The sequence below is a fragment of the Hemitrygon akajei genome, chromosome 11 (genome assembly GCF_048418815.1).
Source record: "Hemitrygon akajei chromosome 11, sHemAka1.3, whole genome shotgun sequence".
Classification (NCBI taxonomy): domain Eukaryota; kingdom Metazoa; phylum Chordata; class Chondrichthyes; order Myliobatiformes; family Dasyatidae; genus Hemitrygon; species Hemitrygon akajei.
The window spans coordinates 164,251,502-164,322,787 of NC_133134.1; the positions used below are offsets into that span (position 1 = coordinate 164,251,502).

Consider the following 71,286-nt stretch of genomic DNA (forward strand, 5'->3'; position numbering starts at 1 on the left):
ACCCATTGCACTGGGGCAGTTTCACTCTCCCGATCTCAGGAGTCTGGGTCCAGTGGTACGAGCAAGCGACACAAATTGGAGCCTTCCCTGGTTGCAGTGGATGACCATGACATCTTCTGTGGCTTGTCATGCCCTTTGCTCTCCACGGAGTACCACCTTCCTGGCCGTTAGATTCCTCTGTAGAAATCATCCAGAGCTGACTTTGTGTGCGGAGACAGGCACGTCTCTCTCTCACCGGGCTATGAGGCCACCAGCTACCCTCACCTTGTTTAGCCTGCCTGTTGAAGTGGTGTACTGGGGTGTGGTCACTCTCACATGCAAACAGCTACTTGGAGCCACAGGTGAGAGCTGAGTGTCTGGTGGGGACCGAAGGTGAGTGAGCTGCCCCAGAATGGGCACGACAAGCCCCTTCACCAGAGGTGCTACCCCTCCCTCGACACTCCATGATTTACTAGATAAGTCGTAGAACAGCAGCAGGTTAGGCAATATTTGAGGATAGAACAGCAGAGCTAGCTTAAAGTCAGAACATGGAACAGTTCAGTGCAATACAGGCCCTTCGGCCCTCAATGTTGTGCCAACCCTTTAACCTACTCTGAGGTCAATCTAACCCTTCCCTCCTACAGAGCCCTCCATTTTCCTGTCATCCATGTGCCTCTCTAGGAGTTTCTGAAATGCCCCTAGTGTATCCACCTCTCCCACCACCCTGACAGAGCGTTCTCCTCTCCCACCGCTCTCTGTGTAAAAAAAAACTATCTCCAATGTTCCCTCTATTTTTTTTCACAGCTGCGCTGCTGAAGCATCGCTCTGAGCAGGAAAGTTTCACACAGCCTGGAAACTGTGTAGTACAGTAAACGTTTTGTTATGTAATATATGTACTAGGAATACTTAGAATGAAAATTAAAAATTTACATACTTTTGATTTTATTTATTGATTGAAGGGTATAATGAAATACAGTCCAACAAAGAAAATCTTTCATATTTCATAAATTTTCTTCCAGCTGCAGCCAATTTCTGTGGTGCAGAACAAAGGCTATGGGCATGGGAGTATTTCAGTTACCGTGGAGCCATGCACCCTGAAGAGAACAGTGCCTACATTTCACATCCGCCCCCCCCCCCCAATATACTTTCCTCCAATCACCCTTAGACTATGCAATTTATATTAGCAATTTGTGCTCTGGGAAAAAAAATGTTTCTGGCTGTCCACTCCATCTATTCCTCTTACCATCTTGCACATCTAAACCAGTGCAGTGGTTAGTAGGTTTCCTGGTCTTTGTAAATCGTCCCGTGATTAGACTGAGGTTAAATCAGGGGTTGCTGAAAGACTGTATCCCTAAATAAATAAATTAGCTAATAGAAATGCTACTGTTCTCTAACCTTCTGAAAATCACAATGTGTTCTCACACCCCACAGGAATGAGCACCGTTCCTGAGGTCACCGTGGCGAGACACTGTGGCCTGCGAGTGTTCGGACTCTCTCTGATCACCAACAATGTGACAAGGGAGTATAACAGCGACGAAGTAGTGGACCATGAAGATGTCCTGAGTATCGGCAAGATGAGGGCAGGCGTGGTGCAGAGCCTCGTAATGGAGCTGGTGGGTCGCCTGGAGCTGACATCCACTAGAATGCAGGCCATACAAGACAGAACATAGAACATTACAGTACAGGCCCTTTGGCCCACCTTTCTTCTTCTTTCTTTTTACAATATTTTTTATTCAGACAGAGTGCAACACATAGATACATCTCAACATAACTTGTGTACATTCATATATTGTAATAAAATTGATCAAAATGTTATAGCATAACACAAAGGTATACCACTCTGTAATCAAAAATTTGAAGATAGGTCATACATCATAAAAGAAATTTTTTATATAAAAAAAAGGCCCACCTTTTAACCAACTGACCCTTCCCTTCTACATAACATTCCATTTTCTGTCATCCATGTGCCTATCAAAGATTTTCTTAGATGCATCTGCCGCTGCCACCACCCCTGGAAGGGTGTTCCGCACACCCACCACACTCTCACACTATACTTTGCACCAGTGGTCTTAAATCATGCTGCCTGGCATTAGCCATTTCCACCCTGGGGAAAAGTCTCCAGCTGTCCACTCAATCTGTACACATCTATCAGGTCACCTCTCATCCTCCTTTGCTCGGAAGGAGCTCACTCAATCTATCCTCATTAGACATTCTGGGAACGATAAAACTCCTACAGTTCAGAATCAGACCATTCAGAAACCCCGATCCTTCAACGGCTAGCTCATCAGATAAGGACAGAGGCTAACTTTAATTGTCACACGTACATCAAAGCATACGGCGAAATGCAACCTCCGCGTTAAAGATCAACACAACGCGGGTCTGCTGGGGCAGCCCACATGTGTCGCCTCACTCCCGGCTCCCCATGCTTCCTTCAAACAGTGCTCGGTTTCCTGTGTTCCCTTTAAACTTTCACCAGGAAATTAGTGTGATACAATGTAGTCTCCATAAAAGGTTCATGAAAGCTTGTTAGCAGATACTTTATCTGCAACGTCACAGTCTGGCACTAAAAGTTCCAACTGTGCTGAAATATCAGAGATTTACTGTACTGTACACTGTAGTTTTTGCAACAAAATATATTTACTTGTAACTGGAACAAAAATGTTACTGTTGCATTTTGGTAGCTGTCTGCACAACTCTTTAAAACTACAAATAAATCTACTACAAACCAATTATTTGTTCACCTGTTAATTTATCAGAATCAGGTTTAATATTCATTGCCACACATGGCTGTGCAGTCCAAGCCTTTATGCTTTTTTGTTTGTTTAACTGCCTATCTATTTGTTTATTGAGATTACAGCCCTACGTAGAGCGGTGCACAACAACCCACCAATTTAATGCTCAACAAATCATCGGACAATTTACAATGACCAATCAACCTACCAACCAATATGTCTTTGGACTGTGGGAGGAAAGCGGAACACCAGGAGGAAACCTATGGGGAAAGCATACAAATTCCATAAGAACATAAGATATAGGAGCAGAATTAGGTCATTTGGTCTTTCAAGTCCATTCCACCACTTCATCACGGCTGATCCAATTTTCCCCTCAGCCCAACCTCCTTTCTTCTACCTGTATTCCTTCATAACCAAACAAGAATCTATCAACCTCTGCCTTAAATATACATAAAGACTCGGCCTCCACAGCTGCCTGTGGCAAAGAATTCCACAGATTCACCACCCTCTGGTTAAGGAAATTCCCCCTCATCTCTGAACTAAAAGGATGCCCTTCTCTTCTGAGGCTGTGTCCTCTGGTCTTAGACTCTCCCACCGTAGGAAACATTCTCTCCACATCCACTCTATTAAGTCCTTTCACCATTCCATAGGTTTCAATGAGGTCACCCCTCATCATTCTGAATTCTAGGCCCAGAGCCATCAAACGCTCTTCATATGACAAGCCATTCAATCCTAGCATCTTTTTTGTGAACCTCCTTTGAACCCTCTCCAGTTACCAGCACATCCTTTCTAAGATAAAGGGTCCAAATCTGCTCATAGTACTCTGAGAGGCATCACCAGTGCTTTATAAAGTTTAAACACTACATCTTGGCTTTTATATTCTAGTCCTCTTGAAATCAATTCTAACTTTGCATTTGCCTTCCTCACCAGACTCAACCTGCAAACTAACCTTTAGGGAATCCAGCACAAGGACTCCCAAGTCCCTTTGCACCTCAGTTTGTTGTATTTTCCCTCCATTTAGAAAACAGTCAACACTTTCATTTCTTCTACCAAAGTGCATGACCAAACACTTCCATCTTTGTTCCATCCAACACTATATTCTATCTGCCATTTAATTGCCCATTCTTCTAATCTGTGTAAGTCCTTCTGCAGCTTCTCCACATCTTCAAAACTACCTGCTCCTTCACCTATCTTTAAACTTTATAACTTCACCTATCTTTATCTTTGTCTTTATCGTTATCATCTGCAAACTTTGCAACGAAGCCATCAATTCTATCATCCAAGTCATTGACATATAACATTTTTAAAAATCAGTTCCAACACAGACCCTTGTGGAACACCATTGAGTCACCAACAGCCAGACAGAAAAGGCCCCCTTTATTCCCGCTCTTTACTTCCTGCCAATCAGCCACTGCTTTATCCATGCTAGAATCTTTCCTGTAATACTATGGGCTCATAGTTTGTTAAGCAGCTTCATAGGTGGCACCCCGTCAGAAGCCTTCTGAAAATCCAGGTACACAACATCAACCAATTCTCCTTTGTCCATCCTGCTGGTTATTTCTTCAAAGAATTCCAACAGATTTGTCAGGCAAGATTTTCCCTTCAGTTAACCATACTGACTTTGGCCTATTTTATCATGTGCCTCCAAGTACCCTGAGAGCTCCTTAGCCCTATATTAAACTGCATAATCTTCCCAGTTCCCACCTCACTAGCATGTAGCATAGGTAGCAATCCTGAGGTCACAACCCTGGAGGTCCTACCCTTTAACTTAGCACCCAACTCCCTGAACTCCCAATACGGAACCTTGTCCTACCGATATCATTGGTACCTACATGGACCACGACTTCTGGCTGTTCACCCTCCCATTTAAGAATGGCGAGGACTCAGTCCAAGGGATCCCGGACCCTAGGATCCAGGAGGCAACATGCCATCCGGGAATTTCATTCTCACCCACAGACCCTTCTGTCCACTTCCCTAACTAATGAATCCCTTATCCCCTTCCTTTCCAAGTCACAGAGGCAGACTTGACCACTGTGACTCTCCTCTGTTAGGTCATCCCTCACCACCACCACCCCCCCCCCCCCCCAACCATATCCCAAGTGACATACCTGTTGTTGAGGGGGATAGCCACAGGAGTACTCTGCATTGACTCCTTAACCCCTTTGCCCTTCCTGACTGACACAGTTTCCTGTATCCTGCACCTTGGGTGTAACTACCTCTCTGTATGTCCTATCTATCACCCCTTCAGCCTCCTGAAAGATCTAGAGTTTGTCCATTTCCAGCTCCAACTCCTTAAGATGTGGCTTGTTAGAAGCTGCAGCTGGATGTACTTCTCGGAGTCACAGTCAACAGGGACACTGGAGGTCTCTCAGCCTTTCCACATCCTGCAAGAGGAGCATTTCACTGCCCTGCCTGGTATCCTACCGTCCCTAGCTCAGCAGATATAAAGAAGAGAACAAAAAAAAACTTGAGCCTTTCCTTTCTTTCCTTTGCTTTCTCTGAATGAAGCCTGTTTTTGTGGAAGCCTCGAAGACCTAAAGCCTCAAGATCACCGCTCTGACTCTGCCTGCATAGAGAATGGCCACTGTGCTTGCCCCTGCCTTCCTTTAATTGGCTCTTGCTAATCAACCCCAGAAGCTGACTGACCACTGGTCGAAGCTCTATTATTCTGCCACGACCCGCTGCTGCCTTTTGTCCTCAGGAATAGGAACTGTTTGAAACTCCTCACAGGCAGCATTGGGAATTGAACCCAGGTCACCTGTACTGTATAGCGTTGCACTACCATGCCACCCCATACAATATTTAAGGCAGAGGTTGATAGATTCTTGATTTTGGCGCATTAGCGGCAGACCAATCGATTCGTGATTCATTAGCAGGAGCAAATAAAAGTAAAGCGGAGTGGCCATTGTGTGAGTGGACCAGTGCAGGAGAGGGAACTTGAGGCTTTGGCGAGGAGGCACAGGTAAGTAGCAAGGCTTTTGTAGCGGTTGAACAAAAAGTCACTAAATCACAGCTAATTAAATAAAGGGAAGATGCAGGATCAGGTGATGTGCTGTAGCTGCATGATGTGGGAGCAGATGGATCCCACTGTGGTTACTGGTGATCATATCTGACTACTCGAGGAACTCAGGCTCAAAGTTGATGACCTGGAATCTGAGCTTCAAACACTGTGGCACATCAGGGAGGGGGAGAGTTACCTGGATTCTCTGTTTCAGGAGGTAGTCACACCCATTAGATTAGCTGCCTCAAATTCAGTCTGTGGTCGGGGACAAGAGGGTATGACTGTGAGTGAGGCGGGTCGTGGGATCCAAGACGGTGCTGGAGGAGCCTCAGCCCTTGAACTAGTCCAGCAGGTCTGAGATCTTTGCTTCCCGTGTGGATGAGGGTCAGGAAGGATTAACAATTTAACTGTGGCACTGTGGTTCAGGGAGCCATTCAAGAGGGGGAGAGAAGAGAAATGTAGTGGTAATTGGGGATAGTACAGTCAGGGGAATAGACAGAGTTCTCTGTCATGAGGATAGAGCATCCCAAAGGCTGTGTTGCCTGCCTGGTGCCCGGATTTAGTACATCTTATCTAACCTGCAGAGGAATTTGCATTGGGAGGGGAAAAATTCAGTTGTCGTGGTCCATGTGGGTACGAAACGTTGAATGAGGAAAGAGGTTCTGCTGAGGGAATTTGAGCAGTGAGGGAATAAATTAAAAAGCAGAACCAAAAAGGTGGTCATCTCTGGATTGCTACCTGAGCCACATGCAAATTGGCATAGGGTCAAGAAAATTAGAGAGTTAAACATGTGGCTCAAGGGTTGGTGTGAGAGAAGTGGGTTTGAATTCATGGGAAATTGGCACCAGTATTGGGGAAGGAGGGAGCTGTACCAATGGGACGGGCTTCACCTGAACTGTGATGGGACCTGGATCCTAGCGAATCACATAATTAGGTCTGTGGATAGGGCCTTAAACTAAATATTAGAGGGGTGGGTTCAACAGATTGGAGAAGTATGGATAAAGTAAAAAAAGAAAAGTGTGGATAAAGATAAAGAAAAACAAAAGATAAAGAGAAAAGTAAGAGTGGAGTGAAAAAAAGTCAAGTGCAAAAGAGTAAAAGATTACAAGATTTTAAAAGCACAATGAGTGTAAGGGCACTTTATCTGAATGCTCTTAGTATTCGAAATAAAGTCAGTGAACTTGTGGCTCAAATCAGTACAAGGTATGATTTAGTGGCCTTTACAGAGATGTGGCTGCAGGGTGGACAGGATTGGTAATTAAAATCCAAGGATATCAGGTAATATGGAAGGATAGGCGGGAAGGTAAGGGAGGTGGTGTAGTGCTCTTAATTAAAGATGAGATCAGGGTGATAGTGAGAGACAATATAAGATCTAAGGAGCAGAATGTTGAATCCATCTGGGTACAGATTACAATAATAAAGGGAAAAAAGTCACTGGTGGGAGTTGTCTGTGTCACCGCGGTTCAGATATGGCCAAGTGCAGAGTGACAGACACTGAAGCAGGTCGATAGTTCTCAGATCTTAATACAAACAGTGTTAAAGAGAAAATAAAACAATAAACGCCAGGCCAAATAGGTCCATTAACTAAAACTCTCAAAGGAAAACGAAGCCTACACTGCGGCTGAAAAGAACAACTAAACATTAAACAAATACCACACACAAAATGCTGGTGGAACACAGCAGGCCAGGCAGCATCTATAGGAAGAAGCACTGTCGACGTTTCGGGCCGAGACCCTTCCTCAGTCTCGGCCCAAAATGTCGACAGTGCTTCTTCCTATAGATGCTGCCTGGCCTGCTGTGTTCCACCAGCATTTTGTGTGTGTTGTTTGAATTTCCAGCATCTGCAGATTTCCTCGTGTTTGCTCATTAAACAAATACCGCTAGTCTTCAGAGCCGGTTGATTTGAAAGTCCAATATCTCAGGGAAGGCTGAATACAAAACAGCAGTGAAGCATTGCTATGCTCTGTCCAAGTCTCAACAAGCACTTCAACAACAAGAATGGAGTTAAATACTATCACGATTAAATAATAATTACCTGACACGTGCAAATTCACAAACTCAACTGCCGTATCTACTGCGCTGCCGAATCCGTGGTTGTGACAGTCTCTCAGCCACTGAATAATAACATTACAGTGGCTCTGGCAACAAACAGAGAAATAGCTGAGGCATGTAAGAATGGAACAGCAGTTATCATGGGGGACTTTAACTTGCATGTGGATTGGGTGAATCAGGTTCGTCGAGGCGGTCTTGAGGAGGACTTCATAGAATACATCTGTGATGGCTTTCTGAACAGTGTATTACTGAGTCTATAGGGGAACGTGTTATCTTAGATCTGGTCCTGTGCAATAAGACAGGTAAAATTAGTGATCCTGTAGTTAGGGATCCTCTTGGAAAGAGTGATTACAGTATGACTGAATTTCTCATACAAATGGCGGGTGCAATAGTGCAATCTAAAACCAGTGTATTATGCCTAAACAATGGAGATGACATTGGGATGAGGGAGGATTTGGCTAGTGTAGACAGGTAACACAGGTTATATGGTGGGACAGTTGAGGAACAGCGGAAGACTTTCAAGGAAATTTTTCACAGTGCTCAGCAAAAGTATATTCCTATTAAAAGCAAGGACAGTAAGGGTGGGGAGAGCCAGTCTGGGATAACTCAGGAAATAAAAGCTCATACATACAAAGTCACCAAGAGCAGTGGGAAACTGAAAGATTGGGAAAACTTAAAAAAACAAAAAGCCACTATGTGAGCAATAAAGAAAGGGAAGATAGATTATGAAAATAAACTAAACAAAATATAAAAACAGATAGTAAAAGTTTTTATAATTATATAAACCGGATAAAGAAGGCCCAAGTGAATGTAGATCCCTTGGAGGATGAGAAGGGGGAATTGATATTGGGTAATGAGGAGATGGCAGAGGCTTTGAATGACTATCTTGTGTCTGTCTTCACAGTGGAAGACACATCTAACATGCCAAAGAGAGATGTTATGGATGCGATGGGAGGTGAGGACTTCAATCCAGTAGCTATCACTAAAGAGGTAGTGGTGAACAAACTTGTGGACCTGAAGATAGATAAGTCTCCTGGTCCTGATGGAATGTATCCCAGGCTACTGAAGTTATAGTTATAGTAGAAGTTATAGGAAAGGCTTTATCAGAATCAGAATCAGAACCAGGTTTATTTTCACCGGCGTGTGACAGGAAATTTGTTAACTTAGCAGCAGCAGTTCAATGCAATACATAATCTAGCAGAGAAGAAAATATTAAATAAAATTTTAAAATTATAATAATAAATAATTAAGTGATCAATTACAGTATACGCATATTGAATAGATTTAAAAAGCATGCAAAAAACAGAAATACTGTATAGTAAAAAAAGTGAGGTAGTGTCCAACAGTTCAATGTCCATTTAGGAAACAGATGGCAGAGAGGAAGAAGTCGTTTCTGAATCGCTGAGTGTGCGTCTTCAGGCTTCTGTACCTCCTACCTGATGGTAACAGTGAGAAAAGGGCATGCCCTGGATGCCGCAGGGGTTGGTGCTGGGCCCGCACTGTTTACGATATACATTAACGATCTGGAAGAGGGCACCATGTGTAGTGTATCTAAGTTTGCTGATGATACTAAATTGAGTGGAAAAGCAAATTGTGCAAAAGATATGGAGAGTCTGCAGAGAGATATAGACAGGTTAAGTGAGTGGGCAAGGGTCTGGCAGATGGAGTATAATGTTGGTAAATGTGAGGTCATGCACTTTGGAAAGAAAAGTGAAAGAGCAGATTATTATTTAAATGATAAAAAATTGGAGCATGCTGCTGTGCAGAGGGACTTGGAAGTGCTTGTGCATGAATCACAAAAGGTTGGTTTGCAGGTGCAGCGGGCTATCAAATGAAATGTTGGCCTTCATTGCCAGAGGGATTGAATTTAAAAGCAGGGAGGTTATGTTGCAACTGTATAGGATACTGGTGAGGCTGTACTTGGAGTACTGTGTGCAGTTCTGGTCTCCTTACTTGAAGAAGGATATACTGGCTTTGGAGACAATGCAGAGGAGGTTCACCAGGTTGATTCCAGAGATGAGAGGGTTAGACTATGAGGAGAGATTGAGTCGTCTGGGACAATCTCAGAAGAATTCAGAAGAACGAGAGGAGATCTTATAGAAACATATAAAATTATGAAAGGGATAGACAAGATAGAGGCAGGAAAGTTGTTTCCATTGGTAGGTGAGACTAGAACTAGGGGATATAGCCTCAAGATTCCGGGGAGTAGATTTAGGATGAAGATGAAGAGGAACTGCTTTCCCCAGAGGGTAGTGAATCTGTGGAATTTTCTGCCCAATGAAATATATTTAAGAGAAAATTGGATAGATTTTTGCATAGTAGGAATGGGGAAAAGGCAGGTAGGTGGAGATGAGTCGATGGCCAGGTCAGCCATGATATTATTGAATGGCGGAGCAGGCTCGGCAGATCAGGTGACCAACTCCTGCTCCTATTTCTTATGTTCTTATGTAGTCAGGTTATGAAGGGATATGGGGAGAAGGCAGGAGATTGGGGCTGAGAGCAAATATGTATCAGCCATGATGAAATGATGGAGCAAACTCAATGGGCCAAATGGCCTAATTCTACTCATATATCTTATGGTCTTAACACCACTGGAAAAATGTCATGAGATTTGCTATTATGTGGCAGCAATACATTGTAATACATAATTAAAAATGTAAATCACAATAGGTATATATATTAAATAAGTAGTGCAAAAAGTTGAAAAATACTTAAGTAGTGCTTATGAGTGAACTGTCAATTCAAAAATCAGATGGCAGATGGGAAGAAGCTGTTCCTAAAACATTGAGTGTGGTCTTCAGGCTCCTGTACCTCCTCACTGATGGTAGGAATGGGAAGAGGACATGTCCTGAGTGGTGGGGGTTCTTAATGATGGATGTTGCCTTTTGAGGCATCGCCTTTTGAAGGTGTCTTGGATGCTGGGAAGGTTAATATCCATGAAGGAGCTGGCTGAGTTCACAACCTTCTGCAGCTTCTTCTGATCCTGTGCAATAACCCCTTCATACCAGTTGGTGATGCATCCAGTTAGAATGTTCTTCACAAATGTCTGTAGAAATTTGCGAGTATCTTTGGTGACATATCAATTCTCCTCAAACTCCTAATAAAATATAACCACTCATAAACACAAAGTGCACTGCAGATGCTGTGGTCAAAGCAACATGTACAACAAGCTGGAGGAACCCAGCAGGTCAGACAGCATCCGTGGCAATGAGCAGTCGACATTTCAGGCCAAGACCCTTCATCAGGACTGAAGGGGGGTGCAGGGGCCCTATAAAGAAGGTGGGGGGAGGGTGGGAAGGAGAAGGCTGGTGGGTGTCAGGTTAAAAACCAATCAGATGAAAGATCAAGGGGTGGGGGAGGGGAACCACTGTTGTGCCTTCTTTGTAATTGTATCAAGATGTTGGGCCCAGGATAGATCATCAGAGATGTTGACACCCAGAAACTTGAAACTACTCACTCTTTCCACTACTGATCCCATGATGAGAATTTATGTGTGTTGCCTCAACTTCCCTTCCTGAAGTCCACAATCAATTCCTTGGTCTTACTGATATTGAGTGCAAGCTTATGGCTGCAACACCACTCAACCAGCTGGCTTATCTTGCCAACTCATCACCATCTGAAATCCGGCCAACAATAAACAAAAAGGGAAAATCTGCAGATGCTGGAACTCCGAGCAACACTCACAAAATGCTGAAGGAACTCAGCAGTCCAGGCAGCATCTAGGAAAAGAGTACAGCCGACGTTCCGACAGGAAGGAATTCGGTCCAAAACATCGACTGTACTCTTTTCCCAGATGCTGCCTGGCCTGCTGAGTTCCTCCAGCATTTTGTTGTGTGTGTTCCTGCCAACGATAGTTGTGTTGTCATTCAGGCTGTACCTAAACGTACATTCGTGGGCATTGAGAGAGTAGAACAGTGGGATAAGCTCACATCCTTACGGTGTGCCAGTGTTGAGTGTTAGTGAGGAGATGCACAGACTGTGGCCTCCCGGTGAAGAAGTTAAGGATCTGGTTGCAGAAGGAGGCATAGATATCCTGGTTTTGGAGCTTGTTGATTATAACTGATTATACAATGCTGCTGAATACTGAGTTGCAGTCAATAACCAGCAGCCTGACGTAAGTATTACTACTGTCCAGGTGATCCAAAGCCAAATTGAGAGCTAGTGAGACTGTGTAGACTAATGTGATGATGGACAAATTGCAGGGGAAAGAAATCCTTGCTTGAGCAGGAGTTGATTCTAGCCATGACAACCTCTCAAAGCACTTCATGACCATATACACAAAATACTGGAGGAACTCAGCAGGCCAGGCAAGATCTATGGGAAAGGGTAAACAGTGGATGTTTCAGGCCAAGACCCTTCATCAGGACTGGAGAAAAAAGATAGGGAGTCAGAGTAAGGAGGTGGGTGGAGGGGTGGAGGAAATACAAGCCAGTAGGTTATAAGTGAAACCGGGAGACCTGGGAGAAGTGAAATAAAGAGCTGGGAAGTCGATTGGTGAAAGGGTTGGAGAAGGGGAATCTGATTGGAGAGGACTGAGGGCCAATATCCTCCAGCATTTTGTGTGTGTTGCTTGGATTTCCAGCATCTGCAGATTTTCTCGTTTGTCATGACAGTAGACCTGAGTGCCACTAGGTGATAGTCATTGAGGTAGCTCAGCCTGCTCTTCTTGGACACTGGTGTGACTGTTGATCTTTTGGAGCAGGTGGGAACTGCAACAGTGAGAGATTGAATGCAACCCATGATACACATGGTTGTGTGAATAAGTGGCCGTTAGCTTATTGAAGAGAAACAGCAGAGACTATTGAAAAAGTCTCACTGACACACTCAGCGGGTCAGTGAACAGTCGGCGTTTCAGGGTGAGACACTCCACAAGGACTGAAAGATAGAAGGGAAGGGAAGAGAGACGACCCCGTACTTAGACTGTCCATTTTCCTAAATAAATGCTGCACTGAGTTCAAAGTCAAAGTAAATTTACTATCAAAGTACGTAAATGTCACCTTGAGATTCGTTTTCTTACCAGACATACAACAGAAGTTATGAAAAACTATACACAAGCTGACAATCAATGTTCAGAAGAAGACAAAGTTCCTCTTGCCTTTTGGGCAAAAGTTCTTGCGGACGTCTAGTATTCTACTAGAAATGTAGGGTCTCAGAAACACCTTCGGATTGACTCTGGATGAAAGCCCAAGATTAAAACGGACGTAACAACAATGAAATCCTGAAGAAATCAGCTGTTTCCCTTACTGTACTTACTGTACTTCCTAAGAAGGTTGGCGTCATTCAATGTCTGTAGTGAGATGCTGAAGATGTTCTATAGGTCAGTTGTGGAGAGCGCCCTCTTCTTTGTGGTGGCATGTTGGGGAGGAAGCATTAAGAAGAGGGACGCCTCACGTCTTAATAAGCTGGTAAGGAAGGCGGGCTCTGTCGTGGGCAAAGTACTGGAGAGTTTAACATCGGTAGCTGAGTGAAGGGCGCTGAGTAGGCTACGGTCAATTATGGATAACTCTGAACATCCTCTACATAGCACCATCCAGAGACAGAGAAGCAGTTTCAGCGACAGGTTACTATCGATGCAATGCTCCTCAGACAGGATGAAGAGGTCAATACTCCCCAATGCCATTAGGCTTTACAATTCTACCGCCAGGACTTAAGAACTTTTTAAAAGCTATTATTAATGCTTTTTGAGATAGTGATTTAGATGTATATCATATTTTTTACTGAGTTAAGTATTGTATGTAATTAGTTTTGCTACAACAAGTGTATGGGACATTGGAAAAAAGTTGAATTTCCCCATGGGGATGAATAAAGTATCTATCTATCTATCTATCTATCTATCTATCTATCTATCTAAACACCGGGCGTCGAGGAAAAGTCAAATGACACAAGGTATGTAGAATGCGCACGCGCGCACAGCCGGCACAGTGTCGCCGGCGCACATGCGCGTTGATGTGGGGGGGGGTGACCGGCAGCGCATGCGCAGGCGTATCACGGGGTTCCGCAACCCCAGTGCCAACGGGTGGACAGCCGGTGATCGGTGGAGCTGCGGTTGGGAACTGGTGAGTGATTCGGGCCGGGAGCTGTCGGTGGAGCGGGGTGTAATGCTGGAAACCCCTACACTAAGAGGCAGGCCTTTGCTGGAGGAGTGAGTGAAGGGATGTTGCTGCCACCTCCAGGCCCGCTGGGGTTACCGTGGCAACAGACAACAATGGTGTCGGAGTGGAGGGACACAGACGACCAGTCCTGGTGTGTGTGTGTGTGTGTTCGTCCGTATCTGTTTATTTCATATATTACCCCTCTTACCTTAAATGCATGTCCTTTAGTGTTTGACTTATTCTTACTTTCTACCCTATCTCTGCTTCTCATAATTTTGAGAAGATCTCCCGATAACACCCTGTCTGTCCAATCTATCTTTAGACCTCAAGTTGTTGAGAGTCCCTACCACCCATCCAACAATCTCTTTGACCTACTACTGTCAGGAAGGGGGTACAGGAGCATCAGGACTAGGACTACCAAAAGCTTCTTCCCTCAGGCTCTGATATCCTGCCACCACCAAGGTCTTGTCCATGGATCAGAGAGCTTTTACCGTACAGGAGTTGTGTGTTTTGTTTTTAAACTGAGGGTGACTTAAGTAAAAATTCATAAGACATAGGAGCAGAATTAGGCCATTTGGCCCATCGAGTCTGCTCCACCATTCAACCATGGCTATCCTTTTTCCCCCTCCTCAGTTCCCTCCCTTTGATGTCGTATCCAGTCAAGAACCTATCAAGTTCTGCTTTAAATACACCCAACGACCTGGCCTCCACAGCTGCCTGTGATAACAAATTCCATAAATTCACCATCCTCTGGCTAAAGAAATTTCCCTGCATCTCTGAATTAAATGGAGGCCTCTATCCTGAGGTTGTGCCCTCTTGTCCTAGGCTCCCCAACCATGGGAAACATCCTTTCCACATCTGCTCTGTCTAGGCCTTTCAACATTCGAAAGGTTTCAATGAGATCCCCTCTCATCCTTCTGAACTCCAGTGAGTACAGATCCAGAGCCATCAAACGTTCCTCATATGATAACCCTTTCATTCCTGGAATCATCCTTGTGAACCTCCTCTGAGCCCTGCAATTAAGCACATCTTTTATGAAATAAGGAGCCTTAAACAGTTCACAGTACTCAAGGTGAGGCCTCACCACTGCCTTATAAAGCCTCAGAATCACATTCCTGCTTTTGTATTCTAGACCTCTTGAAATGAATGCTAACATTGCATTACTCGCCTTCAGCACTGACTCTTCTGCAAGTTAACCTTCAGGATGTTCTGCACAAGGACACCCAAGTCCCTTTGCATCTCAGATTTTTGGATTTTCTCCTCATTTAGAAAATAGTCCACACATCTATTTCCACTACCAAAGTCTATAACCATGCATTTTCCAACATTATATTTCATTTGCAACTCTCTTGCCCATTCTCATAATCTGTCTAAGTCCTTCTGCATCCTACCTGTTTCCTCAACACTACCTGCCCCTCTACCAATCTTCGTGCCATCTGCACACTCGGCAACAAAGCCATCTATTCCATCATCTAAATTACTGATGTACAGTATAAAAAGTGGTTCCTACACTGACCCTTGTGGAACACCAGTAGTCACTGACAGGCAACCAGAAAAGGATCCTTTTATTCCCACTCACTGCCTCCTACCAATCAGCCTAGCTCTAACCATGCCAGTAACTTTCCTAAAATACCACGGGCTCTTAACTTGGTAAGCAGCTTCATGTGTGGCACCTTGTCAAAGGCCTTCTGAAAGTCCAAATATACAACATCCACTGCATCCCCTTTATCTATCCTACTTGTAATCTCCTCAAAGGATTCCAACAGGTCCATGAGGTAAGATTTTCCCTGAAGGAAACCATGCTGACTTTGTCCTATCTTGTACTGTGTCACTAGGTACTCCGTAACCTCATCCTTAACAATTGACTCCAACATCTTCCCAACAACTGAAGTCAGGCTAACTGGTCTATAATTTCCTTTCTGCTGCCTTCCTCCTCTCTTAAAGAGTGGAGTGACATTTGCAATTTTCTAGTCTTCTGGCTCCATGCCAGAATCCAATGATTACTGAAAGATCATTACTAATGCCTCCAGAATCTCTATCGCTACCTGTTTCAGAACCCCTAGGTGCAGTTCATCTGGTCTGGGTGACTTAGGTGTTGTAGCTTTCTGAGCACCTCCTCCCTAGTAACTGCACTCACTTCACTTTCTTCACACCCTTCAAAATCTGACACACTGCTAGTGTCTTCCACAGTGAAGACTAGTGCAAAATACTTATTTAGTTCATCAGCCATCTCCTTGTCCCCTGTTATTATTTCTCCGGCTTCATCTTCTAGCGGACCTATATCCACACTCATCTTACTTTTATTTTTTACATATTTGATAAAGCTTTTACTATCCACTTTGATGTTGTTTGCTAGCTTGTTTTCATATTTCAACTTTTCCCTCCTATTGATTCTTTTAGTTGCTCCCTGTAGGTTTTTAAAAGCTTCCCAACCCTCTATCTTCCTGCTAATTTTTGTTTTGTTTTATGCCCTCTCTTTTGCTTTTACATTAGCTTTGACTTTCCTTGTCAACCACAATTGTACTATTTTGCCGTTTGAGTATTTCTTCATTTTTGGAATACATCTATCCTGCACCATCCTCATTTTTCCCAGAACCTTACACCATTGCTGCTCTGCTGTCATCCCCGCCAGCATCTCCTTCCAATTTACTTTGGCCATCACCTCTGATACGACTATAATTTTCTTGCTCCATTGAAATACTGCTACGTAAGACTTTACTTTCTCCCTAATAGATTTCAAGTTGAACTCAATCATATTGTGGTCACTGCTTCCTAAGGGTTTTTTTTAACCTTTATTACATGACTCCTAATCAAGTATAGCTAATCCCCTCAGGCTCAACAACAAACTGTTCTAAAAAGTCATCTCAAAGACATTCAACAAACTCACTCTTGAGATCCATTACCAACCTGATTTTCCCAATTAACATGCATGTTAAAATCTCCCATTACTATAATAACATTGCCCTTTTGACACACCTTTTCTATTTCCCTTTGTAATCTGTGGTCTGCATCCCAGCTAAAGTTGGGAGACCTGTATATAACTGCCATCAGGGACCTCACTTGCAGTTTCTTAACTCAACCCACAAGGATTCAACATCTTTCAATCCTATGTCACATCTTTCTACTTATGTGATGCTATTCTTTACCAGCAGAGCCACACCACACCCTCTGCCTACCTTCCTATCCCTCTGATATAACGTGTAACCTTGGACATTCAGCTCCTAACTACAACCATCCTTCAGCCATGATTCGGTGATGGCCACAATATCATACCTGGCAATCTGTAATAGTGCAACAAGATCATCCACCTTAATTCTTATACTCCTTGCATTGAGATATAACACTTTGAGTGCTGTATTTCTTACCCTTTTTGATTCTGCATGCCTAATTGCCTAATGTACTTATACTCAACTTGCTGGCTGCAAATTTGTCTTATCATCTGTCTGCCCTTCCTGACATTCTGACTGCATGCTATCTTTGCTTTTTTACCATCCGTCCCATCACTCCAGTCCCACCCCACCCCTCATCCCCCGCCCCCACCAAATTAGTTTAAACCCTCCCGAACAGTTCTGGTCCCCCTTGGGTTCAGGTGCGTTGTACAGGTCATACCTCCCCCAGAAGAGATCCCAATGATCCAAGAACCTAAAGCCATGTCTCCTGCACCAGCTTATCAGCCATGCATTAATCTGCCAAATCATCCTGATTCTACCCTCCTTGGTGCGTGGCACAGGTAGCAATCCAGAAATTACTATCCTGGAGGTCCTGCTTAGCCCTCTAAATTCTCTTTTCAGGACTTCGTTGCTTTTCCTTTTTATTATCATTGGTACCACTATGTATCAAGGCATCTTGCTACTCTCACTCCCCCTCCAAAATTCTGTGGACACAATCCGAGATGTCCCTGACTGTGGCACCTGGGAGGCAACATACTATTCGGGTGTCCCATTCATGTCCACAAAATCCCCTGTCTAATCCTCTGACTATTGAGTTCCCTATCAGTACCACTCCCCTCTTCCTCTTCCCTTCTGCACCACGGACCCATTCTCAGTGCCAGTATTCCAGTTTCCGTGGCATTCCCTTGGGAGGTCATCCCTCACAAGTATCCAAATCGGTACACTTATTATTGAGGTATACCTATTAATGATCTGTTTACTGTTTAATTTTACTTCAGTTTTCCAATCTACCACAGCCAGTTCATGCCTCATGCTTCCTGGTTTGTTTTGTTCAGCTTAATAATGCCAGTTGCACATTGAACTGCATCATTCTATCATTTAAGCTTAAAGGATCCTCAACTGCTCGATTATCTATTAACTGTATCTTATATACACATGTCCAGTTTTAAGCAGCCTGTTCCCTTCTTTCGTCAGTGTACTGACTGCGAAACTATTTCTTCTGTGCTTCATGAATAGTCACAGGCAGCTGTAGAGGCCAAGTCTTTGGGTATATATAAAGTGGAGGTTGTTAGGCTCTTCATTAGTAAGGGCATCAAAGGCTCAATGTGAAAATATCCTACAGGTAGTCTGAGCCAGAGGAAGAATGTGATAGCTCTGAGGAGTAATTAGCAAGTCGAACTTCAGTTTTGTTTTGTCATTCACCATATACATTTACAGCTAAATACTTTGCTTAGCTGTATTTAGAACACCTAGAATTTGTTGCTGCAGGCGGCTACGGAGACCAGGTCATTGGGTGCATTTAAGGGACAGGTTGATAGGTTCATGATTAGTCAGGGCATAAAAGGTTATGGGGAGAAGGCAGGACAATGGGGTTAAGAAAGAACTGGATCAGCCATGATGAAATGACGGAGCAGACTCAATGGGCTGAATGGCCTAATTCTGCTCCTATCTTTTATGGTGTTATTCCTCTGGGGCCAAGTTGTAAAATACAGTACAGTTGAAGGAAAAGTTTGTGAACCGTTTGCAATTACCTGATTTTCTACATTAAATACTCATAAAATGTAGTTTGCTCTTCATCTGAGTCTCAATAATAGACAAACATAATCTGTCTAAACTAACAGTACATAAGTATTGTATTTCTTGTCAATACTAAGTACACCATTTAAACAATCGCAGTCTAGGTTCAAAAAATATGTGAACCTCTGAGGTAATGCCTTCTACAAGAGCTGTTTGGACTCATGTGTTTCAATCAATGAGATGAGATTGGAGGTGTGGGTTGTAGAGGTGTCTTGCCCTATAAAAAGACACACAAAGTCAGATTACTGAAAGCCTGCTCTTCTCAAGAAAGATCTGTTTATGTGAACCATGCCTCGATCAAAACAGCTCCCTGAGGACCTTAGCAGAAGAATCGTAGAGATGCATAAAGCTAGAAAATGTTACAAAAAACATTTCTAAAGACCTGAGTGTACATCAGTCCACAGTAAGAGAAATTGTCTCTAAATGGAGGAAGTTCAATACTGTTGCTACTCTCCCTAGGATGGGCATTCTGCAAAGATCACACCAAGAGCATAACAAGGAATACTGAAGGAGGGGAAGAAGAACCAAGGGTAACAGCAAAAGACCTGTAGAAATCTCTAGAACTTGCTAAAGTCTCTGCTCATGTGTCCACTGTAAAAAAAAGCACTGAACAAGAATGCTGTTCCTGGAAGGACATCACGGAGGAAACCACTGCTCTCAAAAAAAAATTGCTGCGTGTCTCAGGTTTGCAAAGAATCAGCTGGATGTTCCACAGTGTTCTGTGGACAGATGAGACAAAAGTTGAACTTTTTGGAACAAATGCACACCGCTATGTTTGGAGGGAAAAGGGCACTGCACATCAACACCAAAACCTCATCTCAACTGTGAAGCATGGTGGAAGGAGCATCATGGTTTGGGGCTGCTTTGCTGCCTCAGGGCCTGGACAGCTTGCAATCATTGAGGGAACAATGAATTCAAAATTTTATCAGTACATTTTACAGGAGAATGTCAGGGTAACAGTTCATCACCTGAAGCTTAATGGAAGTTGGATGATGCAACCAGACAACGATCTGAAACACAGGAGTAAATTAACAACTGAATGGTTTAAAAAGAAGAAAATTCATGTTTTGGAATGGCCAAGTCGGAGTCCAAACACTGTTCATGCAAGGTATCCCAGACATATTGATGAACTGAAACTGTTTTGTATGGAGGAATGGTCTAAAATTCCATCCTCGCCATTGTGCTAGTCTGATCAGCAACTGTGGGTTACATTTGGTGGAGGTTATTGCTGCTGGAGGTTATTGCTGCTAAAGGAGGTTCTACCAGTTATTAAATACAAGGATTCACGTATTTTTTCAAGCCTGGACTGTGAATGATTAAAGATATGAAAACTGTATTCGATAAAGATATGAAAAGTACAATTGTTTGTGTTATTAGTTTAGGCAGATTATGTTTGCCTATTATTGTGACTTAGATGAAGATCAGACCACATTTTATGAGTAATTAACGCAGAAAATCAGGTAATTGCAGAGGGTTCACAAAACTTTTCTTGCAATCGTACATACAGTCACACACAGCACTTTATAGTTACAATCCAGAACGTACAGTCACAAAATAATATTAGTGGTATGGCCTGAAGATTGACAGGTTGACATAAAGTACGAAGTGCATGTTTATATAAGACAGTATAATGTATATATATATATATATAGCTGGGATGTCTAAGACTTTTACACAGTACTGCATTTGTCAATGTGGAACGGAGGACAAGTTTGTAAATCTGGTGGGAGCAAAGGACGCTGGGAATGGCAAGGAGGAGCACTGCGGGAGGGTGATGGGACAGGTGGCAGAGGAGTGCCAGGGTGTGAGGTAGCATGGGTGCATACACACCCAGGCAAGGTCATTTGAATCCAAACAATTAGTTTTTTGATCATCACAGAATATCTCTCTGGTGCTTCCTGCTTCCTCCCCTCTCCTTTCCCCTTTTCCCAACCATGATTCCTATCAACCTGCCCCCTTCCCACTCTCAGTCCACAATATCAGAATCAAGTTTTATCATCACTCACGTTTATCAGATGTTTTTTTTTGTGGCAGCAGTACAGTGCAATACATTAAATTACTATGGTACTGTCCTTAGCCATCTATATGTGCCTAAGACTTTTGCACAGTACTGTAAATCTAAAAGATCAGCAGTTGCATTTTTTTTTGTGTCCAGAGAATTCTTAATTCATGGCAGAAACTAAAAAGAAGTGAGGTAGAGAACATTAGAGTGAACTTTTACCTCCAGTATACTGCCCCAAAATTTTCCAGGTGTTAATATTGTTTATGTCAGTGGGATAATAAATGACCCAGAGGGAAAAATTTAATAACAATCAAGGGTGAGTTAGCTCTTCTATAGATTCTCTGCTAACACTCGTATTATAATTCTATAATTTGTTGTGTTAGCCACAGGACCCTGAAAGGTGATGGCGACAACGGAAGACTGCAGTATTGTGAAATCCTTAGAAAAGAAACTTAGTATGATTGTAAGTACTGGACCAAAAGTGTTGCAATTTGTTGACCTATTTTAAATTACAGAATCAGGTTACAACACCAAAGAGCCTTCTAGCTAGTACAATGAACTCTAAGTCCAATATTAGTAAAACATTTGCATTATCAAGGTTTTGAAGCCTGTTGCAATACCTAGCTAGTACTAGTTTAGAGAAGTGCAGTACAAATTCCAGATAAATTTATTTATTGGGAAACAGCGTGGAATAAGCCCTTCCAGCTTTTTGAGCCATGCCGCCCAGCAATCCCTGATTAATCCTAGCCTTATCAAGGGGCAATTTACAAAGGCAGGTTAACCTACTAACTGGTACAACTTTGAACTGTGCAAGGAAACCTGAGTGCCCGGAGAAAACCCATGCATTCCATTGGGAGGACATACAGATAGATTCCTTACAGGCATTTTGTTTTCACACCATTCTCTGTAAACTCCATAGATTGTTGTTTGTGAAAATCCCAGAAGATCAGCAGTTTCTGAGATACTTGAGCTACCCTGTCTGGCACCACAATCAAAAGTCACTTAGGTCACATTTCTTCCCTATTCTGATGTTTGCTCTGAACAACAACTGATTAAATATTTATTTTAACGAGCATACCTAATTTGGTGGCCACTGAGTACAGCAGTATAGTAACTTCTCCAATCAACTTGGTGAGCTTTAAAAGAGCAGGAAACACTTGAGCCCACATGAGTTTAAAGGGAGCACAGCAAACAGAAGCTGTAAATTGTCAAACCAGCAAAAATGGTATTAGAGTATTGGATAATGAGGAATTAATATACAAATGAGTGATCTAGATGCCAAACAATCAAATACTGGATTTTCAGAGCTTCCTGTTGTTGACCTCTGATTATTGAAGCCATCCATTCAGACCTTTAAATCCAAACATGAAACTTAGAAAAATAACACACACAAAATGCTCAAGGATCTTCAAGTCAGGCAGCATCTATGGATGGGAATTTTGGGCTGAGACCCTTCCATCAAGCACCTTTGTTCTGTGGTAAAAGGCATGGCCTTCTTTACTGCCATGATAAGGCCAAGCTTAGGTTGGAGGTGCAACATCTCGTATTCCATATGGGTAGCCTCTAGTGATTATGAAACTCAAGATAGCCAATTTGTCATCAATTCCCTCGTTGCTTCTCAAAAAAGTTGAGCTTTTTGCTGTCATGGTATTTGTGTGGGTTATATTGAGTATAAAGAAGTATCAGCATTGAAACTGCATAAATTATTTTTTGTTATGCTATAAAATTATAAAGACCTACTTGATATTCCTTTGTGGGGATCTATATAATCATCCAAGAGCAAATCCACTAATTGACCTACAGAGATTACATGTATTTCATTTTCACAACAATCTGAATAGTTAAACTAATCCTCAAACTATTGGGGACATCCTCTCCAGTGACGCAGCATTCCAGTCCATTGAAACCTCATTCATGTGCCTACCCATTTTATCTAGTCACACACTGGAGTGTGGTTTGAACCATCTAGCTTGTATGTGAACTGTGGAAGTTAATTGTTTTGAATTACAACTGTCAGTGCTTTGATTGCCTGCAAGAAAACAAATCTTAAGATTGTATATGGTGACATGTATAGTACTGTGCAAAGGTCTTAGGCACATATGTATAGCTAGGGTGCCTAAGACTTTTGCACAGTACTGTATATTGATTAAAATGGGAAGGTGGGGTTGAGAAACAGAAATAAGAGTACTTAGCTTTTGAATTAGCGCAGTAGTATTAAGTATTATTTGGTAATGAAATTCATAATGTACAGTACTATGCATATGTCTTAGACACCCTAGCTGTACAGATGTGCCTAAGACTTTTGCACAGTACTGTATGTAGACTTCGATTAATACACTTACTTTGAATTTTGATTTATGTCTTCCTTAGGATTATGTTCAATGGGAGGGGACAGACAGACATAGAGAGGGACACAGTGAGCAAACTCCATCACTTCCACCTATCAAGTGGCTACCAGAAGCTCTAGGGAATCACTGGAAGATTGTGAAGAAGGACAAGGGGAAAACAACACAAGAGCAAATAAAGTGGGAAGGTATTTCAAATCCTTAGTCTGAAATCAGTCTAGGGAAATTTCATTCTCCCTATCCTAACCACTTTGATCGCTTTTTCCACCCGCTTAGAGAACTTCCCCAATGAGTGCACTCATTTGTTGTGGAGTAGCTCATTTGAAAACTGCTCACAGCTTCAGCTTTGGGGCAGGCTGTAACTATATGTCCTGTAAAATAGTAGTCACTAGCCAGTGACATGGTTATCCGGGGTTGAGTGGATCCAAACTTTTGGGTCAGAAAAAATATATTTTATCACAAATAATTGATGGGATGCTGCCATGTTAATAGATTATTTGTTAGCTGCTGTTCTGAGTTAACTGGTTGTGCAAGGATATGAGGTATTCAAGTTGTCTCATGTTTCCAACTGCGTTGGATTTTCATTGCTTTTTGAGCAACGTCATAGACACACATACACTTGAATGTATTCTGCATGCTCATATTTAACACCCGTTGTTCTTGTCCACCCCTGCTGTCGAGGAGGGATATGTTTGAAACTCATTCATTTAAAAGAAAGGATTGACCACTAAAATATCAGATCTAATGCCTGTAATCTCGAAGCTTTGATCTTTTTCAGCTCAGCTCTGTGCTGAGAAGTCCTGTTCAAAGAAATGCAATTATCCATGGCATACAAGAAAAAAAATAAGTGCAGATAATGCCTGCTACATGGAACTAAAAGAAAAAATCTATATACTTAAGGTAATTATTAATTTTCATAATGCTGTATTTCTGTATACACTGGAAGTGAAAGGCAGTATTGCAGACCACTTTTTATTTTATATACTGAATCAATATATATGCCTGCATTTCTGAGTGACACTGAAGTAAGCAGTCAGCGGAAGTCTTGTTCTGGCTTTTCTCCACTTCCTTTCCAGTCCTGATGAAGGGTTTTGGCTTGAAACGTTGACTGTTTATTCCTTTCCATAGATGGTGCCTGACCTTCTGAGTTCCTCCAGCATTTTGTGTTTGTTGTCAGTCAATAGAAGGTGTGCCCATTGAAGAAAAGTTGTCCTCATAAGATAAACAGAGATTCTGAAAATGTTGGAAATTTGGAGCAACACATGCAAAATGCTGGAGGAACTCAGCAAGTCAGGTAGCATCTATGGAGGGGGATAAACAGTCAATGACTTGGTTTGAGACTCTTCATCAAGACTGATGAAGGGTATTGGTTCTAAGCATCTTTCTAGGATGTTGCATTAACTCCTCTGCTGAGTACCCTGCAGTAAGTTGCACACATGGGCATTACATGATCATGTGTCTTGGCAGGATACTACACCGTGGAGTACAATGGATTCCTCCTGTGCTCATTGAGATCTTATACACCTACAACACCACCTAGACCAGGGTTGCAGTTCTGATTAATCTTGCTTCTTCTGACACAGCCCACTGATGCCAGTCACCATCAAATAATGTGAAACCCAAAATTTTCCTACATTATGTGGCTTATCTGTAGATAAGCATTAAAATAATTAGTAAACTAAGTAATTTTTAATATCCATTCAAAGTTTATTCCTTTAAGCCTGACTTGTACTTGAACAGAAATATTAATGTAAAGTTAAGTTACTTGTATGTACAATTCCTGATTAACCCCTTACTCTGGCAGTTTGTCCCACATATGCACCATTCTTTGTGTGGAACTTTTACCTCTCTTTGTTGTCTCTCAAGTTCCTATTAAAATTTCCCCTGTTCTTCAGCTCTTGATTCTTCAACTTTGGCAAGGGGATGCGGTGGGAAACAACTGTGCAGTCACCCTATCTATGCCCCTCGTAATTTTATACATAATGTTAGATCACCCCTCAATCCCTTGCACTTCATGAAATAAAGTCTTAACCTGTCCTACCCTTCCATCAAGATTATGACTCAATGCCATGTTTTCTAGCATTATCATCATATCCATATATGCCCTTAATATGTGGCATTCTGTCAATGTCTGTTTAGACATCATAAAATATAATGACTGACTCTCTTCAGTCTTCCAAGATAGAAAATTTCTAAGATTCACCACCCCCTGAGTTGAGAATTTTTCCTCATCTCAGTCATAAACAGCCTCATTTAAATCTATTCTCAAGCTGTGTCCTTCACCCCAGACTCTTCAGTTCAGGGAAATATCCACCAATATCTATCCTGTCAAGTCCTTCAACAATTTTACAGCTATCCATTAGCTCTCCGCTCAGGCAATTAAACTTTGAGTGGCCTGGGATTGTATTCTTGAAGCAGACATCATCCCCGAAGAGACTAGTGAATCTAGCCCCATTCCACAAAATAAGACCCCTCTAAGAATGTGATTTTAGATCAGCACTGGCAGGTTTCTGTAAGCACACAGGCTGCCAATACTCATGGCTGGCAATGTTACATTGCTCAGATCAAACACTGGGCTTAAAACCAAAAATATTTGAGGATATGTTAACTGTTTTAAAGGGCAGGCTTGCAGTTTTGCTTAGAGCTCACAAGGTAGAAGTTTTAGTGTTAAAGAGTCTTGTTGCTGATTGTCTCTTCTATAGTTCTTCCCTTGAGCATCCAGTTGCTCATACAAGAGTCTCTTTATGTTTAACCATGCTGCTTAATAGTATTTAATAACAGCAAAAAAGAAGCAGATGGATGAATACAAGGAGTATAGCAGGAACCTCCTGGATATTAACATGAAGCTGGTAGAGAAACTGAAAGAGTTGGAGGAAAATGCCATGGCGGAATCCAGAACCCTCCTGATTCAGTACAACAAGTTTAGGGTACGTATCTACTTTGCAAAAAGTCTAGGAGCAGTTGAAAGCAGATAACCTGATACTTCCTTCTAAATTTTATACAAAATTTTAGATCACCCTTCAGTCCCTTGCACTCCATGAAAGGGAGTTACTAACCTGGACCCCTTACTTAATGGTATTGGTCCGTGGCATAGAAAAGGTTGGGAACCCTTGTGTTAAAGTCATCTGAAGGCAAATTAAGAGCCTTGAAAACCAAAGTACTGTACAAAAGTGATGGAAGGAATAAAATAGTTGGCACCTGAGTTAAAGGTGCTGTCAATAGGTATGATCTTCAAAGTAGAAGAATCATTTAACTTGGGACGGTGCAGTAAACCAAAATCCACAGGTTATTTTTATGTCCAGAATCCTTCCAATATTTTGCAGAATAAGGAACTCGGACTACTGTACAATAGGAACCTAAATGGAGAAGAGTATGAGTGTGGCTGATGGCTTTGTTCACTTCTGATGTCACACTGCCAATCTCCTTTTTTTTGTACGTAAGAAAGGAATTTCCGGTGTAGGTGAATGGAAACGACAGGAGATCGAAGCAGCAAAAGATGATCTCAAAGTCACTGAAAAAACAGTGAAACAAAAATCTGAAGGTCAGTCACAAACTTGTGTGTATTCACTGTGGCTCAGAAATCTGCTCCATTAGCTTTAATGGCAGTTACAGCTATTCAGTTTGTTTGGCAATAACAACACAGGGATCCAGGGATGAATTACTAAATGATAACTTTGAATCCCAGCAACAGTAGCATATTATTATTTAAAGCTGCTGGTAATAAACATTTAACAATTTTTGCATTTGGAGATTCTTGGAAAGTTTATCTAGAGCAGGGTTTCTCAACTTTTTTTATGCATTCGAGCTTAACCATTAACCCAAGGGGGTCCATAGACCCCAGGTTGGGAACCCCTGATCTAAAGAGAACTATTTCGTTTTTCTTTAATGTTGCAATTAAGTTGCATAATGGGTAGACTCCCAAATTCTTTGAAGAACCTGACAATAATAGTTTACAGAACAGTATTTCTTGCATGCCAAAATAAATCTTAAGTTTGGTAACCATAGTAATCACAAAACTGGTATAAATACCTATCTGGTTCACTAATGTTGTTAAGCAGCCAAATCAGAATCAGGTTTAATATCACTGAACTTTGTAGTTCATGAAGTATGTCATGAACTTTGTTGTTTTGCAGAGGGAGTACAGTGCAATATATTTTTTAAAAACCATAAATCACGAAAGAAATATATTTTAAAAAATAAACTATGTTGTGCAAAAAGGGAGCAAAAATAGTAAGGGAGGGTACATGGGTTCATTGCCCAGTGTGAAAAATGAGGAGGATGTAATGAGAATGCAGAGTGATTTGGACAGGTTGGGTGAGTGCGCAGATGCATGGAAGATGCAGTTTAATGTGGATAAATGTGAGGTTATCCACTTTGGTGGCAAGAACAGGAAGGCAGATTACTACCTGAATGGTGTCAAGTTAGGAAAAGGGGAACGAGATCTAAGTGTCCTTGTTCATCAGACATTGAAAGTAAGCATGCAGGTACAGCAGGCAGTGAAGAAAGCTAATGGCATGTTGGCATTCATAACAAGGGGAGTTGAGTATAGGAGCAAAGAGGTCCTTCTGCAGTTGTAACAGGGCCCTGGTGAGACCACACCTGGAGTATTGTGTTCAGTTTTGGTCTCCAAATTTGAGGAAGGACATTCTTACTATTGAGGGAATGCAGCGTAGGTTCACGAGGTTGATTCCTGGGATGGCGGGACTGTCATGTGTTGAAAGATTGGAGCGACTGGGCTTGTATACACTGGAATTTAGAAGGATGAGAGGGGATCTGATTGAAACATATAAGATTATTAAGGGATTGGACATGCTAGAGGCAAGAAACATGTTCCCAATGTTGGGGGAGTCCAGAACCAGAGGCCACAGTTTAAGAATAAGGGGTAGGCCATTTAGAACAGAATTGAGGAAAAACTTTTTCACCCAGAGAGTTGTGGATCTATGGAATGCTCTGCCTCAGAAGGCAGTGGAGGCCAATTCTCTGGATGCTTTCAAGAAAGAGTTAGATAGAGCTCTTAAAGATAGTGGAGTCAAGGGATATGGGGAGAAGGCAGGAACAGGATACTGATTGTGGATGATCAGGCATGATCACATTGAATGGCGGTGCTGGCTCGAAGGGACGAATGGCCTACTCCTGCACCTATTGTCTATTGTCATTCAGAGATCTGATGGCAGAGGAGAAGAAACTGTTCCTGAACATGTGAGTATACGTCTTAAGGTTCAAAGTACACGTATGTCATCATATACTACCCCGAGATTCATTTTCTTGTGGGCATTCATAGTAACTACAAAGAAGCACAATAGAATCAATGAAAAACTGTGCACAACAAAGACAGACAAGCAACCAAGCAGCAAAAGGCAACAAACTGTGCAAATATAAAAAGAGAAGATAAATAAATAAGCAATAAGTATCAAGAATGTGGGCTATAGAGTCCTTGAAAGTGAGCTCATAGGTTGTAGGGGTTCCTGCACCATTGCTCTGTGTAGATGCGCTCAATGGTGGGGTTCTTTACTGGTGATGGACTGCACTGTATCCACTGCTTTTTATAGGCTTTTTCATTCAAGTAATAAGGAGAGATCTCGTCCTTTGTGATGGGGGTCCTTAAAAATTGATACGATACCAGCTTTTTGAGGCATTATCTTTTGAAAATGGCCTCAATGCTAGAGAAGCTAGGGTCCTAGTCTGCTGTTCATCCTTGCATCTATGACTCCACACACACCAATGTGGTTGACTCTAAACTGCTTCCATAGCTCCAAGCCAATGAGAATGCTAGTGACATCTATGTTCCATGAAGGAAATTAATTTTTAAAACAACATGGATAAGTTGACTTATTGCAAAACCTACACTGGCAAATCAATTGTGATCTCTTTATTTTCAAAGAGTTGTATTCTCAAGTTGAAGAAGTTAACATAAGGATTCGGAATGCACAAGCAGAACTTCATATGTTGAAGGAATTCAGAGACAAAGAGCTCCTGATATTTGCTTTGAAAATAACACAGCTGGAGAAAGAGATCAAGCAGCTCACACAAGAACATCAAGTAGGTCGTCATTCCTGCAACCTTTACCTTCTTTATCTAATAAAGTGGTCACTGAGTTTACATTCGTGGTCTTCTGCACACTACTGTTGTAACACATGGTTATTGAGTTACTGTTGTCTTCCTGTCAACTAGCACCAATCTGGCCATTCTCCTCAGACCTCTCCTATTAACAAGGCATTTTTGCCCAGAGAACTGCTGCTCACTGGATGTCTTTTGTTTTTCACATAATTCTTTGTAAATTGTAGAGATGATTGTGCATGAAAATCCCAGGAGATCAGCGGTTTCTGTGATACTCAAATTACCCTTTCTGATGCCAACAATCATTCCACTGTCAAAGTCAGAGATCACATCGCTCCACCATTCTGATGTTTGGTCTAAACAACAACCGAACCTGTTGACCATGTCTGCATGCTTTTATGCATTGAATTGCTGCCACATGATTGGCTGATTAGATACTTGCATTAACAAACAGGTATACAGATGTTCCTAATCAAGTGGTCACTGAATGTATATGCACTTTCTGAAGGAGAGATTTAAATGATGCTCAAAATTATGAGAAACCTCTATAGGGTAAACAATGGATAATTGAATCTGGCAGGAGAATTGATAACCAGAAAATCAAGATTTGAAGCAATTGATGAAAGATAAGAGCTATTGTAAGCAGTAAGCTATTGTGGACTGTTGTGCATGGAAATTTGTTTCAAGCTACATTTTCACAGGCTGCAATGCAAACCATTCCCCTCTCTGTCACCAAAGTCATCTCAACAAACACCAACTAAATCTGAGCCACAACCTCAATGGAGACCATAGCTCAGCGCCATCTTGACTGGAAGCATCCAAGACTTTTAGAACTTGAAACTTATCTGAAGAATCTGTTATCAATAATGCTGATGATGTACAACACCTGGTTTATTTACATTCGGTGTACTGTAGATGAAAGTCGGCTGCCCAAATCTGATCTGGCATGGCACCATGGGGGATTTATTTATTCTTTGAAGTGATCAAGGAAAATTAATGGTAGACAATAAATACTGGTCTTCACGTTGGCACCCCTATTGGTGTCTTAAAAGCATAATACTTCTTCGATTATCAAACAGGATGAACTGGTGGATGTGGAGGAAATTACAGTGGCACATAAGAGAAGAATGGAAAATACGCTCAAAGAGAAGGAGCAGGAGATATTTAATAAAATCGCTAAGGTTAGTAACTAATAGTAACACTAGATATCTTCCCACTACCCCCACCATATGCTGGCCGGTGGTGTAGTAGCATCTGCATTGTACTTCGGGGTTAGTGGCCCCGGGTTCAAATTCAACCGCTCCTTGCACACTTTCTATCTGTGCTGGGTTGAGCTTCAGGCTGGCAACTTGGTCTCGTAAAACAAAACAGACAAGTGCTAAAGAAATGGCAAGGTTGCTTTCTGATGCATCACAAGGCATGGAGAGGAACAACAACAAATAACCCTCCCAATAAAAAAAATGAAATACACTGTTCAGACCAAGAATCAGTGAATAAAGTAACAGAAAACAATTGTTTCCCCTTCCTCCTTCTCTCTTTAAGATTTAAGATTGTTTAATGTCATTTCCTGTACACAAGTTTAAGGAGATCAAAATAATTGTTACTCTGGATCCGATGTAGGACAAAGAAAACACGAAAGGTAACAAACACAATAATAATACAAAAAACATGCAATAAATATAAATATATGTTATATGCATAAATTGATAATATGTCCATAAAGTGAAATTAGGCTGCATATTTGGTGACTGATGAGAAATTAAAGTAGTTCTGAAGTTATTGGGTGGAGCTGTTGATCAATTTTACTGCTTGGGAAAGTAGCTTTTTTAAGTCAGTGGTCCTAGCATGTATGCAGTGTAGCCTCCCTGATGGGAATGGGACCAACAGTGGGATCCTTCATGATGTTACTGGCCCTTTTCCAGCACTTTTCTATATATATGTCCTTGTTGGTGGTCTCTCTTCTTCCATTCTTAGCTCCCTTCTTCCATTCTAGCTCCCTTCTTCCATTCTAGCTCCCTTCTTCCATTCTAGCTCCCTTCTTACTACTTCTATTCTCCTCAGCTGACCATCTCCTCCCTCTGGTGTCTCTCCACCTTCCCTTTCTCCCATGGTCCATCCTCTTCCCCTATCAGATTCCTTCTCTTCCAGCTCTTTATCTTTTCCACCTATCTCCTCCCAGCTTCCCAGCTCATATGTCATGAAATTTGTTTTTTGTGGCAGCTGTACAGTGCAACACATAAAATTTCTAGAATGCTGTGCAAAAGTCTTAGGCACCTTAGCTATATATGTGTGCCTAAGAACTTCACATAGTACTGTACTTGTAGTTATTTCAATTTAGTATGATATATTGTCTTTTCATGTTGTACCCTCCTCAACACTGAGGATACTGAAGTCAGATTGGGTAACTAGTTTCCAAAATGAGTAAATTCAGTTTTCAAATGTGATTCTAAATTTACAGTGCCACATGGGTTCTCTTTCTTCCTACTCCTTCACCCTTTCCCATCCTACGCTCTTGCATCTTTCCAAAGAAGTTCAATGCAAGTTCAAGGCATAACACTTTTACTGGATCTTGAATCTAACAGTTTCATGTAGTGATTTTGCAAATTTATTTTTACAAGTTGTGTTTCCTTATTTGTACCATTAATAACCTCGTGTATCTTATCAACTCTTTTGGTACCTCAGGGCAGAGGAACATCACTTTATATTTTGTCTGGATAGCCTCTAACCTGATGGCATGAATATCAATTTCTCCTTCCCATAAAAAAAATTACCCCCCCCCTTCTTCTATTCCCCATGCTGGCATCCCACCTCTTCCCACCTGCCTATCACCTCCCCCGGTGCCTCTCCTTTCCTTCTCTCCTGTCAGATTACTTCCCCTCATGCCCTTTACCTTTCTAACCTGCCTGGCTTCACCTAAAGCATTCAAGCTATCCTCCTTCCTCTCCCCCCAACCCACTTTATTCCTGACATCTTCCCCCTTCCTTTCTAGACCTGAAGAAGGGTCTTGGCACGAAACAACCACTATTTGTTCACTTCCATAGATGCTGACTGACCTGCTGAGTTCCTCTAGCATTTTGTGTGTGTGCTTTGGTTTTCTAACATCAGCAGAATCTTTTGTTATCTAATCCCTCTTGAATTCTGTCTGAACACAAACCTCCCCTTTTTTGGCCCTGCCCACTCTATTTTGCATGTACTTCATAACATTTTGCCAGTTCAAAGAAAAATTATTAATCCAAATCTTTAACATACTTTCTCCACAGATAGTGTCAGACCTACTGAGCACTTCTGGTATTTTCTCTTTTCCTGCTCAGATTTCCAGCATCCAACTTAATTGGTTTTTGTTCCTTTTTAAGATTTTTGTTTTCCACCAAATACCAAGAGCCACCTCCACAAGCTCTTACCTTCTAACAGACTTACTTAGTGAAATTGTCTTTGCTCTGGAGCAGATTGATGCTCAAATTGAGCTGCCAGTTTTCTATTGTCAAATTTGTATTTAAACGATACAGTTTGGGTTAACTGCCACCAGATGGCAGTGGTGTTTCAAATTCAATATGTAGAACAGTCCAGCACAGTACAGGTCCTTCTGCCCATGATGTTGTACCGACCTTTTAACCTGCTCCAACGCCATAAAAAGTTTATATTTTTCAGAGTCAGGTTTAATATCACCGGCATATGTCGTGAAATTTGTTAACTTTGTGGCAGCAGTACAATGCAATACATGATAATATAGGGAAAAAATCTGTGGATTGCAGTATGTGTATAGTGAGGTAGTGTTCTTGGCTTCAATGTCCATTCAGAAGTCAGATGGCAGAGGAAAAGAAGCTGTTCTTAAGTCGCTGAGTGTGTCCCTTCAAGCTTCTGAGCCTCCTTCCTGATGGTAACATTGAGAAGAGGGCATGTCCTGGGTGGTGGGGGTCCTTAATGATGGGTGTCACCTTCCTAAGGCAATCCCCTAGAAGATGTCTTTGATACTATGTAGGCTAGTGCCCATGATGGAGCTGACTAATTTTATAACTCTGCAACTTATTTCAATCCTGTGCAGTAGCCCACAGCATACTAGATGGTGATGCAGCCAGTCAGAATGCTCTCCATTGGTACATCTATAGAAATTTTGGAGTGTTTTAGGCAATATTCCAAATCTTCTCATACTCCTAATGAAATATAGCCACTGTCTTGCTTTCTTTATAGTTGCATCAATGTAGACACTGTTACCTTGGCAATGCTCATTTTTCATTCTCCATCACCCTGAGTAGCTGTGTAGAGGTTTTAATGACCAGCTAACTGTTTTATATACAGCTAACTTAATGAAGTAAAACACGACCTCTTTAAAGGAATATTATGTGGAATTTGACATTGTGTGTGGTCCTGTTCAGAATCAACTGCACCAATATGAAATTTGAGTCAATTATTGACTATGATGGATAAGAACAGCAGTTCTCTTTTTTTTTACTCATGGACATCAGGGAATCAGTTCAAGTTTTTTATTAATGACTATCTGACTGTTTGGGCCTCATCCTGCCTGCTTTCTCATTCTCATTTTATAAAGAGAGTCAGTACTTTGGGATTTGAGCGAACACTCTCAGCATTATTAACCAAGTCTCCCAGTGATGTGATATCACCATTGCAACAGTCTACCTTAACTTCAGCCATAGTGCAGTTTTGCAACGTTGGCAATTAGTGAATACTTTTTAAATATTTATTGCTTTATGACAACAGAAGCAAATCAATTTCCTGCCTTCGGGATTTCAAGAGGTAATACTTCACAATGCGTTGATGAAGAAGGAAATAGAAGTTCATATCGAGGTAGGTGCTAAGAGGCTGTAATACCTGAATAACCTCTGTACTGTGAAAATGCATATGAATGGGACTGGTTCTGACTTTAGTGCATTAGTATGATCTATCCCTGGTCCACTAGAAGGGACAAAGTGAGCCTGTCTCATATAGATGGTAACACCGTGCAGTGCAGATGTGCTTTGGGGACTGTTCTATTCAATGCCATCTGTGTGCTATAGAGATGCCCACTAAACAAAGCATGATGCGCAGATCAGGTTGGAGGATTCAAGATTTCACTGAGTTCAAAGTAAATTTATTCTCAAAGTACATATATGAATCAACAATTCAAGAGCAGCTTCTTCCCCTCTGCCATCCAATATCTGAATGGGCATTGAACCCATGAACACTACCTCACTACTTTTTTATTTCTGTTTTCACACTATGTATTTAATTTGACTATTTTTTAAAAAATAATAAAATGTGTGTATATATATTATACACACGCACAAAAGGAACAAAAAGCAAAATAATAATAATCATAAATAAGTAATAAGTATTGAGAAAGTGAGATGAAGAGTTCATATGAGTCCATATGTTGAATCCATATGTTGTTGGAGCAATTCATTGTTGAGATGAATGAAGCTGGGTTGGTGGCAAAGCCATGAGAGAGAGAATTGAAAGCAAAGGTAAGGATCATTAAATCAATTTTCTGTCCAGACATTGAAATGATGAGAGTTATTGTGAAGTGTTCAGTCTCTAAGTGTAATTGAGGGGCAAAGCATAAAAGGGAATTGCCTGAGTAAGGTCAAGGATGTAGAGTTATGATTCAAGTATAGGCTGAACATACAGTATTTAGAATCAGAATCAGATGTATTATCACTGATATTTGTTTTTTTGCAGCAGCAGTACAGTGCAATATATTAAAACTATAAGTTACAATAAGAAATATAAAAGTAAATAAGAATTGCAAGAAGAGAGGTAGTGTTCATGGACTGTTCTGAAATCTGATATGGGGGGTGGGGGGGAAATATCCCTAAAACATTGAGTGCAGCTTTTTTTTGCAGGACATGACTTCAGATTGCTGTTTTTAGGTGGACTGAGCTTGTATTGAATTGTCTTTATATTTAAGAGTATAAGACCATTTAAACCAGTTTTGTTGTAATGTTCTTTAATGTGCAGCTGAATAAAAATATGGAAAAGAATAATTTGGACCTACAGCGGAATCTATTACACCTACTGAAATCAAGAAAGGCTGGCAGAGAGCAAATCTTCACAGACATTTTCCAAAATCAGCCAAAGTAGGTATCTTCACTGGATGGGAGTTTGAATGTAAATTATACAGGAGTGTTATCCGTTTGTTTGTATGTGCTGTGCCATATGACATGGGTGATCATGGTCTTTCTATGATTATGATTGTTCTTGGCAAATTTTTCTACAGAAGTGGTTTCTTCTGGGCAGTGTCCTTACTAGATGGGTGACCCCAGCTGTTATCAATACTCTTCAGAAATTGTCTACCTGGTATCAGAGGTCGCATAACTAAAGGATTCAAAGGTTCATTTCATTGTCAAAGTATGCATGTACAAAGCAACTCTGATAGCCATGAAATACAGTAAGGGCATGGGTGTTGTTGAAAGAAAAGACGTCAACTCCACTTCCCTGGGCACGAAAAAGAAACAAAACTCGCAAGCCCCCAACCTTCCCTCACAGAAAAAAACAGCGCCAGTAGCATCAAATTCCCAACCCACTCATTCGCAGAAGAGAACAGCAACAATAACGTCAAAACCCCTTACCCCCCATACAAAAAAATGAACAGATCACCCACCTGCCAGTCGACCACAAGATAGAAAACACCAAACAACTGAAGGAGACCAATATAAAGTACAGTCCAGTAATCACATCAATCTCAGAATGTTGAAAACATCTTTCCCTCAGCATACAAGGAGAACAGCCACACAAACTCAGTCCTTCTGTGAAGAGCGACCACCATGATGGATAGTACTGCCTCTGACTCGGCTGCAGACTGGCTGATGGCCTCTGTTGCGAGTGATCCCTGACCCCCCTCCATTCACCTCAATGCTTCAATCTTCCTTGACTCTTAGAAATGGAGTCACTCATGACTCCGCACCCTGTGTCTGGTCTTTTCCACATCTCAGCTCATGTTCTCAGTCCTTTTCTCTGATCTTCTCCTCAAGGCAGCTCTCCGGATACAACAGAGTGCTAAGTCATTTGATCGAGTTCCGAACCGCATGTCACGGACTCTAACTGTTTCCGTGACGAAAAGAACAAGCAGGTGGTGTAGAAAAACCAAGACTTGTGATGTACACCAGCTTCTCATGTGACCAGCTGCTCCCATGGCTTCATATAACCTTGATTGTGGTGTTGGTAAGCAGGTGCTGCACCTTGCCTAAGGATATCCTGCAGGCTAGCGGAGGGCCTCCTTTGGTTGAGACGTATCCTTTGACAAGGTCCCGCATGGGAGGTTAGTTAGGAAGATTCAGTCGCTAGGTATACATGGAGAGGTAGTAAATTGGTTTAGACATTGGCTCAATGGAAGAAGCCAGAGAGTGGTAGTGGAGGATTGCCACTCTGAGTGGAGGCCTGTGACTAGTGGTGTGCCACAGGGATCAGTGCTGGGTCCATTGTTATTTGTTAACTATATCAATGATCTGGATGATAATGTGGCAAATTGGATCAGCAAATTTGCTGATGATACAAAGATTGGAGGAGTAGTGGACAGTGAGGAAGGTTTTCAAAGCTTGCAGAGGGATTTGGACCAGTTGGAGGAATGGGCAGAAAAATGGCAGATGGAGTTTAATGCGGACAAGTGTGAGGTATTGCATTTCGGAAGGTCAAACCAAGGTAGAACATACAAGGTAAATGGTAGGACACTGAGGAGTGCAGTAGAGCAGAGAGATCTGGGAGTACAGATACATAATTCCCTAAAAGTGGCATCACAAGTAGATAGGGTCGTAAAGAGAGCTTTTGGTACATTGGCCTTTATAAATCAAAGTATTGAGTATAAGAGTTGGAATGTAATGGTGAGGTTGTATAAGACATTGGTGAGACCGAATTTGGAGTGTATGTGCAGTTTTGGTCACCTAATTACAGGAAGGATATTAATAAGGTTGAAAGAGTGCAGAGAAGGTTTACAAGGACGTTGCCGGGACTTGAGAAACTGAGTTACAGAGAAAGGTTGAATAGGTTAGGACTTTATTCCCTGGAGCATAGGAGAATGAGGGATGATTTGATAGAGGTGTATAAAATTATGATGGGTATAGATAGAGTGAATGCAAGTAGGCTTTTTTCACTGAGGCTAGGGGAGAAAAAAGCCAGAGGACATGGGTTAAGAGTGAAGGGGGAGAAGTTTAAAGGGAACAGTGGGGGGGCTTCTTCACACAAAGAGTGGTGGGAGCGTGGAATGAACTGCCAGATGAAGTGGTGAATGTGGGCTCACTTTCGACATTTAAGAAAAACTTAGACAGGTATATGGATGAGAGGGGTTTGGAGGGATATGGTCCAGGTGCAGGTCAGTGGGACTAGGCAGAAAAATGGTTCGGGAAAGCCAAGAAGGGCCAAAAGGCCTGTTTCTGTGCCGTAATATTCTGTGGTTCTATGGTATCCCCACTCCATCACCCAGGAGTGTTATTAGGGTACTGAATTGAACCCTCCCCTACAGCATAAAGCTGGTGAAAGTACAGAACATAATTATAAAATAGGGGAAATATTCTCAAGCTGCCCTGATAATTCAACACTTGTGTCTGGTCAGATAGAAACCAGGGGAAAAACCCAACAGCTTGTCAGGCTTGTAGAGTTCAGCTAAGCCAGGGCTACTCCAGTCAGTTTCTGACCTAGGGCTGGGGAGTGCATTTGGACTTGGGGGGTGGATGGTTGGGTATACTGGTTTATTATTGTCACCTGTACCAACATACAGTGAAAAGCTTGTCCTGCACACCCTTTATACGAATCAAATTACACAGAGCATCGAGCTAGAATAAAGTGAAACAATAACAATGCAGAACAAAGTGCAAAAGCTACTGAAAGAGTGCATTGCACCTATATGATGATAACAAGGTAGATTGTGAGGCCAGAACTTCGTCTTATCATTAAAGAGGTCTGATAATGTCGTGGTTTTTCGTGCCCCACAAACGACCAGGAGACGCAGAAGATTCTTCAAGAAGGGTTAAACTTTAATTTGCAAATCAAAGCTGAGACAGTCATTGAGCTAGTCGCTGATTGCCCACCGATCCTTGCACATAGCATTTTTTATAGCAATCTCCTGGTTTAGTTGCATTAGCATATCCAATCGGTCTATAGTTGCGTATCACAAGTACATCCGCCACTATTGTTTCTACCTATTGACTTAATCATGTTCTAATCTACATCTCTTAGCTACCTCTCATTAACACACCATTGTCTTTTACATTCAATTGGGTACATGCATAGCAAATAGCAAACTCAGACTACATAATCCACATCTCTTAGCTACCTCTCATTAACACACCATTGTCTTCTACATTCAATTAGATACATGCATAGCAAATAGCAAACTCAGACTACATAGTTTTGGTTACACAGCAAACAATGCAACTTTTATACTCCAATATATCCCCCCTTTGAAACCAAAGCCCCAATAAACTCAAGCACTTATTCCCAAATCTCGGGTTAAACTATAATTTTCTGCATCAAGACCTCAAAGTATTCTCTCCCTGTTACCCTGGGCCGCTGAGCCAAAAACCTGTCCCTTTGTACCTGAGACAGGGAAAAAGACTCAGAAGCCCTTACAATCTACTCCCACACTGTCGTTTTGCTCTTGTTCATCCTGCAGGTGTTGTAGGCTGTAACGATACATTTTCAGTGTTTCTTTCTCCACTAAGCTTGCTTCAGTAATTGCCACAAGCATCGGAAATTGTTTGGTTGCAGCACGCACTACAAGTGGATTTGAGACAAGGAAGAAAACAGCACAGCACAAGCGCACAGCTCAACAATACAATGACAGTTATTGCCATTTTAGTCAGCCATGCTCCCCATCCTCTGAGTCTACTTTCTAACCAGTCAAATAACTGATGTCCGAACCCTACATTCTGTGCGCATACCTCGCATTGTGACAAGACAAAGTCCACTGAAGCCTGTAAATAAGGTGACCAAAAACCATCCTTCTTTATTTTCTTTATCACTTCCCCCCTTGCACAATGGTCAATCCCATGCGCTTCTGAAATCAGAATCGTCAGTAGAGGGGTGGGCGCTACCAACAAACCGTCTTCCATGCTTCACAAGCCTTCCGGGTTCTGCTTGGCCCCACTTCGTCTCCACATTGTTCTGCCAAAGTTGCCTTACCTTGTATTTCAACTAGGTCCTCTACCACAGGTTCTGGAGCTAGGCTTACCTGGGGGGCAATGACAGCTGATGTACATCCAGACGCTTTTCTGGCTGCCTCATCCGCAGCTTGATTTCCCTTTGTTATTACATCATTTCCCTTTTTATGTGCCTGGCATTTTACTATAGCCAATGCTTTAGGTTTCATTATGGCTTTTATTAAGCCTAGAATTTGCTGACAATGTTGTATGGGATCTCCACTGCCTTTTTTAAAACCTCTCTGTTTCTACACTGCCCCGAACAAATGGCATACTCCATGAGCATATACCGAATCAGTATAGATGTCTACTTTCTCCCCTTCCATCATTTCACACGCAGCTGTCAGGGCTTTGATTTCCACTAGTTGGGCGGAACATGGTTGGGGACAGGACTCCATCCTAATAATCTTATAGCTCGACTGATCCTGCTGCACTACTGAGAACCCTGCATGATTTCCATCATAATCCCTATAACAAGAGCCATCTACGAACAGAACCTTTTTATCTGCATCCTCTAGTGGTTCTCACCATAAATCTGCTCTCAATTTGGCAAATGCTATCGTCTTCCCTACACAATCATGGGGTTCTCCTTCATAGCCCAAAGGGACAAAATCGGCTATATTACTGGTAGTGCATCTCTGTATAGTTATATCTGGAAATGTCAATAGCATCTGATACGCTGCTATCCTGGCTGGCGTCAGCACAAATTTCCCTCTTTCCAGCAATTCTGCTACTTTGTGGTGTGTGTACAGAGTCACAGGATAGCCCAGGGTTACAGATTATGCCTTTTCATATGCATAGTTCAGCGCCACCAATCCCTGATAACAGGGTGGATACCCCTGAGCCACCTCATCTAGTCTCGTACTGTAGTATGCTATCGGCTGCTTTGCTTTTCCTGTGCCTGTCTCTTGTGTTAGAACCGTTGTGACATAACCCTCCTGTCGGTTGGATACATACAAATGAAAAACCTTCTCGTAGTCAGGCAAAGCTAATGCTGGTGCTGACTGCAATTCCTGCTTAATAGTATTGAAAGCTATCTCTGCCTCTCCATTCCACTGTAAGCCGTTCTTCAAATTTGTATGTCCTGCTTCTTTCATTATCTTTCTCAAAGGTGCCACAATCTCAGCATATTCTCCTATCCAATCTGAGCTGTACCCTGCCATTCCCAAAAACATCATCATCTGCCCTACAGTCTGGGGTTTTGGGGCCTTAGTTAATGCCTCAATCTGATCTGGTGCTATCGCCTTCACTCCCTTGGATATTACCCTGCCTAAGTATTCCACTTGCTGCGTGCAAAATTGCAGTTTCCTCCGTGCGCCAGCTTCTCTAACAGAGTTATAGTGTCCTGCTCACACTGTTCCTCGCTGTGCGAGTAAATCAACAGGTCATCCACATACTGTAACAATGTACTTTCCAATGGTATGCCCTCTAGGTCTGCCTTCAACACCTGATTAAAAACATGTGGTGAATGTTTAAACCCTTGCGGCATTCTGGTATAGGTATACTGAGCACCTCTGTAAGTAAATGCAAACAGATACTGACACTGGTCGGCCAGAGGAATGCCGAAGAAAGCCGAACACAAATCAATCACCGAAAAGTAACTTGCTTCTGGTGGAACATTAGTCAAAAGCGTGTGTGGGTTGGGGACTACCGCTGGCCAGTCCTCTACCACATCATTTACCGCTCGCAAATCATGCACCAATCTCCACTTAGATTTATCTGCTTTTAAGACTGGCAGCAACGGGGTATTGCATGGACTGTTTGTTCTTTTAAGTACTCCTATTTCAAGCAACCCCTGCACTGTCGATGCTATTCCCTCTTCTGCTTCTGGTCTTAGAGGGTATTGTGGTCTCCTGGGTGGAATTGCTCCTTTTTTCAGCCTTATTTCCATCGGACTAGCTGTTTTTATTTTCCCTACGTCCGTGTCATGCTGTGACCACAGAATAGATGGCAACTCATCTAACCTTCTATCTTTCTGCTGGCCTCTTTCCTTTCCCAGCAATGGCATGTGTGGTTGGGGAGTTATTTCGACCTCTCTCACTGTCCCTACCATATCTACACTTACCATTATTTTAATGCAATTGTTGTCTTCTGATATCCACACCTCTGGCGTGATTTTCCTCCACACTGTTGTTCCTCCAGCCTAAAGTGTGACCTCATCATCACGACAGTGGAGGAGGCCATGGATAGACATATCGGAATGGGAATGGGAAGTGGAATTTAAATGAGCGGCCACTGGGAGATCCCACTTGCTCTGGTGAACAGCGTTGTAGATGCTCGGTGAAGTGATCTCCCAATCTACGTTGGGTTTCACTGACATACAGGAGGCCACACTGAGAGCACTGAACACAGTAAATGACCCCAGCAGACTCACAGGTGAAGTGTTGCCTCACCTGGAAGGACTGTTTATGACCCTGAAAAGTAGTGAGGGAGGAGGTGTAGGGGACCATTCAGACCTGCACCTTTCTCCCTCACATTTCCCTTCCTTGAAGTCATTACCCTAAGAAGTGTTATCCATACTTTAATCTCTTATTTTATTTTTTATATATATTTTTTAATAATTGTTGAATATTATTGTTGGTTCTTGCTGCATGTCATGCCCTGACCAACACACCACAGCAAATTCCTGATATATGTATAAGGTGAATAAAGTTGATGTCTGATTCTGTAATACATGTACGTGCAACAAAATGGTACGTCCAATTTTCCATCATCACTTCTATACAACAGGGACGATGCATTACCAAAGAAGAGTCATACTGTACAGCACATAAACAGGCTCTTTGGCCCATCAAGTCTATGTTTTCCTGTTATTCTGCCTAGTCCCATTGACCTGTACCTGCATTATAGTCCTCCATATCCCTCCTATCCAATGTACTTATCAAAACTTCTCTTAAATGTTGCAGTTGAACCCACATCCATCACTTGTGCTGACTCACTACCACACTCTCACTACCCTCTGAGTGAAGAAGCCCCCTCAGGTTCCTCTTAAATATTTCACCCTTCACCCTTACCCTATGACCTCTAGTTCTAGGCTCACCCAGTCTGAGGGGAAAAAGCCTGCTATCTATTCCCCTCACAATTTTGTATACCTTCTCATTCTCCTATACTCCAGGGAATAAAATTAAACCTATTCACTCTTCCCCTATAACTCAAGTGCTCGAACCCCTCAACATCCTTGTAAATTATATACAATCTTTCAAGATAATTGATTTCTTTCTTGTAGGTAGATGATCAGAACTGCACACAATGCTCTAAATTTTACTTAATCTTATTGCGTGGCGAGGTGGAGATACATCTCTACCAAAGGAGATGTAAGGCATGCCTTCCCTCCGCTAGCCTGCAGATCGCTCTTGGGCGAGGTGTAGCACTTGCTTAGCCCCCCCAATCAGGGTCACGTGAAGCCATGGGAGCAGGTGGTGGATGGTTGTATGAGCAGCCGGTACACATCACAAGTCCAGGTTGTGCGACCACTGATGTCAAGCAGACAATCTCTGAAGTGTATTGATAACGGCTGGGGTCACCTGTCTTGTAAAGACACTGCCCAGAAGAAGGCAATGGCAAACCATTTCTGTAGAAAAGTTTGCCAAGAGCAATCCTGGTCATTGAAAGACCATGGTCGCCCATGTCATACGACATGGCACATAACAAACATATGGCTTAATCATGATGTGACCAGTAGTGGTGATGCTACCGCATATTGCATTCCTCTGTTGTTGAGTCTGAACAGCAGCAGTTTGTGTGATCTAGGTGTAAAACACAGGTGTTAATAGGTAAGGAGTTCTTGGGTTTTCACCCACCAGTAATTCAGCAGTTAATTCATGTACCATATTGGAGACGGACAAGACCTGGAGGTAATGTTCGGTGCAAACCCTTATTTCCTTTACCAGTGATAATTATTAGGTAAGAGGGATATTTTCATTGGTCGGATTAATGCAGTGCGTTTTGGAAATGATCCATTCAGTAGTGAATATGGAGGGAGTGAATGTTTGAGTGCCGATTAAGGTTAAGAACTAGGAGCATGAAAAAATCATTTAGACATTCAAGGCTACTTGACTATTCATCTTGACTGATCTGCTTCAAAACTATTTTCCACAATATTCCCATGACACAGAGTCACAGGGCGCCACAGCACAGAAACAGGCCCTTTGGCCCATCTAGTCCCTTTGGAACAGTTATTCTGCTAGCCCCATGTCCAATCCTCCTCCTTTCACAGCCGGGCTTGGGACTGTCCATGGCAGAATTCAGTCTTATTTTACTTGGTGTTTTTTTTGAGTTGCGTTCATCCAAGCAAACATCCATTGAATCATGTATAAACACAATGAAAATCTAACGCTGCTGGTGTGTGTAGTGAGTTAGGAGTGCTTGACTTTTGCTGTAAGGTCAGTGGTGGATATAACCTGTCATTGTATATCTGTCCTCCTTTGCAACAAGTGCCAACCTGCCATACTCAGACTGAATCATTCCACAACATTCATCTACACCTCAACAAGAGGAAATGAGTAACATGCCTCTGTAGCATGTTGTGAGGGCAACACCTGATAAAAGTGTGCATTGGGTTATTGCTGTTTGCTGACAAACAACCTATATAAAGGAAGCTCGAGTCTAAAAGAAAATTGTGCAGTACTTGCAATTTTCTGATAAATTTAGTCGTACTTCTAAATATAGCATATAACTAGCAGCTGTCACAGAATACAGCCAATCTTCTGCTGCCTTCTTTTGGTGTTTAGTCATAAGAATTACATACTTATAAAATATGTTGCACCTTATTTAAGCAAGCTGCATGTTGACATTAATCATTCAAAAAAGACTTTTACTTATCCAACCACTAGTCATTCCAAAGTTTATCACAAACTTTTTGAAATGTAGCTCATATTGAAATGGGAGGACTCAAGGCAGCCTATTTGCATGTAGCAAGCTCCCACAACTCACACACTAACTGCAGTGGACAGTTGGTTGAGTTGGCGAGAACACTGGGGAGAATCTCTGCCAATTGTGGTCGTTCAATGCAAAGTGGAGAACCCTTTAGAATCTTAGAGTACTACACCACAGAAAAAGGCCCTTCAACCCATCTAGTCTATGCTGAACTATTCTGCCTATTCCCATCCACACCCACCCTGTGTTACATTGTACATTGGTAGGGGTCCATACCCCTTCCATCCATATACTTATCCAAATCCCTCTTAAATATTGCAGTCGAATCTGCATTCACCTGCTCTGCCAGCAGCTTGTTCCACCCTCTGAACGAAGTATTTAATCTTTCACCCTAAAACTATGACCCCCTAGTTCTAGTCTCACCCAACCTCAAGGGAAAAAGCCACTTGCATTTATTGTATCTATAACCTTCATAAATGTATACACCTCTTTACGGTTTCCCCTCATTCTCCTACACTGCAGGGAACAAAGTCCAAACTTATTCAGTCTTTCCTTGTAACTCAAGTCTTCAAGTCCCAACAACAAACTTGTAAATTTTCTGTACACTCTTTCTTTCAATCTTATTGATATCTTTCCTGTAGGTGGGTGACCGGAACTGCAAAAACTCCAAATTTGGTCTCACAGATGTCTTGTACAACTTCAACATAGCATCCCAACTCCTGTACTCAATCCTTTGATTTATGAAGGCCGACGTGGCAAATGCTCTCATTATGACCCTATCTATCTGTGATACCTCTTTCAAGGAATTATGGATCAGTATTCCTTTATTCTACCATACTCTAAAATGCTCTACAGTTCACTTTGTTCAGCCCTGGAGTATGAGCTGAGATTAGATGGGAAATTTTGTGATGATTATTAACAAAGTACATTGGAAAGAAAAAATGCAGTGGATTCCGGTTAATTGGGCCATCGGTTAATCGAGGCAGCCACTTATTTGGGATAACTCTTAAAGAACCAAAATTAATCGAAAGAACAGCTGGGATCCCCTTCATTTATTTAGGACACTGTCACTTAATTGGGACAGAAGACAGTTACCAAAGTTTCTAACTAGCATCAGTCACATGCACTACTGTGGCCGTTAAACACTACACCGTGCTTAGAGTTTTTAAATAGTATGAATTGTGTGTGTTTGTGTTCAAAAAGTAGTGATTTTTGTCTCTGATAGTTGGCAAGAAATAAGCAGTAAGTCAATTCAGAGTTGTTTTGCTCAGTGCGCTTTCAAGCATTCAGGCTTGGAGATGCCCGGAAGAGCCGGGAGTGAACACAGAACATAGAATAGTACAGCATGTTATAGGCCCTTTGGCCCACAATGTTGTGCCAACCTTCAAACCCTGCCTCCCATATAACCCCCCACCTTAAATTCCTCCATATACCTGTCTAGTAGTCTCTTAAACTTCACTAGTGTATCTGCCTCCACCACTGACTCAGGCAGTGCATTCCACGCATCAACCACTCTCTGAGTGAAAAACCTTCCTCTAATATCCCCCTTGAACTTCCCTCCCCCTTACCTTAAAGCCGTGTCCTCTTGTACTGAGCAGTGGTGCCCTGGGGAAGAGGCGCTGGCTGTCCACTCTGTCTATTCCTCTTAATATCTTGTACACCTCTATCATGTCTCCTCTCATCCTCCTTCTCTCCAAAGAGTAAAGTCCTAGCTCCCTTAATCTCTGATCATAATCCATACCCTCTAAACCAGGCAGCATCCTGGTAAATCTCCTCTGTACCCTTTCCAATGCTTCCACATCCTTCCTATAGCGAGCTGACCAGATTAATATCTGAACGGTGGCCGATTAGGAAAAGGGGAGATGCAACAAGACCTGGTTGTCATTGTACACCAGTCATTGAAGGTGGGCATGCAGGTACAGCAAGCGATGAAAAAGGCAAATGGTATGTTGGCATTCATAGCAGAAGGATTTGAGTACAGGAGCAGGGAGGTTCTACTGCAGTTGTACAAGGCCTTGGTGAGACTGCACCTAGAATATTGTGTGCAGTTTTGGTCCCCTAATCTGAGGAAAGACATTCTTGCCATAGAGGGAGTACAGAGAAGGTTCACCAGATTGATTCCTGGGATGGCAGGACTTTCATATGAAGAAAGACTGGATCGACTAGGCTTATACTCACTGGAATTTAGAAGATTGAGGGGGGATCTTATTGAAACGTATAAAGGGATTGGACAGGCTAGATGCAGGAAGATTGTTTTCGATGTTGGGGAAGTCCAGAACGAGGTAGAGAAAGAGAAAGGACAAGGTCAGGAAGAGGTCTGAAGACAGCTAAGGGATTTTTAAAATCAAAGCCTTGCAGGACCAGAAGCTTTAATGTCACAAGATGCTGTAGCTGATGGAATCTGAAACTACACATAAAACATTGGCAGAACAAACACAAAATGCCAGAGGAACTCAGTAGGTCAGGCAGCATATGTGGTAAGGAATAAACGGTCAACATTTTGGGTTGAGATCCTTCATCAGGACTGGAAAGAATGGGAGGAGAGAGAATACAAGCCAGCAGGTGATAGGTGAATCAAGGTGAGAGGGAAAGTAGGTGTACTAAAACTTGGTCAGCTGGAATTGCTCATTTGACCCAAGGCCCAAGATACCTCTTAAGAAAGGGTCCCACATAACCTGAGCCAACTTGTGGTGATGTCCACTGTGACGCACTGAGGCAGTTCTTGTACGGGCTGTGCCTGCACACCTTTCGCTTCCTTGCCTCTGTTTGACCATCTGGTGGCAGGGGAGGTCAGGTCCCTAGTGGAAATCTCTGTCTGCAGGGATCCTTTCCCTGTACATTAAGGACCTGGGGTGGAAGGCTGCATAGGGCAGTACTGTGCAAGAGGTTTTTAAGTCAGTTCACTGACATTCCATCCACCTGTCCGTTCTGCGGCCAGGAGGAGTCGGAATGGAGTGAGAGAGGCTGCAGCTGCTGTTTGAATATCTGAAGGGGCTGGTTCTCAGGTTTTGATTGCACTTCAGCTCCATACTTCTGAAATATGGGCACCCAGTATGGAAGAGGCGGGTCGCTTGGGAGATCTACTGCTGGGCTCGGCCAAAATGGCCATTCATGAGCCCAGGTGGCGGACAGTCGAGGGCTCTGCCCAGGACAACTGCCTGCTCCTCGTCTGAGGATATGTTCATGCCCGGGTATCCCTGGAGAGGGAGCACATGGTCAGGATGGGCACGTGGGGGTTTCTGAGAACAATGGGCCCGCTAGGGAATTGACTGCTTTATAATATGTTAATTTGATTTTGTTCACTGTCTTGTAAATACTTGAAGTTTGTATTTTTGTCTGAATAAACTTGTAGTTTTATATAAAAAAAGGAGGAAAGGTAGGTGGACATTAGGAAGGTGGAAGGCAGTGATCATAATATGATTGAATTCATACTGCTGTTTGAGAGGGAGAAGCAAAAGTCACAAGTATCAGTATCACAATGGAATAAAGGGAATTACAGAGGCATGAGAGAGGAGCTTGCCCAGGTGGATTGGAGGAGGATACAGTGGGGATGACAACAGAACAGAGATGGCTGAAGTTTCTGGGAATAGTTCACAAGGCGCAGGATAGATATGTCCCACAGAGGAAGAATTTCTCAAAGGCAGTGATAGACAACCACAGCTGGCAAAAGTAGTTGTCTACATAAAAGCAAAGGGCATACAAGGTAGCAAAAGTGAGTGGGAAGTTGGATGATTGTGAAGCTTTTAAAATCCAACAAAGGCAATTAGAAACCTATAAGAAGGGAAAAGATAAAATATGAGGGCAGACTTGCCAATAATATAAAACAGGATACCAAAAGTTCCTTTCAGTTACAGGTTTCCCCCGCTATTCGAAGGTAGAGTGTTCCTATAAAATGGTTCGTAAGCCGGAATGTCGTAAAGTGAAGAAGCAATTACCACTTATTTATATGGGAAAAATTCGTGAGCGTTCGCAGATCCAAAAAATAACCTACCAAATCATGCCAAATAACACAAAACCTAAAATAACAGTAACATATAGTAAGAGTAGGAATGATCTGATAAATACACAGTCTATATAATGTATGAATACTTTACTACAATTATTGCAGCATTGCCCACCGCAGCAAAAATTTCACGCAAGCACTCCCGGCAGAAACACACGGCACAAAGCGCTCCCGGCAGAAACACACAGGGCAAGTGCTCCCGGCTGAAGCACTTTTTCCAGTAACCTTTAAGCTATGAAGCTACTGAATAGCACATAAAAATACACAGCCTATATAAAGTAGAAATAATGTACGCCCAGTGTAATTTCACTTACCGGAATCGGGAAGACAGTGAGGACACTGATGATGGTGTGTTGGGCTGAGTCGTTGGAGTTTGGGGTGGTGGGACACTGGGGTGTCATCTCATCGTCGTCTGTTTCAATCAGGGCAGGCAGGTCACCTTCTTCTATGTCTGCCTGCCTCGATGTCGAAGGTCGAGATTCGTTGGCTAATGTGGAAGGCTTGAAAAACGACAGTATGCTTGACTGCTTAGCCTCGCGCATTTTTCTATCATACAGTTCTTTGTAAGCACTCAAACCGTCCTGCAAACCTGCCCTAAACCTACGTACCCTTTCAAAATCAAAGTCATACTTTTCTGCAATCATTGCAGCATTGTCAATCACAGTGAAAATCTCACGCAATTGCCTCACGTTCAGTACCTGGACAACTTCACTTCTGGGCCGTTCACTACTGTGTTCGGCTTCAATTGTTATCCTTTCCTCTTCATCAGCTCTTCATCTGTCAGTTCTTGGTCATGGGATGCTCAACATCATCTTCAACATCATCTCCGTCAAGTTCCACAAACCCTTAGCCAAACTCACTATATCCTTACTTGGTTCACCACGATCGAAACGCTTTATTATGTCTAGTTTTACGCTGAGTGTAACACCCTTATGAGCTCTTTTAGGCTTTTCCGATACCTTAGAACTCATCTTGCTAATGGATGCACAAAGTAAAACGACATAAAGCACAGATGCTCACAGGCACGTGCTTAAGCAATGCCGGCTAGAATGCAGCCGGGGTCGGCGCGCGCTGCCTTTTTTCGTAACACTGTAAACACCTTCTGTTAGCAAAAACAGGTAACTAATGTAGGTCTTTCGTAACAGCGAGTTGACGTAAAGCGAGCGTTCGAAAAACAGGGGACGCCTGTATATAAAGAGTAAAAGGGAGGTGAGAGTTGAGATTTCACCACCAGAAAATGATGCTGATGATGTAGTAATTGGGGACAAAGAAATGGCAGATTAACCTAATGGGTACTTTGCATCTGTCTTCACCATGGAAGACACCAGCAGTGTGCCAGTGGTCCATGAGTGTCAGAGGGCAGGAGTGAGTGCCATTGCTATTACAAAGGGGGAAAAAAGTGCTAGGCAAACTCAAAGGTCTTAAGGTGGATATGTCACCTAGGCCAGATGGAATACATCCCAGAGTCCTGAGAGAGGTTGCAGAAGTAACAAGCAGGGTGGACAAAGGAAAGGCAATGGTTGTCATTTACTTGGATTTTCAGAAGGCATTTGATAAGGTGCCACACGAGGCTGCTTAACAAGATAAAATCCTATGGCATTACAGGAAAGATACTGGCATGGATAGAGGAATGGCTGACAGGCAGGAGGCAACAAGTGAGGATAAAAGGGGCCTTTTCTGTTTGGCTGCCAGTGCCCAGTGGTGTTCCTCAGGGATCGGTATTGGGACTGCTACTTTTGACATTGTTTGTCACTGAATTAGATAATGGAATTGATGACTTTGTGGCAAAGTTTATGGATGATGCGAAGATAGGTGGAGGGGTAGGTAGTGCTGAGGAAGCAATCTGATTGCGGCAGGACTTAGGCAAATTGGAAGAATGGGCAAAAACGTGGCAGCTGGAATACAGTGTTGGGAAGAAGGTTCAAACATCAGAGGTGCAGAGAGACTTAGGAGTCCTTCTGCAAGACTCCCAGTAGGTTAATTTACAGGTTGAGTCTGTGGTAAAGAAGGCAAATGCAATGTTGGCATTTATTTCAAGGGAAATAGAATATAAAAGCAAGGAGATAATACTGAACCTTTATAAGACATCAGTCAGGCTGTACTTGGAGTATTGTCGACAGTTTTGGGCCTCATGTCTCAGAAAGGATGTGTTGTCATTGGAGAGACTCCAGAGAAGGTTCATGAGGATGGTTTTAGGAATGAAGGGGTTAACATATGAGGAGTATTTAACAGTCTTGGGCATCTACTCACTGGAATTTAGGAGAATGCAGGGGATCTCATTGAAACCTATTGAATGTTGAAAGAACTAGATAGGGTGAATGTGGAGAGGATGTTTCCTATGATGGGGCTATCCAGAACTAGAGGGTATAGGCTCAAAATTGAGGGGTGACCCTTAAGAACAGAGGTAAAGAGGAATTTTTTTTAGCCAGAGAGTAGTGAACCTATGGAATGCTCCGCCACGGACTATGGTGGAGGCCAAATCCATGGGTATATTTAGGGTGGAAGCTGCTTGTTTCCTAATTGGTCAGGGCATCAAAGGATATGGTGAGTAGACAGGTGAATGGAGTTGAGTGGGATCCCGGATCAGCCATGATGGAATGGTGGAACAGACTCAATTGTCTGAATGGCCTAATTCTGCTCCGATTTGTTATGGTCTTATGGACGTTGGAGGAACTCAGCAGGTTAGGCAGCATCTGCGGAGGAAATGGACAGTTCCAGGTTGAACCTTTCATCTGGATTTGAATTCATCAATCCATGGGAAGTGTCTTGACCCAAAATGTCGACCTTTCATTTTACTCCATGGATAAAGGGTTCCCAACTTTTTTTATGCCATGGACCCCTACCATTAACCGAGGGGTTCATGGTCCCCAGGTTGGGAATCCTTGCCATAGACAAATGGTACTGACAATCATTCAGATGTGAAGTTAAAGCATCGTTGGCCTGTCCAATGGATATAAAAGATTTTGTGGTACAATACAAAGCTGGATGGAGCTGCCCCTGGGATTCTGATTAATATTTACCCTTCGACCCACAAAGGGTAACTGGTCACCTCTGATTTGGGAGCTTGCTGTGCGACCCATGGCTTCTCTGTTTTCCTGCATTGGGCTCTATAGGGTAGATAATATTGAGGAGATTCTTCCATCTGAGGAATCCAGAATTAGGAGTCACAGTCTCAGACTAAAGGCTAGAGCAGGGGTTTCCAATCTGGGATCCATGAACCCCTTGGTTAATGGTTATATTAAACCCTTGGTTAATAGACCTTTTATATTTGAAAGGGCTGTGAAACATTTGGAATTCCTATACTGAAGATAGGTGGAGACTTTGTAAATGTAGGTGTTCTTGTGTCTTTCTTATTTATTGGTCACATTTAAAAGTGCATTTAACTTTATATTGTGAGAAGCTTAATATAAATACAGGTTCCTCTATTCCTGCTCTCTCTGTGCAAACCTCACTTCCACCAGAAGAGGTCAGCACTGAGAAGAGGCAGCCCAAGAGTTGAGATGGCTTCAGCTATTCTGCAAGAATTCAGGCCACATCGCAGCCCTCTCCCTTCCACCTTGAGCTGTTCCTGTTAAATTTGTACTGTAGTGTTCCAGTAGTTAATTCTTCACTTTTAAGGCTTTCCCTCTTGAGCATTTAGAGGGGCTGCATTTTGAAAAGCTACGGAAAATAGTGAATACAGCCCAGTCTATCACAGGCAAAGCCCTCCTCACTTCCGAGCACATTTACATGGAGTGCTGCCACAAGAAAGCAGCATCCATCATCAGAGAGTTCCACCATGCAGACCATGCTCTCTTCTCACCACTACCATTGGGCTGGAGGTACAGAAGCCTTGCATCTCAAGGCACCAGGTTTAGGAACAGCTATTACTCTACAACCAGTCAGACTCCTGAACCTGCATTGATAACTTCACTCGCCACTATACTGAACTGATTCTGCAACCTAGAGACTCACTTTCAATGATCTTTCCAACTCATATTCTTTATGTTATTTTTATTTGCACAGTTTGTCGTCTTCTGCTCAATGGACGTTTGTCAGTCTTTGTTTATGTATAGTTTTTTCATAAAATTCTATTGCACTTCTTTTTTCCTGTAAATGACTACAAGAAATTGAATCTCACTGTAATATATGGTATACACTTTGGTGATAAATTTACTTTGAACTTTGAATTTGGTTCACCCAGCATTCCCTGAGATAGTTAAGAAAGGTATTGTCATGGATGTGGTGTTGCAGTAATAATGCCAACTCCTATTTCCTTTGCCTTACAGGTGCACACCAGACACAGAAATTGTGTTGGATATCCCAAGAGAAGAGTGTCTTCCCATTTAACGCCAGATCCTCTTGCTTGATGAAAATGACCTAGACAGAAATAGCCTTTTTGTTTATCTGACTTTATGACATGAAACACTTCTAAATGGCATTATCTGGATTTATAAAAAGTACAAAGATTTCTGATAAAGGCTAAACAACAAATAAAACCTATTTGTAAACTAATCTGTGTGTCTTAATTTCAGTTTATGCAATCAGTATTTAAAATAGAGATCCCTTCGATATTTAACGTAAGTCTCTTCACTACACACTTTTGTTCCTCTCTGTTCTCCCTTGGCAATACTTTCTCACCAAGGGCTCATACATTTGAAGAAAAGAAAGAAAGATTAACTTTATTTGTCACACGTACATTCTCTCATTCTCTTCACTTGCTTTGTGGATCCAAAATTGGCTTGCCCACAGAAGGCAAAGGATGGTTGTAGATAGTTCGTATTCTGCATGGAGGTCAGAGACCAGTGTTCCATAGAGATCTGTTCTGGGACCCCTGCTCTTTGTGATTTTTATAAAAGACCTGGATGAAGAAGTAGAAGGGTGGGTTAGTAAGCTTGCTGGTGACACAAAGATTGGGAGTGTTGTGGATAGTCTGGAGGGTTGTTAGAGGTTACAGCGGGACATCAATAAGATACAGAACTGGGCTGAGAAGTGGCAGATGGAATTCAACCCAGATAAGTGTGAAGTGGTTTATTTTGGTAGGTCATATTTGAAGACAGAATATAATATAAATGGTAAGACTCTTGGCAGTGTGGAAGATCTGAGAGATCTTGGGGTCAATGTCCATAAGACGTTCAAACCTGCTGTGCAGGTTGACAGTGTTGTTAAGAAGGCATATGGTGTGTTGGCATTCATCAACTGTGAGATTGGGTTCAAGAGCCATGAGGTAATGTTACAGCTATGTACTACCTTGGTCAGACCCCATTTGGAGTACTGTGTTCAGTTCTTGTCACCTCACTACGGGAAGGATGGGATGTGGATACTGTGGTAACTTCCACTTTACAAAAGACCACTCCACAATTTTATGGCCAAAAGAAACATCTTTATCTGGGACGGCAAATGATATTTACAATACAGAGGCTTCCAGGTACCTCGTGCGGCATGGGTGGTGGAACTATATACAATGCATACCGGGAGTAAAAAGAGCGGAAGTAAAAACTCTGCCAATCCCGGGACCCACCTCTTGTTACCAACAGCTTCCTGATTAGTATTAACTTACTTTTAATAATACTCACATTACAACGGATACTATAGAGAGAGTGCAGAGGAGCTTTACAAGGATGTTGCCTGGATTGGAGGATGTACCTTATGAGAATAGGTTGAGTGAACTTGACTTTTTCTCCTTGGAGTGATGGAGGATGAGAGGTGATCTGACAGAGGTGTATAAGATGATGAGAGGCATTAATCGTGTGGATAGCCAGAGGCTTTTTCCCAGGGCTGAATGGCTAACATGAGGGGGCATAGTGTTATGGTACAGTACTTGGAAATAGCTACCGAGGGGATGTCAGGAGTGAGTTTTTCACACAGAGAGTGGTGGCTGCATGGAATGCACTACCGGTGACAGTGGTGGAAGCGGATACGATAGGGTCTTTTAAGAGCCTCTTAGATAGGTACATGGAGCTTAGAAAAATAGAGGGCTATGCGGTAGGGAAATTCTCGGCAGCTTCTAGAGTAGGTTACATGGTTGGCACAACATTGTGGGCTGAAGGGCCTGTAATGTGCTGTAGATTTCTACGTTCAATGTGTCTTAAGTCCTTCTGTAAATTCCCTACTTCCTCAACACTACCTACCACTCCACGTATTTTTGTATGGTTCACCAACTTGGCCACAAAGCCATCAATTGTCATCCAAATCATTGATGTATAATGTAAACTGATGCGATCCCAGCACCAATCGATGTAGAACATCTCTAGTCACTGGCAGCCAACCAGAAAATACCTCCTTTATTATTGCTCTTGGCTTCTACCAGTCTGCCAATCTTCTATCCATACTAGTTCCTTTCCTGTAATAGTGTGGGCTCTTGTTAAGCAGCCACATCTTCGGCACCTTGTCAAAGACCTTCTGAAAATACAAGTAAATAACATCCACTGATGTTTCCTCAAAGAATTCCAACTGATTTGTCAGGCAAGATTTCCCCTTGAGGAAACATCATCCTTAACAATGGACTCCAATATCTTCCCAACTGCTGAGGTCAGGCTAACTGGCCTATAATCTCCTTTCTTCTGGCTCCCTCTCTTCTTAAAGAGTGGAGTGACATTTGCAATTTTCCAGTCCTCCAGAAACATGCCAGAATCCATTACCTATGGCTGCACACCTACAGGAATGATGTAAACAAGGTTGAAAGAGTACAGAGAAAATTTACAAGGATGTTGCAGGGTCTGGAGGACCTGAGTTATAAGGGAAGATTAAGTAGGTTAGAACTGTATTCTCACCTTTTCCCGCTGAGGTTGGGTGGGACTACAACCAAAGGCCATGCGTTAAAGGTGAAAGGTGAGAAGTTTAAGGGGAACATGAGGGGAAACCTCTTCACTCAGAGGGTAGTCGAAGTGTGGAATGAGCTGCCAGCACAAGTGGTGCGTGCATTCAGTGTTTAAGAGAAGGTATATGGATAGTAGGGATGTACAGGTGGATAGGAGTAGGCTGTTTAAATGAATTCAGCATAGACTATATGGGCCAAAGGGCCGGTTTCTGTGCTATACTTCTCTAAGACTCTATGACAATCTCTTCAGTTTCCAATTTCAGAACCCTGGAGTGTAGTCCATCTGGTCCAGGTGACTTATCTATCTTTAGACCTTTTAGCTTCCCAAGCTCCTTCCCCTTAGTGGTTACAACTACACTCACTTATGCCTACGAGGGCCACTCCTTTATCCCATTTGCAGAGTGCAAGGCCACCTGATCTAGTATGTATGGATTTCCTCTCCTTAGAGCCTGATTCCAGCAACACAGCAAATGCCTTGATTATTACGGACCACTACACCAGATATGCTTAAACCCTCCCTACAAAGGATCAGAGGGCATCCACCATGGCCAAAGTGTTATGTGAAAAGTATTTTGTTCATTATGGCCTTCCCAGATGGGTACATAGTGATCAGGGATGGGATTTCAAGAGTAGGCTCATTCATGAGTTACTGAGCATGCCTGGAGTCGAGATGTCGAGAGCTACACCTTATCACCCTCAGAGTGATCCCCAGCCTGAGAGGTTTGATCGGACATTGCTAGACATGCTCAGAACCCTGGAGGTCAGCAAGAAGAGCAAATGGAGTCAGCATATTGGGCATCTGGTCCACTGCTACAACTGGACACAGAATGACGCTACTGGATACTCACCATGCTATATGATGTTTGGGAGCGAAGTAAGATTACCTGCAGACCTCTGTTTTGAGACTGGTGGGGAAGACTTGCCACAGAAGACCTATCTTAACGATGTGTCTGACATGAGGAGGGAATTGCAAAAGGCTTATGAACTAGCAGAGGCCTCTGCTATCAAGCAGAATCAAGGAAACAAGAGGAGATAGGATCAAAAGATTAGGTTCTCCCAACTGATTCCTGGAGACAGAGTTCTAATAAGGAACACACATAAAATGCAGGTGGAACGCAGCAGGCCAGACAGCATCTACAGGGAGAAGCACTGTCCTGACGAAGGGTCTTGGCTCGAAACATCGACAGCGCTTCTCCCTTTAGATGCTGCCTGGCCTGCTGCGTTCCACCAGCATTTTGTGTGTGTTGCTTGAATTTCCAGCATCTGCAGATTTCCTCGTGTTTGCCCTTCTAATAAGGAAGTTGGGGCTACCAGGATAGCATAAGTTGGCTGACAGCCGGGTGGCTACGCCATACATGGTGGAGAGTCAGATGCCAAATGTGCCAGTTTATCAGGTGAGGCCAGAAGACGGGAATGGGTCTGTCAAAATTCTCCATTAGAACCTCCTTTTACCTCTAGAATATGAGGTACGTGTTAATCCAGAGCCTAACATGGACCCTACACCTAGCAGGAGGGCTCTCCACCGAAGTAAGAGAACAGAAAAACAATTGGTGGAGAGACCTGAAGGGGCCCTAACCACTGAATGTTATACAGACTCAGAGGACGAGGAAATGGGGGTGTGGTGTATGTTACTTTATGCAAACTCCCCAGTAATGATGAAGAGATTCCCGAACCTCCCCATGCTGATGTGGATGTAGCAGGGAACAGGCAGGCTTGTGGCTGGACAATGAATGGAAACTGGGCTCCAGAGCAACTGGCAATGAAGCTGAGCTCAGTCAAGTAACAGGGAGACCTAAGTTGCCATAAGGCATGAGTACTTGACAGGGGGAGGCCTCTCCAAGTAGACAGGAAAGATTCCAAGGAGTGTCCGAGACTGAAGAAGTAGATGATGGGATAAGGAGGTCTCAGAGAATCAGGAGCCTCCCAGATAAGCTGGTCTATGTCACACCAGGGAACAGAGCGTTCCACCTATCCCCCCAGTGAGATATGTCACTACCATTGACAAATAGATTGGAAGTCTTGACATCATGGAATTCCTTTGAAAACTTTGTTATTGACGATGGGTTGATAAATTTCAAAGTCATGAGGGCATGACTATATTTTGGGAGGGGGGAAGCGGGAGAGTGTAACACCCTAGTAAAGATTTTACCACTAATGTTGTGAGATATTTCTTGTAATGGTTTTCTGTGGCAGCAGTGTGTTCCGCTGGTAGTTGTTGGGTTGCCTAAAAGATAAAGGACGTTTAGGAATGTTGTGTCCTCCAGTCAGGATGGTGGAACTGGGAGAAAGTTCCAGAGAATGCTGGGGGAGAGGTTTTATAATGGACACTGAGGTGGGTCAAGAGCCTTTTCAGCGGAAAATGGAGAGAGAAGAAGCTCAAATGAACTGGCCATGGGATTCAATCCAATCGAATGCGCAATCTGATGGAGCCCAGGAGGGGAGATTCTACTGGGGATCAGTGAATAGGAGTTGGCACCGTGTGCACATTGGACACAATGGCTTTTGGAAGATTTGAGCTCCAACCTGTATACATTTGGCTGTTTAATTATAATGGGGCCTTTTGTTTTTTTCTTTAATAATTGTTTGGTTAGGCTGACGTTCATAAAAATATTTGCTTTATAATTGTATGCAACGTGCGGTCTGTTATCTCTTTCCGCTGGGTGATTGCTTGGGAGCAGCAGCTTACATAGGATTCACACAGATTAGGGTTCGGGGGGGCAAGACATCCCAACCTCATGGGTTTGGCGAGGCCAAAGTCATATCTACCCTAGATTTACGGAGTCTGAAACAAGGTGGTTTTCTCACTGTTGATTCTGGTGGCTGTTCACGAACCGCTTCTCTAGAGATGCACTTTAAAAAGAGGTTTCAGCTATATTATATGCCCTCTCTTTTTCTTTTATGTTTTTGATTTCTCTTGTCAGCCACATTTGCCTCATCCTCCCTTTAGAATACTTATTCATCTTTGGGATGCAATTATCCTGCACCTACCAAGTTGCTTCCAGAAATTCCAGCCATGGCTGTTCTACCATCATCCCTGCTGGTGTCCCCTTCCAATCAACTTTGGCCAACTCCTCTATCAAGCCTCTGTAATTCCCTTTACTCACTGTCATGATACATCTGACTTTAGCTTATCCCTCTCTCACTACAAGGTGAATTATATTATATTACAATAGAATTACTGCCTCCTAAGGGTTTCTGTACCTTAAGCACCCCAATCAAATCTGCTTCTTTACACAACACCCAATCCAGAATTGCTTTTCCCCTATTGGGCTTGACTGCAAACTGCTCTAAAAAGCCTTCTTGTAGGCATTTTACAAATTCCCTCCCTTGGGATCCAGCACCAACATAATGTTCCCAATATACCTGCACATTGAAATAACATTGCTCTTTTTCCATGCATTTTCTATCTCCCATTGCAATTTGTATGTCTACATCCTGGCTATTGTTCGGAGTCCTGTATATAACTCCCATCAGGGTCTTTTTATCCTTGTAGTTTCTTAACCCTACCCACAAGGATTCTATATCTTCCAATCCTATGTCACCTCTTTTTCTAAGGATTTGATTCCACATTCTAGAGGGGTTGTATTGAGAGCATCCTGAGCAGCTGCATCACTGCCTGGTTCGGAAATTGCACCATCTCAGATCGCAAGACCTTGCAGCGGATAGTGAGGTCAGCTGAGAAGATCATCGGGGTCTCTCTTCCCGCCATCACGGACATTTACACTACACGCTGCATCCGCAAAGCAAACAGCATTATGAAGAGCATTACCCTCAATGGTGCATGCCACTAGCAGCAATCCAGGGGCTGCTGCTCCTGAGGTCCTGTTTTCCAGCTTTCTGCCTCTCTCTCCAGGACCCCTTTTCCTCCCTACGTGCCAATCTGTACCATGACTTCCAGTTCATACACTTGCCCATGCACCCCTCATACAATCTCTTCTCCCTCCTGCCGTCTGGGAAAAGGCACCGAAGCATTTGGGCTCTTATGACCAGACTATGTAACAGTTCCTTCCCTCAAGCTATCAGACTCCTCAATACCCGAAGCCTGGACTGACACCTCGCCCTACTGTCCTGTTTATTATTTATTGTAATGCCTGCACTGTTTTTGTGCACTTTATGCAGTCCAGTGTAGGTCTGTAGTCTAGTGTATCTTTCTCTGTGTTTTTTTATTACGTAGTTCAGTCTAGTTTTTTGTACTGTGTCATGTAACACCATGGTCCTGAAAAACGTTGTCTCATTTTTACTATGTACTGTACCAGCAGTTATGGTCAAAATGACAATAAAAGTTGACCTGACTTGACTTGAATATTTTTTTTGCCAACGGAGCCACCCCACCCTTTCTTCCTACCTACCTGACATTTTGATACAAGGTGTATCCTTGGATGTTAAACTCCCAACTATGATCTTTCAGCCATGACTCAGTGATGCCCACAACATAACTGCTGATCTCTAACTGAGCTACCTTATTTCATATACTTCATGCATTCAAATATAACACCTTCAGTCCTGTTCTCATCACCCTTTTCAGTTTTGCCCCAATTTCCACTTCAACTCACCCCACTGACTGCAATTTTACCCTATCACCTGCTTGTCCTTCCTCGCACTGTATACTGTATACCAATTGCCTCATCTTTAGCACTTTCATTCCAGTTCCCATTCTCCTGCCAAATTAGTTTAAGCCCTCCCCAACAGCTCTAGCAAACCTCCCCACCAGGATATTGGTCCCACTCGGGTTCAGGTGTAACCTGCCCTTTTTGTACGGGTCATACCTCCCCCAGAAGAGATCCCGATGATCCCGAAAACTGAGACACTGCGCCCTGCACCAATTCTTCAGCCACACATTTATCTGCCAAATTATCCTATTCTTACCCTCAATGGTGCATGCCACTAGCAGCAATCCAGGGGCTGCTGCTCCTGAGGTCCTGTTTTCCAGCTTTCTGCCTCTCTCTCCAGGACCCCTTTTCCTCCCTACGTGCCAATCTGTACCATGACTTCCAGTTCATACACTTGTTAAGTATATTTGAATCTTGAGAACTGGATAAGTGACTTCATTTGTTTTCAAACAGGATTATTCCTATGAGAGGAGGGCTAGATAGGAGTAGGTTTGTTAGACGGATTATAAACTGCGCTGTGTGCAAATCAGAAAATGTGAAACTATGCTGACTAACCAGAAACTTGGATTAAGACAACTCACAAAAAAAAAGCAGAGAGGTGGATGAGGGTAATTATCTATAGTTGGTAACATATTTATTATTTTGAGACAGAGTATGGTAACAGGCCCTTCCAGCCCAGTGCTGCCCAATTCCACCCACGTGACCAATTAGCCTACTCACCCACACATCTTTGGAATGAGGGAGGACAGTCACACAGTCACAGGGAGAACATGCAGACTCGTTACAGACCGAGGAGGAATTGAACTCACGTCGCTGACTTCGTAATAGCTAATCACTACTCTACCATGCCGCTCCTACGACACACTCCCACAGAAAGGAAGCTGATTCAATGATTATTTTTCAAAATGACGTGAGATAAATTAGAAAGACAGAGCAGAGGTGTGGGAATAATTGGACAGAAAATTAAGAGAGAACTGACAAGGGCACAGTACTCCAACTGGCCTCTTGTGCCTTGTGTCAATTTGATTATTTCAAAGGTGGGTGATCAGGGAATAAAAGTCACACTCTGAATTTGTCAGTGAACTCTCAGGGAACCGTACATGTGTGAAAATTGCCCAGCCTGCAATATTTATGGAACCTTTATTAAGAGCTAATTGACCATCATCTAAAGCTCCTTATATGTCTGGGCTCCAGACCCGTAACTCTGTAGTGGAAAAAAACATCTCCAGTGTCGAGCTGTGTTAATGTTAACCCGTGTCTTCTAGTTTTACGGTTGCAGAAGCCTGAATAGCTGTTGTTCGGAAGAGAACCCAAGACAACCTCTGCCAACCAACCTGCTGAATTTTTAACAGTGCTTTGGAACCAGATACCTTCACCATGGTAACGTTATTTGGTTACAAGGGTCAGTGGAAATTCCAATGGAAATTGATAATTCTGATGGAAAGTCTCGACTGTGTCGTACTTATTTCGCTTTTGTCTGAGGGGAAATTGACACGCTGTACAGCATGAGCAGAGGCATGCTGACTTCTCTGCAAATAATGCTTCAAGTAAATGTTGATCTTTCTATATTGACATGGACCTACTTTGAGGGGATGGCCTTGCCTGAAACCTCACAGCATTTTGGACTCACTCTAATATTAGTTCTTTCCCAAGAGGAAGAAATATTTAGTCATAACCTTAAAAATATAAAGGAAGGTGGTGTCTTCGATATTGGAGAAGCTCAGACTAGTTGAAGGAGATCTCACCAAAGACACTCACATGTACTGTGGAGAGCATTCTAGCTGGCTGCACCACCGTCTGGTATGGGGGCAGGGCGGTGCAATTGCACAGGATGGAAGTAAGCGGCGAGAGTTGTAAAATTTGCCAGTTCCATCATGGGCACTGGCATCCTGAGTATTCAAGACAAGGAAACAGCATTATGAAGGACCCCATGCACCCCTCATACAATCTGTTCTCCCTCCTGCCGTCTGGGAAAAGGCTTCGAAGCATTCGGGCTCTCACGACCAGACTATATAACAGTTTCTTCCCCCAAGCTATCAGACTCCTCAATACCCGAAGCCTGGACTGCCACCTTGCCCTACTGCCCTGTTTATTATCTATTGTAATGCCTGCACTGTTTTGTGCACTTTATGCAGTCCAGTGTAGGTCTGTAGTCTAGTGTAGCTTTCTCTGTGTTTTTTTTTTATTACGTAGTTCAGTCTAGTTTTTGTACTGTGTCATGTAACACCATGGTCCTGAAAAACGTTGTCTCATTTTTACTATGTACTGTACCAGCAGTTATGGTCGAAATGACAATAAAAGTGACTTGACGACTTGATCTTCAAGGAGCGATGCCTCAGAAAGGTGGCGTGCATTATTAAAGACCCCCATCACTCAGGACATGCCTTGTTCTCATTGATACCATCAGGCAGGAGGTACAGGAGATTGAAGGCACACACTCAACAGTTCAGGAACAGCTTCTTCCCCTCTGTCATCCAAATTCTGAATGGACACTGAACTCATGGACACTACCTCACTACTTCTTCATTTTTATTTTTGCACTACTTAAAACTTAACTATTTTCTGCTGTTCTTTTGGGTTCTTCAGTGGTGTGGAGAGGGGAAGCTTGCTACATGGGCATCAGCTTGCTCTCCATATCATACTTCTCAGGCTCGCATGTCTCGGCAGCAAGGACACAGCATCCATTGTCAACCCTGACCGACAGAGGCCTCCCCTTTGAAATTTCCCTCTCACCCTAAATGCATGGACTCTAGTATTAGTCATTTGAACCATTAGAGAATGATACTGATTGTCTATCAATGCCTCTCATAATCTTACGAACTTCTGAAGTGTCTCCCCTCAGTCTCTGCCGCTATAGAAAACAATCGGAGTCTGTCAAGCCTCGTGCCCTCTAATCCAGGCAGCATCAGGAAGTTCAGGAGCCTCAGGACCCACACCACCAGGTTCAGGAACAGTTAAGTCCCCTCAGCCATCAGGATCTTGAACCAGAGAGAATAACTTCACACAACTTCAATTATTTCCACAACCTATGGGCTCTTCATCTCATATTTCTTATTTATTTGTTATTATTATTTCCTCTTTTTGTGTCTGCACTGTTTATCATCTTCTGTACCCTGGTTGAATGGCCATGTTAGTGTGGTCTTTCATTGATTCTGTTGTAGTTATTATTCTATAGATTTATTGAGTATGCCCACAAGAGCACAGATTTCAGGGCTGTATATGGTGCCATATATGTACTTTGATAATAAAATTGACTTTGAATTTTGAAGTTTGGAGCTGGAGGCCTGAAAAGTCGACCTGCCCTGGAGCTACAGGACTGTGTATGTGTGTGGATGGTTGAGAGGGAGGAACAGGGCTTGTTTCACAGATATTGCTTTGTTGTTTGTTGTGTTCTGTGTTGTTCTGCCAATCACTGTGGGCAGAACATGTGGTGACACTTGTGGACTGCCCCTAGCACAGCGATACATGTACAGTGCGTGTGATTCCAACCCATTTACACAGGAGCAGCACACAAAACGCTGGGTGGATTCGGTGTGTCAGGGAGCATCTATGGAGGGAAATGAATGGTCACCGTTTCAGTCGAGACCCCAGTCCAGATGAAAGGTCTCGACTGACTGAGTTCCACCACCACTTGTTCTCCACGTTGCTCCAGATTCCAACGTCTACAGCATCATGTGTTCACTTCCAGCAGGATCCCACGTGGATGTGAAGACCACGCCGCTACTTGGAAGAGCAGAAAATAATCTCAGTGGTCCTGACAAACATTCATCCTTTGATCAGGATTATTACAGATGGAAAATTCTGTTGATGCCCGCAAAATAAAAACAGTAAGTACTGGAAAGACTCATTACTTGCCTTTTTTGTCAGATATATCTGAGCAACTGTAGAGGAGCAATTTTATTTTATTTCGAGACACTACGCAGTAACAGGCCCTTCCAGCCCAATAGGCCCATGCCGCCAAATTACACCCACGTGACAAATTAACCTACTGACTTTGACGTCTTTGGAACGTGGGAGGGAACCAGAGCACCCGTGGCATGGGGAGAACATGCAAACTCTGCCTGAAACTTATTGGTCTGTGGAGTGCTGCCAGCCGGCACATTCCAGCCTACAGGAGTACGTGCTGGGGTATGTGCCAAAGCTCGGTGGGGAGCGACCACAGTGTGGGATTCTTCCACTGGAGAGGGAGGGGCCAGGTTGGGTGAGGAAGCCCCTCATTATTGTGGTAATCCATCACGCCGGGGGGCCTCGTGTAACACAGCAGTCCCATTGATGTGTAGGAATGCAATAGAACAGCATTGCTAATGAATGAAAAGCACGAATGGTTTATTCTTTTAAACATCTTACTATGAATACGTGCATTTTGATATAAATGACTGCAATGTTGTGGGAACAACTTCTTCCCCTCTGCCATCAGACTTCTGAAGAGTCCATGAACATTTCCTTGCAATTCCACTTTATCTAATCATCTCTCGATTTATTTATTAACATAGTAATTTTTTTATGTCTTTCACTGTACTGTTGCCATAAAACAACAAATTTCACAGCATGTGTCAGTGATGGCAAACCCGATTCTGATTCAGAGATGCCAGCGTTCTAAATGTACTGTTTGACCAGAGGTCCAGCCAGCCCCGCAGTTCAGGTCTTCAGTACAACAGGTGGGATTTGTTTGATCCCATAGTGAAGCAGAATCAGGTTTAATATTATTATGCAATACATAATAATTTTAAAAATCTATAAATTGCAATAAGAAACGCTTAAATATAAAAATAAATTAAATATCGCAAAAAGAGAGAAAAAAGAAAAAATAATGAGGTAGTGTTCATGGGTTCATTGTCCTTTCAGAAATCCGATGGCAGAGGAACGATGCAGTCCCTGAAACACTGAGTGTGTGGCTTCAGGCTCCTGTTCCTCCTTCTTCATGGGAGCAATGAGAAGAGCGCGTCCTTAATGACGGATGCCATCTTCTTGAAGCATTGCCTTTTGAAGGTGTCCAAGATGCTACAGATGTCAGTGCCATGATGGAACTAGCTGAGTTGACAACTTTCTGCAGCTTTTGTCCAATCCTGTGCACTGGCCCCTCCATACCAGACGTGATGCAACCAGTTGGAATGCTCTCCGAGGTACGTCTGTGGAAACTTGCGTGGGTCTTCGGTGACACATCAAGTCTCCTCAAACTCCTAATGAAATATAGCTGCTGCATCCATCACACTTTGCAGTTCCCTGACGTGACATGGAGCAAATTGGCAGGAGATTGTCATCTGTGGTGATGGGGAATGTTGTACGTTTAATATCTGAGTGATATTTTAAATACGTTGTTTGATTAAACATTCTTTATTTACATAATTCATTAGGGGCTATTTGTATGTGAGTGGCATACATCATTACACCGCGACGGCATACATGGGTACCTTGCTAAAGAAAAGAAACTAAGCACATGAAATTCTTCCAGCTCCTGCATTTTCCTTTGGTTAATTTCTGGACTTGCAAAACATAGCAGGGCTCTCAGCAGGAATTCGAGGCAAGTCATCCATGTCACACTTCAAGCTGGATGCGGTTACAAATGTATCAGCCTTATCTTTGTCTGGTACCCATGTGCTGGGGCCCACCATCACTGAGATGGGGATGGTCTCGGAGCCTCCTGGAGCATTGCGATTATTCCTTGCTATTCCGAGTGGGATGTGGTAGTGCTGCAACTGTTGATCTGATCCGTGGATTACAACGCTGTAACTCTTCCTCTCCGATCAGATTCCACCATCTTTGTCACATCCACCTATCACCTCCCACCTCCCACCTTGTGACGTCTTTCCCGCTCTCCTCTACCCCCACCTGCCTATCACTCGCTCCCCCTCACTTGAATCCACTTATTCTCACCTCTCCTCCATGCTCCCTCTTTCTTTCAGTCCTGATGAAAAATTGATAGACCATTTCCTCCTCAGATGCCTTTCCTCCCACTGACTCTCCAGCCCCACTGTCTGTTACCCTGTGTCCTTGTTGTCTAGCAGCTTTAACTGTCTTGGACCACACTGCCAAAATTTCATTAATTAATTTGTTGGCATTAAAATCCTTGAGAAGGCTCTATAAATCAAGGTCTAACACCCTTGGGGAGGTTGCTGCATATTGTCCACGCCAGGAACACCAGACTGCAAAACATCTTCTTTTCACCCACTAACCCACCCCTCCACACCCCCACCACCACTACTTTATCATTTCCTCTCAGTCACCTTATGTACAGACGCTCCTGGGCCTAATGTCACTTTAGGGACACTATTTTTGTACACTATCTAATGTATTTATATTTATTGTGTTCTTTATCTTATTGTCTTTTTTTTTTTGGTGCTGCATCAGATCCGGAGTGAGAATTATTTTGTTCTCTTTTATACATGTAAAATAAGATGACCTTAAAGAAACTTGAATCTTGAATTTTTCACTCAGATAATGAGCGTGTTACCTCCATCTGCCCAGCAGAGGGCAGAACAGCCCTCCGCTTGTTTAAACTGGATTCCCATGACCAGATGCAGAGAAATTTCAGTAGCAGATGTTGCATTCCAGCCTGAACATTTTGGACTGCAGTTGTATTCCCTCCCCTCTTTAAACTGTCCGGCGGGAGTAACTCCGCAAGATCCCGTCCATGAGACCATTCAGATTTGTAACATGCGTCAACTTCCATCCGGACTCTCACCGTCCGGAACGTGCCCTTGTTAGTACCATCAGGGTGGAGGTACAGGACCTTATCTTTTGGAACAGCTTCTTACCCTCTGCCATCAGATTTCTGAACAGTCCATGAACCCACAAACACAACCTCACTCTTCCTCTTTTGCGTTTTTTACTTATTGTTGTAACTTAGATTACGTAATTTTTATGTTTTGCAGTTATATGTGTTACAGTAGCACAGCGGCTTGCATATTGCTAAATCTGAAAGATCGGGGTTTGATTTTCACTGCTGTCTGTAAGGAGTTTGTATGCTTTTCCTATGATCATGTGGGTTTCTTCCGGATGTTCCGGTTTCCTCCTACACTCCAAAGCCATATGGGTTAGGGTTACACGAGTGAATCTGCAGATGCTGGAAATAAATAAAAACACAAAATGCTGGCAGAACTCAGCAGGCCAGACAGCATCTATGGGAGGAGGTAGTGACGACGTTTCGGGCCGAAACCCTGCATCAGGTTAGGGTTAGTGAGTTGTGGGCTTGATATGTTGACTGCACAAGTGTTGCCTCCTCGCTGATTTGATTTGACACAAATAACACATTTTGCTGTGTTTCAAGTACATGCAACAAATCAAGCTGATCTTATATCTTTATCTTCATAGGATCTTCATTGTCATACCCTCTTTCTGAGGAAGGTGAAGAGAGCTGGACTGTACACATCTATAGTCAAGACACTCTACAGATGTGCAGTAGAGAAGATTCCTAACAAGCTACATCACTGCTTGGTACCGAAACTGCACTGCGGTGGACAGGAAATCCCTGCAACAGGTAGTCAAAACTACCCAACACATCACCAGCACCAGCCTACCTGCCATCAAGGGCAAATATACAGAAAGGTGCCAGAAGAGGGCCAAAACAGTCATGAAGGATCCCACCCACCCAGCTCATGGACTGTTTGTCCTGTTCCCATCAGGGAGGAGGCTACGTTGTATCCACGCCAGGGCCACCACACTCAAAAACACTTACTTTCTCCAAGCCATAAGACTGAGCACACCTCCACCCTACTAACCCATCCCTCCACACCCCCAACCACCATTACTTCACCATTTCCTGTCAGTCACCGTATGTACAGACACTCCTGTGCCTAGTGTCACTTTAGGGGCATACAATCAATCTCATTTACTGTGTTTTTATTATTGTGTTCTTTATCTTATTGTGTTTTTTTTTGTGTTGCATCACAGCTGGAGTAATCTGAATCATTCTTCTTCACATTTGTGTCCCGGAAATGACATTAAACAATCTTGAATCTTAAATCTTAAATCTTCAGTTTTGAATATGTCAGTGATAATAAACTGGAACTTGAAGCTGAACTTGATACTCGGAGACTGAGTGGCGGTCTGGTAGATGGATCCAATGTTGTGAGGGGCATAGATGTAGTGGATTGTCAGAAACTTTTCCACGGGTAGAAAAGACAAATATTAGCAGGCATTGGTTTAAGGTGAGGGGGAGAATGTTTATAGAGTCATAGAAAAGTACAGCACAGAAACAGGCTATTTGGCCCATCTAGTCCATGCTGAACTATTTAAACTGTCTACTCCTATCGACCTCCAACAGGACCATAGTCCTCCATACCCCTACCATCCACGTACCCATACAAACTTTGTGTAAACATTGAAATCGAGCTCGCATGCACTACTAGTAGCTCGTTCTACACTCTCACCACCCTCTGAGTGAAGAAGTTTCACCTCATGTTCTCCTTAAACTTTTCACCTTTCACCTTTAACCCATGGCATCTGGTTGTCGTCCCACCCAACCTCAGTGGAAAAGCCCGCTTGCATTTTACCCTATCTATACCCCTCATAATCTTCTTCCTTATCCAATCTCCCTTCAGTCTTCTATGTTCCAAGGAATAAAGTCTTAACCTTTCCTTATAACTCAGGTCATCCAGACCCAACAACATCCTTGTAAACTTTTGCTGTACTCTTTCAACTTTGTTGACATTTTTCCTTTAGGTAGGTGACCAAAACTACAGACAGTACTCCAATTAGGCCTCACCAAAGTTTTAAAGAACTTCAACATGACATCGCAACTCCTGTACTCAGTACTTTGACCTATGAAGGCCAATGTGCCAAGAGCTTTCTTTATGACCCTATCTACCTGTGCCATCACTTTCAATGAATTATGGACCTGCAATCCCAGATCCCTTTGCGCTACCACACCCCTCAGTGCCCTACCATTCAAAGGAGATTTGCAAAGCGAGTTTGTTTACACAGCATGTGGTGGGGGCCTTAAGGTTGTTGTTGCCGGGAGAGCTAATGGGGATAGACTGCCCCTTATGGCCTGCGTCTCAACCTCTGACAACCAAGTCCAACTCCTAACCTTCACGTGTGGCTTAGCTACTAAGCCTGGTGCATCTGTTTCTAGTGACAGGAGAAAGGGCAAAGGTGGATCACTTTGGGCAGATGGGGTTTGTCAGCCGTACTTGGTTGCTCATCTAGCAGAAGGAAAACTCTGATCTCAAACCTCCACAGCCTTGCGGCTACACCTACTCACGGGAAAGGCTTCCAGAACTGGAGTCCCTAAGGCAGTCCGATGTGTTCAATGCTGAATGGCAGCTCGTGAGGCACTGCTGGTGCCAAACTGTATCAGTGTCTGCCGTCCGTTTGGGTTCATCAGCTGCGTAGACAGGGGAGCCTGCTGTATGGCTAGCACAGGGCTTTACAACACCAGCGATCGAGGTCCAATTCCTGACGCCGCCTGTAAGGAGTTTTACATTCTCCCCGTGATTGTGTGGGTTTGCTACATGTTTTTGAAGTTAAAGTCGAGTTTATTGTTGCAATCACAAGTACATGTATGCACAGATGCCCGTTCCTTTCCAGTCCTGATGAAGGGTCTCGGCTCAAAACGTTGACTGTTTATTCCTCTCCATAGATGCCGAGACCCTTCCTCAGGACTGGGAAAGGAACGGGCTGAAGCCAGGCATCTCAGCCCAGAACATCGGTTGTTTAATTCCCCTCCACAGACGCTGCCTGACCTCTGAGCTCCCCCATTTACGTGGATCAGAAAGGTTTGGAGAGACATGGGCCAAATGTGAGGAACTAGGAGTGGACTGGAGAGCCTGTTTGTGTGCAGTGTGCCCCTATGGCTTCATTACTCCATCCCAAAGGTGTGAGGTAATTGGTGGGTTAATTGTCTGCTGTAAACTGCCCCAGGTAGGTGAGTGGTAGAATCTGAGGGTGGGGTGGGGTGTTAATGGGAATGTGGGGAGAATGAAAACACTGATTAATGTGTCATTGATGGTTGACAGAGATGGTGGGCCTTTGGGCCTATCTCCAAGCAATAAGCCTCTGTGATTCAAGCCAAGAACGAGCAGGAACTGTTTCTTCATAATAGAGCCAGGGGAACCCTCACATCCACCTGGGAGAGCTGATGGGGTCCGATGTTCACATCTCAGGCTGGAAGCTCATCTGGAGTGGTGGAAGGTGCTATATACAGTACGTACAGATTTCTCTTCCCCTTCCTTCAGCATTTAAAAAAAACATATGTTAATGAGCGTACATTAAACACAAGCTGCTACATTTGCAGTTATTGCAGCTGCAACAAAATACTGCAGAGAGAAACATAAAATGCAATGAAAGAAGTGAAGTCCTCCGTCAATCAGTGTCAACCATGGATATTGCATCCCAGCTGTCTACATGATTCACAAGCCAGGGCAGTACGATATGGAGAGTTAGCTGTTGCCCTTGTAGCAAGCTCCCCCTCCCCACGCAGCTGACGAATCCAAAGGAACGGCAGAGACCGATACAGTTTAGTACCAGCAGCGTCGCGGGAGTCGCCAATCAGCGTTGAACTCATTGTAGCACTGCCTTAGGGACTCCAGCTCCAGATTTTTTGTTGGGGTTTACTCCTGAAGCCTTCCCACGAGTGGGTTTAACCACAAGGCAGTGGAGCTTTGAGATCAGAATCTGCCTTCTCCCAGATGAGCTGCCAACCACAGCTAACGAGCCCCATCTACCCAAAGCGACTGGCTTCAAGGCACCAGTAACCCGCCTTTGCCCCTTCTCCTGTCAGTAGAAACGGTTCTGCCAGGCTCAGTAGCTGAGCTGCATGTGAAGGCCAGGAGCTGGACTTGGTTGCCAGAGACTATTTGAGACGCACGCGGTTGGGAGTGTACCACCCCTCCTGCCACCCGGGCTTTGACAACCTTAAGGAACCAAAAGCTCCACCCAGTGGAGGGAGTAATTTTAATGTATTCCCCACAGTGGGGGATGTGGTGGTTATGGATTTCGGAGGTGCGATCAATACACAGAGTGGTCACATGTACATGGAAACATCCAGTGAAATACGTCATTTGTAATAACAGACAGACTGACAGACATACTTTATTGATCCCGAGGGAAATTGTGTTTTGTTACAGCCGCACCAACCAAGAATAGTGTAGAAATATAGCAATATAAAACCATAAATAATTAAATAATAAGTTAATCATGCCAAGTGGAAATAAGTCCAGGACCAGCCTATTGGCTCAGGGTGTCTGACACTCCGAGGGAGGAGTTGTAAAGTTTGATGGCCACAGGCAGGAATGACTTCCTATGACGCTCAGTGTTACATCTCAGTGGAATGAGCCTCTGGCTGAATGTACTCCTGTGCCTAACCAGTACATTATGGAGTGGATGGGAGACATTGTCCAAGATGGCATGCAACTTGGACAGTATCCTCTTTTCAGACACCACCGTCAGAGAGTCCAGTTCCACCACCACGACATCACTGGCCTTACGAATGAGTAACACAATAATCAACACAGTCCGAGGATGTGCCATGGGCCGCCCACAAGTGTTGCCATGCTTCTGGTGTCAATGCAGCATGCTTAAAACTTACTGAACCTAATGTGGGAGGAAACCGAAACGCCTGTACTGGAAATTGAACCTGGGTCGCTGGTACCGTAAAGCGTCATGCTAACCGCTAACGCTACCGGGCCGCCCTGTGTGGCGGGAAGTGA

General features: G+C 43.0%; 2 protein-coding genes across 3 annotated transcripts in view; both read left to right on the forward strand.

The window, feature by feature from the left end:
* The window catches only part of pnp4a (purine nucleoside phosphorylase 4a), a 16,534-nt gene extending 13,826 nt beyond the window's left edge, over positions 1 to 2,708 (forward strand). Inside the window, exon 6 of the mRNA XM_073062145.1 lies at positions 1,411 to 2,708. Coding sequence (XP_072918246.1) covers positions 1,411 to 1,649 — 239 coding nt within the window. The 3' untranslated portion in view covers positions 1,650 to 2,708. The remainder of the gene's footprint in view (positions 1 to 1,410) is intronic.
* An 11,009-nt stretch (positions 2,709 to 13,717) lies between these two features.
* Positions 13,718 to 52,723, forward strand: c11h20orf96 (chromosome 11 C20orf96 homolog). Of its 2 annotated transcripts, none has more exons than XM_073062146.1 (11): positions 13,718 to 13,820; positions 21,209 to 21,288; positions 23,196 to 23,358; positions 23,949 to 24,070; positions 25,939 to 26,097; positions 26,612 to 26,711; positions 29,052 to 29,209; positions 30,307 to 30,408; positions 33,944 to 34,030; positions 35,180 to 35,298; positions 52,498 to 52,723. In XM_073062146.1, exons 2-11 carry the CDS (start codon positions 21,229 to 21,231, stop codon positions 52,556 to 52,558), a joined length of 1,131 nt encoding a protein of 376 aa, XP_072918247.1. In that variant the 5' UTR covers positions 13,718 to 13,820; positions 21,209 to 21,228; the 3' UTR covers positions 52,559 to 52,723. The 2 variants fall into 2 exon arrangements, with proteins under 2 accessions (XP_072918247.1, XP_072918248.1); XM_073062147.1 differs by lacking the exon at positions 13,718 to 13,820 and adding an exon at positions 13,840 to 14,007.
* The last annotated feature ends 18,563 nt before the right edge of the window (positions 52,724 to 71,286 follow it).

Coding starts and splice junctions, on each gene's coding strand:
- c11h20orf96 (XM_073062146.1), top strand. CDS start 21,229: ATGGCGACAACGGAAGACTGCAGTATTGTGAAATCCTTAGAAAAGAAA. Junction 23,359..23,948: donor AGAGCAAATAAAGTGGGAAG/GTATTTCAAATC, acceptor GATCTTTTTCAG/CTCAGCTCTGTGCTGAGAAG. Junction 34,031..35,179: donor AAATAGAAGTTCATATCGAG/GTAGGTGCTAAG, acceptor TTTAATGTGCAG/CTGAATAAAAATATGGAAAA.